The sequence below is a fragment of the Bidens hawaiensis genome, unplaced genomic scaffold (genome assembly GCF_021521415.1).
Source record: "Bidens hawaiensis isolate Kalapana, Puna unplaced genomic scaffold, B.hawaiensis_p1.1 tig00419544_1, whole genome shotgun sequence".
Classification (NCBI taxonomy): domain Eukaryota; kingdom Viridiplantae; phylum Streptophyta; class Magnoliopsida; order Asterales; family Asteraceae; genus Bidens; species Bidens hawaiensis.
In genome coordinates, this window is record NW_027504896.1 from 79,805 (window position 1) to 151,893 (window position 72,089).

At 34.7% G+C, this 72,089-nt stretch overlaps 6 protein-coding genes and 3 pseudogenes across 7 annotated transcripts in view; 7 read left to right on the top strand and 2 right to left on the bottom strand.

Moving 5' to 3' along the window:
• The first annotated feature begins 9,440 nt into the window (after window positions 1-9,440).
• LOC143609328 (cyclin-A2-1-like) lies at window positions 9,441-12,080 on the top strand (annotated as a pseudogene).
• A 1,206-nt stretch (window positions 12,081-13,286) lies between these two features.
• Window positions 13,287-15,764, top strand: LOC143609336 (pentatricopeptide repeat-containing protein At1g11290, chloroplastic pseudogene; annotated as a pseudogene).
• A 1,302-nt stretch (window positions 15,765-17,066) lies between these two features.
• Window positions 17,067-19,664, top strand: LOC143609319 (vacuolar protein sorting-associated protein 36-like). Its single transcript, XM_077084101.1, has 8 exons — window positions 17,067-17,386; window positions 18,086-18,424; window positions 18,508-18,711; window positions 18,790-18,941; window positions 19,020-19,089; window positions 19,169-19,304; window positions 19,376-19,460; window positions 19,542-19,664. Exons 1-8 carry the CDS (start codon window positions 17,075-17,077, stop codon window positions 19,633-19,635), a joined length of 1,392 nt encoding a protein of 463 aa, XP_076940216.1. The 5' UTR covers window positions 17,067-17,074; the 3' UTR covers window positions 19,636-19,664.
• Window positions 19,665-20,040: 376 nt separating this feature from the next.
• LOC143609320 (lipase-like) lies at window positions 20,041-25,779 on the bottom strand. Its single transcript, XM_077084102.1, has 9 exons — window positions 25,651-25,779; window positions 21,792-21,857; window positions 21,401-21,448; window positions 21,262-21,329; window positions 21,115-21,187; window positions 20,873-21,034; window positions 20,600-20,791; window positions 20,453-20,541; window positions 20,041-20,384 (listed from the first exon to the last, which is right to left on the bottom strand). Exons 1-9 carry the CDS (start codon window positions 25,738-25,740, stop codon window positions 20,210-20,212), a joined length of 963 nt encoding a protein of 320 aa, XP_076940217.1. The 5' UTR covers window positions 25,741-25,779; the 3' UTR covers window positions 20,041-20,209.
• Window positions 22,974-24,707, top strand: LOC143609342 (coatomer subunit gamma-2-like). Its single transcript, XM_077084118.1, has 5 exons — window positions 22,974-23,342; window positions 23,426-23,476; window positions 24,081-24,194; window positions 24,285-24,485; window positions 24,600-24,707. The coding sequence occupies exons 3-5, from the start codon at window positions 24,150-24,152 to the stop codon at window positions 24,705-24,707; spliced, it is 354 nt and encodes a 117-aa protein (XP_076940233.1). The 5' UTR covers window positions 22,974-23,342; window positions 23,426-23,476; window positions 24,081-24,149.
• Window positions 25,780-31,721: 5,942 nt separating the features above from the next.
• On the top strand, window positions 31,722-37,110 carry LOC143609340 (serine/threonine-protein kinase PBL27-like; annotated as a pseudogene). Its single transcript, XR_013149404.1, has 5 exons — window positions 31,722-31,922; window positions 32,135-32,340; window positions 32,424-32,613; window positions 34,400-34,791; window positions 36,384-37,110. The product of XR_013149404.1 is annotated as a serine/threonine-protein kinase PBL27-like (transcript).
• A 2,894-nt stretch (window positions 37,111-40,004) lies between these two features.
• LOC143609331 (sodium/hydrogen exchanger 2-like) lies at window positions 40,005-43,563 on the top strand. Its single transcript, XM_077084109.1, has 12 exons — window positions 40,005-40,117; window positions 40,929-41,026; window positions 41,385-41,444; window positions 41,529-41,770; window positions 41,859-41,905; window positions 41,977-42,043; window positions 42,135-42,235; window positions 42,358-42,459; window positions 42,544-42,682; window positions 42,792-42,854; window positions 42,938-43,021; window positions 43,123-43,563. The coding sequence occupies exons 2-12, from the start codon at window positions 40,966-40,968 to the stop codon at window positions 43,462-43,464; spliced, it is 1,308 nt and encodes a 435-aa protein (XP_076940224.1). The 5' UTR covers window positions 40,005-40,117; window positions 40,929-40,965; the 3' UTR covers window positions 43,465-43,563.
• A 5,390-nt stretch (window positions 43,564-48,953) lies between these two features.
• Window positions 48,954-53,026, bottom strand: LOC143609317 (sugar transporter ERD6-like 16). Its single transcript, XM_077084099.1, has 16 exons — window positions 52,818-53,026; window positions 52,359-52,421; window positions 52,132-52,221; window positions 51,061-51,120; window positions 50,890-50,955; window positions 50,743-50,808; window positions 50,553-50,628; window positions 50,415-50,479; window positions 50,232-50,324; window positions 50,063-50,143; window positions 49,917-50,001; window positions 49,787-49,833; window positions 49,653-49,715; window positions 49,394-49,567; window positions 49,180-49,294; window positions 48,954-49,090 (listed from the first exon to the last, which is right to left on the bottom strand). The coding sequence occupies exons 1-16, from the start codon at window positions 53,016-53,018 to the stop codon at window positions 48,975-48,977; spliced, it is 1,461 nt and encodes a 486-aa protein (XP_076940214.1). The 5' UTR covers window positions 53,019-53,026; the 3' UTR covers window positions 48,954-48,974.
• An 18,963-nt stretch (window positions 53,027-71,989) lies between these two features.
• The window catches only part of LOC143609321 (cytokinin riboside 5'-monophosphate phosphoribohydrolase LOG8-like), a 1,259-nt gene continuing 1,159 nt past the window's right edge, over window positions 71,990-72,089 (top strand). The window contains exon 1 of the mRNA XM_077084103.1: window positions 71,990-72,089. This exon is cut by the window's right edge and continues 11 nt beyond it. Coding sequence (XP_076940218.1) covers window positions 71,990-72,089 — 100 coding nt within the window.

The window sequence follows — 72,089 nt, forward strand, 5'->3', positions numbered from 1 at the left end:
CTTTTAAACATTTGGGTTTGAAAGGAAATGTCTTGGTTTCAAGTACCACAAACGACAATGATTAATTGAAACTCGTCTTTCCAAAATAAATAAAAAGGATAACAAATTCTAATATGCCGTTTCATAAAGAGGCACCAAAGCCTCATAGTACATTTACTATTGTAAGAACTAAGAACGTGGTGTGGGAATTCTCGAGGAATTTTTTGGTGGATTAGTTGATTTTTTTTCTTTTAAAAGTGGTTGACTAGAATTTAAATGGTTTTAGGTAATTTGATATCTCGTATAGCGGATTACAAGTACATGTCAGCTTACTTTCCACGTGTATGTCCACGACATCCAATTGTTCAACAAGTGTCGTCCACGTCAACGGGGTGTGACATGTGGAATCCTCTATCTCAAATAGTGGATTACGCAAAGTCCTACCCGGTATTTACCATCTGGAAACTCTTTTTTTACCACCCGGACACTTGTCACAACCCCAGGAATCCTCTATCTCAAATAGAAGACTGTCACCACAAAAATATTGCAACCTTCCTTGAGCTTTCTCATTAATGAATTGTATGTATTGAACTTTTATAATTTTACCACCTAACAATGTTCTTAATACATATGTCACAACTTTATGTCCTCAAATAGTGGATTACGCAAAATCCTTTTACCCTATATTATCATTTGGAAACTCTTTTTTACTCGGACACGTGCAACAATCCCAGGAATCCTCTATCTCAAATAGAGGATTGTCACCTCAAGAATATTACAAGCTTCCTTGAGCTTTCTCGTGAATAAGTTATATGTATTGAACTTCTACAATTTTTACCATCCGAATACATATTGCAACCCAAGGAATCATCCATCTCAAGTAAAGGATTATAAGTATTCTCCACCTAACCTAACAATGGGCCTTCTTATACTATGGATGCAATTCTGGAAAACATTGCATTTTTTATCAAATCTTAATCTTAAATATCTATAATATATATATAAATGAAAACCCTAAAATCTTATGTGTCGTGATGTGGTCGATCCCCTCTTTTATGGAAGCCATCAGATTGCTTGATTTTTAAATGGAGGCCTCTCATTGATTTAACCCAAATTCATGGGTATAGGTCTTACCAAAACCCGATAGCTCTTAAACGGGTTATAACATCTCATTACATTAAAAATTAATCTCATCAAATATTTGATATGATAATCCTATAAAATAGGGATATACTAAATATTAATATCCTATTTTATTTAAAAAAGATATTATTTATAATTAAGAAACAATTTTATAATAAAGAAAATAAACGGGTAATATGTATCACCAAACCCAGATAGCTTTTAAACCGGATTATAACATATCATTTATTTGTAAAACCATTTTATCATCAAACCTCAAGTATATTAATTATTAACTTTCTTACAATAAATTAAAATCCATATATATATATATATATATATATATTAGAAACGAATAATGCAAAACAACCCCCGTAATACGGAGGATAAAATCTAGTATATATATAAACAAAATCTTTAAAAGCTCTGTGGTCGCTCCCTATATTCTCTCAAGCCACCAATTTTTTTTATTAGCATACGGAGGCTTCTCATGTGTTTGACCCGCTTTGATAGGTATGCGTCTTCTAACGGGTTTGGATCTAGTCAAACGGATTATATCCTCTCAACCCCTAACCCCTAAGTATTTCCTTTGTCTCACTTTGTAAACCCTAATCACCCCATTTAGCATCTTATGTGCAACGGTGCAAGATATATCTTCCACCGCCTACAATTTAGCATCTTATGTACTTTGCATAGAGTGTTTAAATACTTGTAGAAACTTTTTTATTCACACATAAGTTTTTTGCATCAATAAAAAGGTAAACGAGCAATAAGTTGTGTTGTTGTGCCCTTTTGGAATTGTAACACTAAATTTGTTGAAAACTACGCCTATAGATCATGAGGTCATATCACTATGCATGACCGTTGAACTCTTCTAAATACCTTCATAACTTCATGTGTAATGAAACCAATGTATCAAATTCAAATTGAATAAATATGCGTTGGTTCTCAGGACATGATTTTTCGTGTTTGGTCATTTTGTGCGAAGCAACTTGTAAAGCAGTTTGACCCATGTGAAACTGCACATGAGACGTCGCCTTTTTATTAAACAGTGAACACATCCACCTAAATCTACATTTAACTAAAACTTATTATTGCCTATTTTATGAGACTTGAACTCACATCACCAACACCAGATAAAACTAGACAAAATGTCTGTCTATTTCATCTTATTATTAAATGTTTTGTACTTATTCAAATACATAATGATGTTCCTGATTAGGTATACATGTTCCTTGGTTCTTGTCATTATTATTTTAATGCATGATGTTTTGCTAAATGTTTAATATGTTCATTACTTTATATATATTATATTTGTTAACTTATGAATTGACCAGGGTCTACTGTTTGCTTTATAGCAACAATTTTCCAGAATTTCTTATGTTTAAATGAAAAGGATTAGTGGCAACAATATGATTGTTTATTGTACGTCTTTCTATTTCACAAATGTAGGGTCTAGTTAATTAGGTGGTAAAAATTATAAAGGTTCAATACATATAATTCATTCACGAGAAAGGGGTTCGTTTGCGAGAAAGCTGAAGGATGCTTGTAATATTCTTGTGGTGACAATCCTCTACTTTAGATAGAGGATTCCTGGGGTTGTGACACGTGTCCGGGTGGTAAAAAAGAGTTTTCAGATGCTAAATGCCGGGTTAAAGGAGTTTGTGTAATCGGCTAATTGAGATAAGGATTCCACATATCACACCTCGTTGACGTGGACGACACTTTGGATGGCGTGGACAGACACTTGGAAAGTAAGCTGACGCGTACTGGTAATTCACTGTCGGAGATAGCAAATTACTTAAAACCATTTAAATTCTAGTTAACCACCTAAAACCCCTTTTTTATATATAAAGAAAAACTATCTAATTCACCAAAAAATTCTCTTACCGATCTTATAAGCTTCATAAGATGTCGCGATCACATCAGACCGCCAAAGTTGGTACCCTTAGGTAGGTACGTATTTTATACATATGAGCATACAATACCAAGTACTTTCGTTTAATTATCATACATAAGCATATCTTGAACGCGGATCATGTGACGGGTACAATGGCAATAATACTGTTGTATGTAAAGTTGTAAACAAATATTTCAAGTTCGGATTGTGACATATAACACGTATAAACTTTAATATTTCAAAGACGTTGAAAATTTTTATAGCATGTCTTTATCAGTTTGAATAAAGAGATCCATATCTACCACACAATATCACTACCTTAAAAGCGTGTATTCAAACTTGGTAACATCAGTTTTGACTGCACCAAATGATAAGTTTCTTAACTATACGTACCTAATGATAAGTTTCTTACTTGATTGCTTCTATTGAAAATGTTTCACGTACTTATTATAATGTAGGGGTATGGTACTAAAACCCGGTTCTACGACCCTAAATCTATTATGTTTGGCTTATTTCATTACATGGACTAATACGATGTTATTGGGCCGAGGGGGTTTTGTGGAGGTAACCCTAACTGGGCTAGGCCCATTAGGGTACCATGATGGTGGCCATGAGACTCTATATAAGGAGGTCTCCACCTCCTTATCGTTGGTCATGCTCAGTAAGAGCCACCACCACTTTTTGTGTCTGTGAACAAGAAATCCTCAGGATATCTTAGCAGTCGCCTCCACACCCCCGAAACCATTGCAGGTCTCGACATTGCAGGTCGCCGGCGCAGCCGCAGAAGAAGAAGAAGATCAAGACGTGGTTCGTTCATCTCGAAAATCCGTGGAAACATCGTCATGGATCAGGTAAGATTCATTTCGTGCTTCGACATTGGCCCCATCCGTGGGACGGCAACGAACTGCCCTTCGATCTTCATCTCGGCTGTCAGATCTCTCCCAAGAAAAACGCAGATCTGGAAGTTTACAGAAAAAGGCTTCAAAGCTTGTTCTATTTAAAGCTCAAAAAGATCCATAGATCTAAAAAGAGGCTTCCAGATCTGGGCAAGAAGGAAAATCCGTGATTCGAATGATCAGATCTCCGAATCTGTGAATCTGTGATTCAGGATCTCCGAATCTGTGATGGTTTTAAATCTGCTCCGAATCTTCAGATCTGTCCAGATCTGATTTACAGATCTAGGTCTAGATTACAGACCTGGATTTTAGGTCTAAAGTTGCAGATCTGACTCTTAAATTGCAGATCCAGAAGTTAGTAGACTTCCGCCGCCATGTACGCACGCCCGGGGGTTCTCACTCCGCAGCCGTGCATGTGCCGCCGCGGAAACCACCATCTGGGTTTTGCGCAAGAGACCTCCGCCATGCACACGCACTTGCGAGTCACCACTCTATCGCCGTGCATGCGCGCATCAGGCTACGCGCCAAAACTTCAAGGTTGGGAATCCTCCTAATATCCCATATGGCTACGCGCCAAACTTCAAGGTTGGGAATCCTCCTAATATCCCATATGGCTACGCGCCAAGGTTGGGAATCCTCCTAATATCCCATATGGCTACGCGCCAAACTTCAAGGTTGGGAATCCTCCTAATATCCCATATGGCTACGCGCCAAACTTCAAGGTTGGGAATCCTCCTAATATCCCATATGGCTATGCGCCAAGGTTGGGAATCCTCCTAATATCCCATATGGCTACGCGCCAAACTTTAAGGTTGGGAATCCTCCTAATATCCCATATGGCTACGCGCCAAGGTTGGGAATCCTCCTAATATCCCATATGGCTACGCGCCAAACTTCAAGGTTGGGAATCCTCCTAATATCCCATATGGCTACGCGCCAAGGTTGGGAATCCTCCTAATATCCCATATGGCTACGCGCCAAACTTCAAGGTTGGGAATCCTCCTAATATCCCATATGGCTACGCGCCAAACTTCAAGGTTGGGAATCCTCCTAATATCCCATATGGCTACGCGCCAAGGTTGGGAATCCTCCTAATATCCCATATGGCTACGCGCCAAACTTCAAGGTTGGGAATCCTCCTAATATCCCATATGGCTACGCGCCAAACTTCAAGGTTGGGAATTCTCCTAATATCCCATATGGCTACGCGCCAAGGTTGGGAATCCTCCTAATATCCCATATGGCTACGCGCCAAACTTCAAGGTTGGGAATCCTCCTAATATCCCATATGGCTACGCGCCAAGGTTGAGAATCCTCCTAATATCCCATATGGCTACGCGCCAAACTTCAAGGTTGGGAATCCTCCTAATATCCCATATGGCTACGCGCCAAGGTTGGGAATCCTCCTAATATCCCATATGGCTACGCGCCAAACTTCAAGGTTGGGAATCCTCCTAATATCCCATATGGCTACGCGCCAAGGTTGGGAATCCTCCTAATATCCCATATGGCTACGCGCCAAACTTCAAGGTTGGGAATCCTCCTAATATCCCATATGGCTACGCGCCAAAACTGCAAGGTTGGGAATCCTCCTAAGATCCCATATGGCTACACGCCAAACTTAGGGGTTGGGAATCCTCATACCATATGTTCACGCATCACATATGCTCACGCATATTACACATGCTTACGCATCACATGCTTACGCATCACATGCTTACGCATCACATGCTCGCACATGTCACAGTCTACACGCACGCGCACGCAACATCTGCGCGTGGCGCATAACACAAAACCTAAGTCTACGCGCACGTGCATGCAACATCTGCACGTGGCGCGTGACATAAAGTAGCCCGTAAGTCGCCTCACGCGCAGGCTTTATTATTCACAGCTCATAAGACGCCTCGCGCGCAAGCTGTTATTCTTACAGCCCGTAAGTCGTCTCGCGCGCAGGCTTTTATTATTCTTAGCTCGTAAGACGCCTCATGCGCAGGCTTTATTATGCTACAGCTTGTAAGACGCCCCTCGCGCGCAGGCTTTTATTATTCTCAGCTCGTAAGACGCCTCTCGCGCGCAGGCTTTATTATTCTTAGCTCGTAAGTCGCCACTTGCGCAGGCTCTATTATTATAGCTCGTAAGTCGCCTGGCGCGCCAGCTTCATTATTCTACAAGCTCGTAAGCCGCCTCACGCGCCAGCTTCATTATTCTACAAGCTCGTAAGCCGCCTCACGCGCCAGCTTCATTATTCTACAAGCTCGTAAGCCGCCTTGCGCGCCAGCTTCATTATTCTACAAGTTCGTAAGTCGCCTCGCGCGCCAGCTTCTTTATTATTTTACAGCTTGTAAGCCGCCTCACGCGCCAGCTTCATTATTCTACAAGCTCGTAAGTCGCCTCGCGCGCCAGCTTCTTTATTATTACAGCTCGTAAGTCGCCATGCGCGCAGGCTCTCATTATTCTACAGGCTCGTAAGTCGCCGCACGCGCCAGTTTTATTACTTTCACAGCTCGTAAGTCGCCTCACGCGCCAGCTCAATTATTATTCTTATAGCTCATAAGACGCCTCTCGCGCGCAAGCTTTATTACTTTCACAGCTCGTAAGTCGCCTCACGCGCCAGCTCAATTATTATTCTCAAAGCTCATAAGACGCCTCTCGCGCGCAGGCTTTTATTATTCTAAGCTCGTAAGACGCCTCTCGCGCGCAGGCATTATTATTATTTTAGCTCGTAAGTCGCTTCTCGCGCCAGCTCCACTATTATTATAACTCGTAAGTCGCTTCTCGCGCCAGCTCCATTATTATTATAGCTCGTAAGTCGCCTCACGCGCGAGCTTCATTATTATTATAGCTTGTAAGTCGCCTCGCGCGCAGGCTTTTATTACAACATGTCACCATCATGAAGAAAGCCTCTCAAAACTCAGACAATAAAGACAAGGCCAAAGAAAAGGGAAAAAACCGCCTCACACCTTATAAAGTCCAGCGCTCCACCTAGACGCTTGCGCGCCCAGGAGCAACACTGGACTTGGGGGGGCTTGTAGGGGTATGGTACTAAAACCCGGTTCTACGACCCTAAATCTATTATGTTTGGCTTATTTCATTACATGGACTAATACGATGTTATTGGGCCGAGGGGGTTTTGTGGAGGTAACCCTAACTGGGCTAGGCCCATTAGGGTACCATGATGGTGGCCATGAGACTCTATATAAGGAGGTCTCCACCTCCTTATCGTGGGTCATGCTCAGTAAGAGCCACCACCACTTTTTGTGTCTGTGAACAAGAAATCCTCAGGATATCTTAGCAGTCGCCTCCACACCCCCGAAACCATTGCAGGTCTCGACATTGCAGGTCGCCGGCGCAGCCGCAGAAGAAGAAGAAGATCAAGACGTGGTTCGTTCATCTCGAAAATCCGTGGAAACATCGTCATGGATCAGGTAAGATTCATTTCGTGCTTCGACAGATCTATATTAGGTTGTTTGTCGTGGGGTGGTGCCCCTGACACATCACCATTTCACTAGCTAAACCATTATAAAGATTTTGTTGAGGGGGGTTTAAGGGGCTTGATCCCCTTGGGCACTAATGAATGAACGATAGTGAGGGCTCAAAGAGTAGGGATTCTATCAATTATTCAATAATCACATTCATACATATTAGCCTAATATATTTAAGATTTATTTTATTTAGTTACCCAATTTAATCATTACACAAAATTTGCGAAAAAAAATAAGAGTCTTTTGCGTATGTTGCAGTTAAGTGCCAGCTACTTATCTACATTTAGTTAAACCATTACTTTTAGTTTAAAATATTGGGATATCAGGTTCAAATCAAACAAGAGTTATTTTATTAAAAGGGGTAGAACACCACTGTTATATGATCGAATTTGGGTATGAAAAGATTGGTAAGCGACTAACTATTATAACCTTTTAAAAGAGCTACCGTTATCAAGAAGTTAACGTCGTTTATAAAAAAAGGTTTAAAGTATACAAATAGTTATAAATTAATTCACAAAATGTATAACACGTAAATAATCAAGTGTAAAAATCATGATAATAGAAACTATGAAATAAGCATTTGTTAACAAGGATCAATTCATTAATTTATAGATAACAACGTGACTATCTATTAATTAGTATTTACTTTTTACATAAAAGACATTAAATAAATAATAATCTTGAACAAGGATCAAAATTCTCCCTCCAAAGAAGACTTTGAAAGATCGGGTTACTAAGATCCAAGTTTGATTCTCACTTACAATACTTTGTGATCATCGGTTCGATCCCGTGAGCATAAGTGAACTTCGGGTGCGTGAGTTTTCAGGAAAAAAAAAACCAAAGATTTTGGAAGTTTGAACTTTGAACTGTACCTGCATCCCGCTCTCACCATCTCTCTCTATATATACATACATATACAGCCACTATATATATATACAACCACACACACACACACTAGCACACATTGCTAGCTACCAATCTATATGGCAATATGCAATTCAACGGAGCCCTAGCTCGAGTGTTAATCTTTCTTTCTAGACTACTCCATTGTTGACCAGAGTGAGCTCATACACTGATTCTATTTTATCTTCTGGATTTGACTATTGCTGATTTACCTAACATCGAATAGTGTTAACTTCAATTTGTTAAGATGAATAATAAACAAAGCCTAAGTCTGTTTTCGGTTGACACGGATGGATGATGCCAATGCAGTAGTATTATTCTGACGCTCCTAGCTTGGCTACACACTAGAATTTATTTATTTATTTTATATATATGTGGCCCTATGGTTTGTTTGTTGTATTCAGATTCCGGTTTTACCAAGTTTCTATTATCAATCAATGGATTTAATATGTTGTTCTTTTATCTGTTTGATAATTTGACCTTATTTTAATTTAGGTTTCTGAGATCTACCTTCTGTGGATCCGAAACGGTTTTAAGTTTATAATTATAATTCACCTAATTGACACTTAGGAATCATAAAATTCAAAAGTTTGTTTTAATTTTGCCTTCGATTATAAGCAAAATGTGTTTGTGGAAGTGCAAATACATTTATACACCAAAAGAAGAGTTCTGTGTTGATATATAAAATGGTTCGTGAGTTTATTTGATCGATTATTTATATAGCCTGTTAGTTTTGGTTTTCAAGAGTTCAATGCAACAATAGAAAATTAAAGCAATTGGACAACAACAATTGGTAAAGAAAGCTGAGATAGGAACGGTAATGATGGATTTTCATATTTGATTATTGGTTGATGATTTTTGCTGCATTACAATAATAATGTTTTACCTGTAAATGACTTGATAGTTTATATGATTTGTACCAACTTTAAGAAATTATCAACCAGTAACCGTGTTATGTATTACCTTACACATTATGGATTTCAATACTTAAATCAAAACAAGATGGAAAATTACAGTCACTGCGCATTTTGACATTAGTTTGCTCAAACATTTACCATTTTACAATTCCAATCACATAACAAGTGGACCGTAGTTGTATTTCACAATAAATATGATAACAGTTACTTACTAACATCAATGTGAATGCTTTAGGTGCAGATTTCATGGAAAACAAGTCAATCTGAAATCAGGTACCACCGATCTTCTTCAAGGCAAAGGGACATGGATAATGAAAATGCACTTGCGTCTAATAACCAAGTGGCCACTGGACGAGTTACTAGAGCTTGTGCAAAAGCACTAAGGGCATCAGGGGGTCGGCCACCACTACCTCATGTGGTGAAACAGGATTATAAGCAGACCCTTCAACTAAAAACCAAAAGAACATCATCAGATAACAAGTCTTCTACTGATGTTGCCCCCATCGTCCGAACCAAGAGAAGGGCCATTCTTAAGGATATCACTAATAATACATCTGATAATTTTAGCATAAAGGATGCCAATGGAAAGAAAGTACAGGTACATGTTTGTATCAGTTGTCAGTTTTTTACAAATATTACATGTTATTTGTTTATACAATATAAAACAATGAAGATTGGTATGATTGGAAACAACATAGTGTAAGTTTTTTTTTTTAAACTTTCTGTTTGTTGCAGACTAGCAAGCAGGTCAAAAGATGTACTGCCAAGAAGAATGACAGTGTGGCATTATCTATTTGGGTGGACCCTCAGATTCATAAGCAAAAGGAAAAGGCTGCAGAAAATGATATAGCAATTCAACCACATATGCACAATTTAGTGTTTCATAATGCTGGAGAAAGCAAGATTGCCAGTAAAGTGGAAGCTTCAAATGATCAGTCCATTATTGCCATAGATCTGAAGCACAAGGGTCCTCAGATATGTAACTTATATGTTGCAGAAATATATGACAATTTACGCACTGCAGAGGTCTGAATTGCTGTTGACCTCCCTTCATCGGTTAATACCTTCTTTGTCTCTGAGTTTTTATATATTTCTAACAACTACCAAACTTCACTAGTTGCAAGGTTTTACTTTTAAATAACATATTTTTTTTGGGTGAAAATATCAGTTCCTGTTACACTCTCTTTGCTGAAATGTGGCATTATGCTTATTTTAATCTATAGTTATATGCCTATGAGAATACCTTTCTCTCTCTCTGTCTATATGTGTGTGTGTGTGTGTGTGTGTGTGTGTGTTTAGAAGACCTAGACACAAAGAGAAACTCCATGAATCTCATTAGCCAGTCCAACTACTTGGAATGATACATTATATGTGACATTATGTTTGTTATATTTTTCTTGTTTTCTGTAAAGGAAATCTTATCTTCTCTCAACTTATTTTATGGTACTTGGTTTTTTCACAGCTTAAGTGGAGGCATTCAGTTGATTATATGAAAACAGTGCAGCTGGAAATCACACAAGAAATGCGGGGCATTCTTATTAATGGAGGTTAGCTCTGATTTTATTTGATTGGTTCCTGGAGGTTGCACATGAATGTATGATAAAAAAAATATTTTTCCTTCTTTTTTTTATATTGAATTCAGGTCTGTGAGGAGTATGGGCTAGCTTCAGAAACATTCTACCTAACAGTTGCTCTTATTGATCTTTCTCTCTCTAAGAAATGTATCGCAAAACGAAGACTCCAATTGCTTGGTATAACATGCATGCTTCTCGCCTCGTGAGTTCTCTTCTTTTCCCTTTATCAAGATGCCTAAGCCTTCTAGAAGTCACTTAAACTGTCCATATTTTTTAGTTTGTGAGAAAATTGTCCACTGATATCTATACCATGTCTAATCAAATACATTTTCTCATCATTGGTTTTAGGAAGTACGAAGAAATTTGTGCTCCTCATGTTGAAGAATTCTGTCTCATCACCGACAGCACCTACACAAGAGCAGATGTATGCTAAGTTCATCATAAATCCACATAATAATCTGAATTTTATTAACTAAGATTTTACCTAACAGGTATTGGAGATGGAGCACCAAATACTGGATGCATTGAGCTTTCAGCTTTCTGTTCCAACTGCCAAAAAGTTCTTGAGGTTGTAGTCGGTATCGATAACATATTAACACCTTTTTTTCAATGCTAAATGTTTCCATTTCATTTTTCAGGAGATTCTTTTTGGCAGCACAAAGTTCTTATAAGGTAAATTAACATAATGTTAAAAACTTTCATCAAACAGACTTATGAAACTGTAACAGTTGGATGAAGCCATAAACTGTCTTTATATGCAGGCTCCAGTTATAGAACTTGAATTCCTGGCAAACTATTTAACCGAGTTAACTCAAACTGAGTACCGTTTCTTTAAGTTCTTACCGTCTCTCATAGCTGCTTCAGCTGTATACCTAGCCAAGTGGACACTTGATCAGGAAGAAGATCCATGGGTCAGTGTTTATTTTCAAAAACTATATATTTATACAACTTATTATAATTATATAATGAAAAGAAGCCATGTTAATAATACAGTAGTCAAAAAGTCAACTTGATCCCACATATTTAATCTTTTTGCAGAATGCTACATTGGAACATTATACTAGTTACAAGGCATCAGAACTGAAAGTTACAGTTCTGGCCCTCCAAGATCTGCAACTTAACAATGTGAGCCCACTTCATGCTATACGCCAAAAGTACAAGCAACAAAAGGTAAATATATGCGTTGTCACATAATTTGTTTCACATAATTGGACTGGATTGGATATTGTTTTGATGTATCTTATTTGTGACAGTACAAAAGTGTTGCAACATTAACCTCCCAGAAGCCTGTGAGACCGCTGTCCTAGTGCCCGTGTTGCTGATGTTTTGAGATACAACGAGATAATTATCCGCTGGGGTCATTCGTTTTTTTGGAGCTTCTGTATTTTCAGTTTTTGTTGATTTATTTTTTCTTACATTAATGTCGAAGCACGAAATGAATCTTACCTGATCCATGACGATGTTTCCACGGATTTTCGAGATGAACGAACCACGTCTTGATCTTCTTCTGCTACTGCGGCTGCGCCGGCGACCTGCAATGTCGAGACCTGCAATGGTTTCGGGGGTGTGGAGGCGACTGCTAAGATATCCTGAGGATTTCTTGTTCACAGACACAAAAAGTGGTGGTGGCTCTTACTGAGCATGACCCACGATAAGGAGGTGGAGACCTCCTTATATAGAGTCTCATGGCCACCATCATGGTACCCTAATGGGCCTAGCCCAGTTAGGGTTACCTCCACAAAACCCCCTCGGCCCAATAACATCGTATTAGTCCATGTAATGAAATAAGCCAAACATAATAGATTTAGGGTCGTAGAACCGGGTTTTAGTACCATACCCCTACAAGATCGTTCAGTTATCGAGCTCAATGCTAAGTCTTGTATATTTTTAAGTTTTATCTATTTTGAATTTCTATGTATTAATATCACATTGCAATGTTGCATAGCTGAGCTTTGGCTCATTTAATAAATTAATGTAAGGATTTTTTTCAAAATATATACATAAAATTAATTAAAGACGTAAATAAATTAATTGATATTAGCAAACGAGTCAAATCCGAACTAAAAAAACAACTCACAAGCCAATAACCTTGACGACACTAGTTGTGTTTATTTAGGCTTAGAACATCTCCACCCATTGGTTTTTGGTGACATGGCATGTGGTTTGGATTGGTTTATGGGTAGAAACAAACGTTTGTGTTATGTTTGGTTTGCATTCTCAAACGTTTAAGAGGTGGGTTTGTAGTGGCCCCACCACAACCACTACACACAAATCATATATATATATATATACACATATACACATATTATTATATTTTAATTGGGTTTAGATTGGTTTATAGGTGGAGAAAAAGTGGGGTTTTTTGATAAAAATTTTAGAATATAATATGACGATAATGTGAAGGTTTGAATTGGTTTATGGGTGTGAATGCCCTTTAAAAGTCATCCATCTTGAAAACATGATCCTTTTGAGGTTGGCCATATCATATTATCATCCACAACAACAATAAAAAAATGACTACTTCCGTCTCTGCTTCCGTTCAAATCAGGCAAGAAACCAATAACAAGCCAATACCATCATCATCATCATCATCATCATCATCATCATCATCATCTTCTCGCATCCAACACACACTATCTCAAAGAACCCACATCCCAGCTCACATTTACAAACACCCAGCAGCAATCCTCTTAGAACTCTGCACTTCAATCCAAGAGCTTCACCAAATCATCCCACAAATCATCAAAAACGGTCTCTACCAAGAACACCTCTTTCAAACCAAGCTCGTGAGCTTGTTCTGCAAGTACGGCAGCTTAACCGAAGCCGCCCGTGTCTTCGAACCAGTTGAACATAAAAATGAAGCTCTTTATCACACAATGCTTAAAGGGTATGCTCTGAATTCTTCAGTTTTTGATGGGTTTTCGTTCTTTTGTCGAATGATGGACGACGGTGTGCAGCCGGTGGTGTATAACTTTACTTATCTTTTGAAGGGTTGTGGTGAGAATTCGCTTGTTGGCAGAGGGAAAGAGGTGCACGCGCTGATGATTGTTAATGGGCATCAAGGGGATGTGTATGCTATGACATGTGTGGTTAATATGTATGTGAAATGCGGGTTGGTTGAGGATGCATACAAGGTGTTTGTTAAATTGCCTGAGAGAGATGTGGTGTCCTGGAACACGATTATTGCGGGCTATGCTCAGAATGGTTTCGCGGGGAGATCGATGGAGTTAGTTTCACAGATGCTAAGTGAAGGACTGAGACCGGATCCGGTCACAGTTATCTCCATTTTGCCTGCTATTGGTAATCTTGGTTATTTGAGAGTTGGGAAGTCGGTTCATGGATATGTTTTGAAGTCAGGGTATGACCGTCATGCAAATGTTGCCACTGCATTAATTGACATGTACTTGAAATGTGGGTGTTTAAGCATTGGGCGTGCGATATTTGACAAAATGAGTAGTAAAAATGTGGTCTCGTGGAATATAATGATCGATGGCTATGCAGAAAATGGTGATCATGCGGAAGCTATATCTCTTTTTGAAAAAATGTTGGATAATGGAGTTAAGCCAACCGGTGTGACCATTATGGCAGCTCTACACACATGTGCTGATTCAGGTGATCTCACTCGCGGGCAGTTCATTCATTCATTGGTCAGTGAATTAGGACTAAACCGTGATGTTTCAGTCATGAATAGTCTAATCTCCATGTACTGCAAGTGTAAACGTGTCGATATTGCTGCTGAAATATTTAAAAACATGAAAGAGAAAACACTCGTCTCATGGAACGCGATGATACTTGGATACGCGCAGAATGGTCAAATAGTCAACGCTTTGAATCATTTCCGTCTCATGAAAATCAAAAACATCGAGTCTGATTCGTTCACCATGGTAAGCATCATTGCAGCCGTCACTGAATTTTCAGTATTACGCCAAGCAAAGTGGGTCCACGGGGTCGTAATAAGAATTTGTTTGGATAAAAACGTGTTTGTGAAAACCGCTCTTGTAGACATGTACGCTAAATGTGGAGCGATTACCACCGCTCGAAAGCTATTTGATCTAATGGATGACCGACACGTGACAACTTGGAATGCTATGATTGACGGGTATGGGACCCACGGGTATGGAACAGAAGCTATAAAACTGTTTAAAGAAATGGAAGCTGGAGACATAAAACCAAACAAGATAACATTTTTATGCATCATCTCAGCCTGTAGCCACTCGGGTTTTGTGGAAGAGGGGTTTGAGTATTTTTCCAAAATGAAAATTGAATATGAAATCGAGCCGACAATGGATCACTATGGGGCCATGGTTGACTTGTTAGGTAGGTCAGGTGAGCTAACCAGGGCTTGGGATTTCATTCAGAACATGCCCGTTGAACCCGAGGTCAATGTTTATGGTGCAATGTTGGGTGCTTGCAAGATTCATAAAAATGCTGAACTTGCAGAAATGGCAGCAGGTAGATTGTTTGAGTTAAACCCGAATGATGGCGGGTATTTTGTACTTTTAGCAAATATATACGCGTCGGCTTCGATGTGGGATAAAGTGAGTGAAATCAGGGGTAAAATGGAAGAAAGAGGGATAAAGAAAACACCTGGTTATAGTTCAGTTGAGTTAGAAAATAAAGTTCATACCTTTTATTCTGGAAGCTCATGGCATTATGATTCTAGCAGGATTTATGATTTTCTTGAAAAAATGGTTGATAAGATTAAAGGTGTCGGTTATGTGCCTGCTAGTGATTTGATGCATGATGCTGAAGATGATCTGCAAGAACAAATGGTGAGTACTCATAGTGAGAAACTTGCTATTGCTTATGGGCTTTTGAACACGCGTCCAGGAACAACTATACACATTAGAAAGAACCTTCGTGTGTGTGGCGATTGTCATACCGCGACTAAGTTTATATCGCTTGTTGAGAACAGGGAGATCAATGTACGAGACTTGCATCGGTTCCATCATTTCAAGAACGGGGTTTGTTCTTGTGGAGATTATTGGTAACATCTCTTTGAGGCGTAATGTCATTCAACAGCTCCATAGTGGATTTATGCTTCAACGATGAAATTCCCAAAAATTAAGTATATAGCCATGGTATACGCGAATCCAAAGTTGCGTATCTACTTTTGCCCGTGTAACAACAATTAATGCATACGTAAATATGTGTAATATGTGACAGTTGACCTCCGCTAGTGTATCACCCTTTCACTCGCGTATCATCAGAAACCATGTCCTTTTGTTGAGGAATCATTGGTAATACACAACACAAACCCATGTAATACTATAGTTAAAATATATTTAGGATTTTATATACTTCTTCATCTTTTTGTCCCACCTATTTTCTCGTAGTTTTTCATATAATTTCTATTTCATAACCTATTATTGTTCAACTCAACTCAACTCAACTATTAAAGCACATTTTGCTAAACATCATAATTTCCAAGACAAATAAAAGCAATACTTGATGAATATATAATGACTTGTACACATTTTCATAACAGAATCAGTCATAATAAATTTAAAAACCAACTATATAAACATATAACGAATTCAAAATAAAATGTAACAATACTGTTTTTTTTTTTTAATTTACGTTATATATAAAGTATAAAACCTTAAATAGTTATATAAAAGGGTTTAAGTATCAAATAGATTACTAAATAATCTTTTAAAAAAAGATGGTTTGAATTTCAATTCAATCGCATGATCCAGTTTCCAGTCATACCGATAGCCGACATTTTCAAATAAAAGCGGTTCAAATACACAAAAACTGAACTACTTTTAAATACTTTTCATAAACAATACAAAAGATATTCTAAAACATTTTTTCACAAAAAACTAAACCATTTATAGATGCATCTTGAAACACCAAATCCCATTAAAACATTCCATTAAGAGTATAAAAACCTATTAAGAAAAAGAAAAGAGTTTATCTAAAACATGTCACTTCATAATTCATAGTAACAACCTATTTTGTACATTCATCCAAACTTATGAGTTAATGATTCACCCATTCACCCAACATAAATAATATATTCATTTTAGGACTGTTTAAAAAGCTCGAACTCGTGACTCGTTTGATAAAAAGCTTGAATAAAACCAGCTATAAAAAGTTTGAGTTGATTTGGATATTTTTGTAATTAAGTCAAAATCGACCCAGACTCGGCTCGTTGACTCGATCTTAAGGTCATTTAACTTCAACATCGAGTAGCTAAGTTGCTCTCGTTTAATTTCATGCTCCAGCCTCGAAATCATCCTGACTCCACCCTTAAATCTCCCATCAGATTCAAACAAACAAATCAGTGATCCCAGCAATGGCCGGAAACTGGCTGCTACCGGCGGAAACCACCAGCAGCGGCCGCCCAGTCCTCCGCCCCGGCGAAGTCGAATCCTCCTTACAACCCTCCGTTGACCTGGTCAACGACGATAACCCAAATCTCCCAATTCTCAAATCCGGCCTCCTCGTTCTCACCACCCACCGTCTCATCTGGCTCCCTAACCCCGAATCAACCACCCCATATGCCACGTCATCTCCGGCGGCTGTCCCACTCGCCGCCGTGACTCATATCTTTCACTCCAAGAAGTCAATTAAGGGCATGTTTGCCAGCCCTAGGGTTAGGTTTCAGGTATCAAGATTATTTCTTTCTTTTTCTTTTCTAAAAGCTTAAATTTTTATTATTGTAATAAACCCGGCTAGTAAGAAACTAGGAGTCTAGGGCTGTAAACGAACCGAGCCGAAGCCTTCTTTTATGTTTGTTCGTTTAGCATTAAACTTATTCATGAATGCTAACTGAACCGAAAATCGTGATTGTCTTTGTTCGTTAAGGAATTGAACTTGTTCACGAACGCAAACGAACATGTAAGTTAGATTTAAATTGAGTTGAGATAATAATGATCAGTAACATAATCATTCCCCAATCGGTGGTTTTATTCAAACGAAGCACAAGTTAGGTTTGTTGTTAGTTAAAGCAAGTCTTTATAAAACAAAACCATTCACGAAACGAAGTGAACATTAAGTAATAAAATTATAAAATTTAAATGTTAGGTTGGTTGTTACAAATAAAAGATTATAAAAACATAAAACAAACGTTTAACTGACGATACATAAACAAACGAACGTAAATGAACACATTATAGAATGTTCACGAGCACAAATGAATGAACGTGGCCTCTGTTCGTGTTCGTTCATTTAACTAAACGAACAAAATTTATTGTTCGTGTTCATTCATTTATTAAACTTCTCGAACTGTTGGCTGGGCGTGTGGTTTGTTTACTGCCCTATACATGACGAGACAAAATTTCAAACCAACGCTAACTGATTCCAGGTATCAATTACGCCTGATGGAAAAGTGCAGGAGAGGGGCTCTAAGTCCACTGTAATTACATTGGTTTTTCGTGGGAAATCAGATCCGGATTCGTTTGTGGGGAAGTTTCGGGAGGCATGGAGGGAGAGAGCGTGGGAGGGTTCGGTTTCGGGTTCCGGAGAAGGTGGGTTAGGTCGGGTTGAGTTGGGTGATGGTGGGGGGTCGAGTAATGCTGATACCGGGTTGGCAATAAAGATGCCGGTTGTTGGGGTTTCGGGAATTTTGAGAAAGGAGCAGGAGATGTGGGAGAGTACTGATAAGAGCTTGCAGGATGCATTTCAAGATTTAAATGCTTTAATGGTATGCCTGTAATTACATGTTCAATGAATATTTTAGGGTTTGTTGTAGATTTAAATTCTTGAATAATAGTGTTTGTTATTTAGAATAAAGCTAAAGATATGGTGGCATTAGCCGAGAAAATGAGGCAAAAACTGCTTTCTGGATCATCTTCTCAAGCTAATGCAGCAAATGATGAAGAAATGGGGTCTAAAGAAGAAATGCAAGATTGGTTGTTAAGTGTCGGTATTGTCTCCCCTGTTACTAAAGAATCAGCCGGCGCGTTATACCACCAAGAGTTGTCCCGTCAGGTTTTACTCCCAACTGCCAGTTTTATATAAGTGAATTCAAATTTGAGAAAGTTTTAATCTTTTTTGTTATAAATTTAGTTGGCTGATTTTGTGAAAATTCCGTTAGAGAGAGCTGGTGGGATAATGAATCTGATAGATGTATACTGCCTGTTTAATCGGGCTCGAGGGACAGAATTAATTTCACCTGATGATTTGTTGCGTGCATGTTCACTATGGGAGAAGTTTAACGTGTATGCATACGGTCTTGCGTTTCTTCATTTTCTTGAATTAGATTACTAATTTCTGTTCGTTTGTCGGCTTAACTGCAGTCCTGTAATGCTTAAGAAGTTTGAAAGTGGTGTTATGGTCATACAAAATAAGTCTCACAGTGACGAAGAGGTACTGAAATTTTAAAACTTTTTTATATGTGATGTGACATAAACTTAGGATTTACTGGAACCATATGGTGCAAATATAGGTGTTATCTAGGATTAGATCATTAGTACAAAAGCCTGACGCGTTAAAAGCCGGGGTTAGTGCGACTGATGCTGCAAGAACACTTGGAATTGCTCCGGCTATGGCCAAAGAGCATCTGCTTGCTGCTGAGAGTAAAGGTATTTATTTTAATTAAATTTTAGTGACATAAAATACAATTTCTAACAGTAAGTTTTTTTTTCCCCTTAAGGTTTTCTATGTAGAGATGTGAGCCCAGATGGTTTTCGTTTCTATGTCAACATATTTCAAGACATTGATCCTAATGATCCATACTCGTAAGTCATAATAATGTTTATGTTCATGATCGTGATCGGTTTTTTTTAATGCTTAACTGAAATGTTGTTGCTTCTCTACAGAGTGAGAGAATATGGAGTTTATGATTCATGGATTCGTGCTGCAATTGCTTCCAGGTGTCGGTTGTTTTCCACTAGACGTAGGTCATGCGGATAATCCATGGTTTTTTAACTGATTGTTTTCTTTGTGTAGATAAGGAGAGTAAATTCAAAGAAGATATGGAAGAGCAGCTTTCATATGGTCCAGGAAGGAGAATATGTATTTTAGGAATTTCTCCTGATTTTATTTTGATTTAAATATTCATGTTACGCATAGGAACATGAATATTTAACGAGCCGGTTGAATACAAAAGGTAATAATTTGTACACAACTTGAGTTTTTTTGGAGTTACAGAGACAATTGTGACAGCGTTCAAACAGACTATTTTGTAAACTATTGATTTATTCCTAGTGTTGCTGTTGAAGTAAATTTGACATAAACATAATGATGTAAACAAAGAACACACACCCTGAGATAACAAGTCCCAGGCTTGCAACCATTGATTAAAAGACTGTTAATAAAGAAATTTGGAGCCCAATCATGCATTCTGAATGCCTTCAAGACTATGACACAACAAAAGAATTTCGAACATGTGGAAATATTAAGCGTAACAAGAACTATACATTATACATTATACAAATTTACACTAAACCCTAAACCTTAAAACACATACATGAAGAAACGAGTTGAGTCACTGAGCGCTCACTTTTGGTTCCTTCTTCAAGGCAAAATTACCATTATTATCCACTTCTCCATAAGAAGCAAGATCAGGGGTCATAATAATCCTGCATTTGCTTGGTACATCACACCCCATTTCAACACCAAAATAAGTCAAATGATCTGAAATACTATCTCCCGACACCGATCTGAAAATATTCAACAAGCAGTTAAAATTTCATCAAAATAATTAATACAATTAAATAGTTTGATCTACCTGCTACATTCAGGATCTTCACCAGAACCATCACAGATAATCTCAACTGGATACGTAAGAAACCCTAATCCAATGTTATAAACCCATACCTGCAAATGGAAAGAAAATATATTTGAAATGTATCCATATAAATTGCTAAAAGTCAACAAACACGATTACCTGATGATATGTCTTCTGTGGGAAATACTGATAATGAGGCAGATGTGGGACCAGATCGTGTGCATGCGTCACTCTAAACGTATTTGGTACAACTTTACTATAATATGATGCAAAAGCAGCATTCCCAATTCTGGGTTGTCCAAAGGTCGTAACTTGAACGTTGTTTGATCCATACATAAGCTGTAGAAACGTAAACAATCCGTTAATATAGATTCAAAAGACAGATAATAAATTAAGAGATGGAATAATAATGATAGTTACCGCAAGATCCAATCCACAAAAAGCCGCCATTGCCCCACCCATCGAATGTCCAGTTACCATAATTTTAAGGTTTCCATATGCATCTTTTGCTCTTTTAACACCATCAAGAATTCCCGAACGCATAACCGTATTACTATAAGCACTAAAAAACCCATGATGCACCTGAAACAATGGAACCAAAGATGAAATAATAACAATATCACATGTGCAAACACAATAAGCAAAATCGTTGCAACAACCACCTTGCCGTCTGTGCAACCGGGATAGTCAAAGTCAAGCTGCTTCCAGAACAGATCCGCAATCCAGTTCATTATACTATGATCATAAATAAGTTACTCAAATATGAACCAAAATATAAATGAGCAACAATCAATATTCAAAATCAATACCTAGTTTCTTGAGTGCCTCTGAATGCAATAACAATAGCATCAAGATCATCTGCAACCCCAACAAATGCCTGCAATATAATATACAATCAACATCAAGTTATCAAGTTAATGCCACTAAAACAGTACAAACCAGATGTACCTGCAAGCAGTTCTGAACATCAACAATGAGCTCTATAACTTCAAATCCCTGATTCAAGATAATAACACCAAACATGAGCATTATTTCTAAAACCGTTTTGTACTTGTAATTTCATTTATTTTCTTAAAAAACGAACACATTGTGCAACTATCACAATAAGTTCAACGTGCTTTTACAATTAATTTCAAACGGTTACAATAAAGTGACATGTAAACGGGCAACCCCTTTTTGCATAGCAAAACCGATCCTACTAAAAACGATTTTTTTTTTTTTTGCAATAATTAATATTTCTTTTGAATCACCGTATATGTTTAGATTACATCGAAACAGAAGGCAAGCAGACAACAAGCTGCGCCGAAAGATTGCTATGCACAAATGCACCAACAAATACCTTGGTTAGACCATCACATCTTGAACAGGTCCATGTAAAAAGATCCGTTAAATCCGAAATGTAAACCTGCAATATCCCACAGTAATTTCTTATCAACTTATTATGTACCCTAGTTCCTTTTATAGTATATAATTAACTATGCAGTTAATGCGGAAAAATATCGGATATTCAGTAATTTTAATATCATACAGAATTTATATACATAGCAATTTAACACTAAGGGGGTGTTTGGTAGAGGGAATTGAGGGGTGAGAAATGGAATTGGAAAGAATTCTCTTGTTTGTTTATGAAAGAAAGAGGTGAGAAATGGAAATAAACCATTTCCATTTCTCTGATTTTGTTTCTCTATTTCTAGGGTTTCATTTCTCCCATTTTCCTCCTTTTCATTTCTCCTATTTTCCTCCTTCAGCAAGGATAGCACCGCAACCCAATTGCCTCCTGTTAATCGTTATCTCGACAGTCACTCACCAATCGGTTGCAACATTCACCTATTCCTTCAATAACCTTATCTAAGCTACGAATTAAAGGTTAGTAGTTCCGACCTTATCTAAAGCTTAACCATGGAGATGATTGGAACGAAGGAGCCAAGGTATAGGGGATTTTTTTACCATTTTTGGTCCGTGTAGCTTTAGATCTAGGGTTTCATCTGCTAAGATCCATAATGATGGATTCGTAAGTCGCTTGAAACTTTAACTTATTTTTTTCTTAGATCCACCTTCGATTGCCTCCTGGGAGTTTTCTTTGCGCATGCTTGAGGGCTTAGGTAACAAACAAATTCATCTATTTTTAATATAAATTGTTGAGTAATTACATTCATTTTTTTCTTGGAATGTTTAATGATATATAATATTATTCTGTCATGCTATTTGTTTAAATTTCCATTGATTGATTTTTATTTTTATGCTATAGTCATACAGATTGTAGAGTTTATTTCTTTATTTTCTGCTTTTTATTTTTCGTTTAAATTATTTGGTGGGATTGTTTTAGCATAATGCATAATTATATATATATATATATATATATATATATATATATATATATATATATATATATTAAAAACTAACATTTAGTTGGAAACTATAATCCAGGTTTGGATGTAACAGTATTGGCATTTGATGATTTAGGTTTAGGTCTTCTTGTACGACTGATTCAGATAGCATTGATGAAACTATAATCCAGGTTTTAGATCATTGTGATTTAAGCCTGGAAGAGAAGATATTAGAGAAATGATATATGTGCACTTCCAGGCAAACACAGTTTACAAACGTATCCTGTAGGCATAATTACACAGTTTAAAAAAATGGAAGATGACATAGTCATGTATAATTTACACACTTTAAATAAGTGGAAGATGATATAGATCTTTCAATCTCAGTTACCTAATAGTTATTGAATTATGGGATCTTAAACTATGTTTTTTGTATTTGACATGTGATTTATTTGTTATGTGCTGCAGAGTACTCTCCCTTTCTTGGAATTGAGAAGGGAGCAGTTCTTCAAGAAGCCCGGGTCTTCAATGATTCTCAGCTAGATTCAAGGAGGTGTTCACAGGTGATTGTTTTGTTCATCTCATATGATTCTTGCTATTAGGATTTTTTGATTCATACAAATGTGATTTATCCTTCTGTTGTCAGGTTATTACAAAGCTGCTTTATCTTCTAAATCAAGGGGAAACCTTCACAAAGGTCATGTCTCATTCTCAAGCCTGTTTAAACTTGAAAGTCTAAACAGACCACATCAAATTGTATATAGATTTATGGATAGGTTCATGTTGAGATAGTTATATCATGTCACATAAGGAACAAATATGGGATGGGTTTTCATCTCTAGTTTGTGTCTTAAATCGTATTTGGAACCTTCCACTTTTAGTATAGACAAGCTTAAATCGTATTTCATCTCTTCACGTTGCGACACAAATGTTTCTATCTTTGGATTTCTCTCTCTCTCTCTCTCTCTCTCTCTCTCTCTCTTTTGGTTCTTGTAATATGGGCACCAAAACATGTTTCTAAACCCTGCAATAATTTACTTTTGGTTGTGTTTTTTTTTTTGCATCTAAACTAAATGAAACAGAACACTTCCAATATACAAATTTTACAATTTAACTAAACAAGTAGTGTTATTACTAGATATCTTAGACTCTTAGTTCCTACGTATTTATGTGGAATTGTGGATAATCATGTGTTTAAAGTTTATGGAAGTGTTACATGCCACATGGCTAATTACAGATGAGTTTGTTATACTTAGCATAGATGTCATATTTTGACTTTCTGTTAATATTTTTCAATGTAGGTTGAAGCCACAGAAGTCTTCTTTTCCGTGACAAAACTTTTCCAGTCTAAAGACGTCTGTTTAAGAAGAATGGTTTATTTGATTATAAAGGAGCTCTCACCCTCTTCTGATGAGGTTATTATAGGATTATTGTAATCCTTTCTTTGCCCACTTAATCTTGATATATTAATGTTTGAATGACATGTTATTCTTGTTCACAAAAAGGTTATAATGGTCACAAGCTCACTCATGAAGGATATGAATAGCAAAACTGATGTGTATCGAGCAAATGCAATCTGTGTTTTATGCCGTATTACAGATGCAACACTTCTTACTCAAATTGAGAGGTACTTAAAGCAAGCTGTTGTTGACAAGAATCCTGTGGTTGCCAGTGCAGCTTTAGTCAGTGGTATCCATATACTCCAGGTACAACTAAGCATTTGGGAGATTGTGTTATGTGCAGTGTTCTATATTTATCTTCAAAGATATTTTTTTAACAGTCCTTACTTATTTTGCCTTTTCTTTTATTTGAAATTTTAGACAAACCCTGAGATTGTAAAAAGATGGAGTAATGAAGTACAAGAAGCAGTTCAATCAAGGGCTGCACTTGTACAGTTTCATGCACTTGCTCTACTCCACCAGGTATGAAAACATTTGCCTTATGTTGATTGGATACCTGTCATTCCCTTTCTCGCTATACCATGTTTTTAAACTTATATAATTAGCAATTCCTTGTTAAAAAATAAAAACTAAACCTGCTTTAACTTTCAACACCTGTTCTGTTTGTATAAGAAACTTTATATATTTGCAGATAAGACAACATGATAGCTTTACCAGGTATCACTACGAAAAAACGGTTCAAAGCAGCTCATTTGATTGGTAAAGATGTGGATCTAGGACGTTCTTTTCTTGCGTTGACAATAGAAGAGAAAATTGAGATGGTCGAGTTGTATACCGATGGTTCAATGGGATAGTTGTGTATGGTTGAAGTATGTTTTGTATGTGAATTGGTTTTAACTATGGTTGATGTTTTTTGCTTAAAAACTATGTTTTGTATGTGAATTGGTTTGATCAATGCATATTTTGGTTGGAATTTATGCATCTTTTTATATGTTTTTTATTTTTTAATAAATATTTGTTATGAAAAAAATACTTGTGCTAATGATAAAGTTGATATAATTCTCTGTTTATTTTCTATGTATCAAACAAGAGAAATGATTCTCAGCTATATTTCTCAACTGAAATCTCTGTACTACCAAACAGAACAGTCAATTCTCATTCTCCAGACCAATTCCCTTTCTCTGCATTTCCATTTCTCTATTCCATTTCTCTACAATTCCATTCTCTGTACCAAACACCCCCTAACAATTCAGCATACTCTCCCATGATTAAAAAATTAACATTTTGCAACTTAAAAAACGCCAACAATTGTAGCAAGCAGGAGCTTATTAAGACTTAAAACAATAACACTAAACACTAAGACTTGATATCGGAAAAATTGGTGATATATCAGTCAAAGATCGGTCCAACATAGGTCAATATACATTTTACCAAGGACAGATAACCGATATATTTAATGAACTGAGCTTACTGCAGAAGCATATTCCACCAGAATTGTGGTGAGTGTGTGATTGTACACAGGTGAGTCAACCTTATGCTTGATTATCATCCCTGTGTCCATAAAAAGCTTGAACTTTACATAAAGTTATAATTTTTTTAGGGCAAAATGAGTTCAAGAGTTAGGACTGTTACCACCTCTAGCGGTTGAAGCAACAACAAATAGAGAGATTGTAATTAGCAATAATATTATCCACCATCTTTGCTCCATCTAATCGGATAATAATAATAATAATTTGATTGCGGTTTTGTATACGCAGAAGGTATTCGAGAAATTAGTCGGTTATGAAGTTATTGAGTGAAGATGGGAATTAATGGCGTGTGCTTGCAGTATTTGCACCACCATTATTATTATTATTATTATTATTATTATTGTTATTATTTTAAAATACCCTTCACTCATTCATGTAGGTGACAACTTAATTTTCTACTGTTTGATCATCTTCATCTTTCACCTATCAAGGTTAAAGGTGATCGGGTTGCTTTAAGGCTCGGTATAAGCCATGACGGGGTGGGAACGATTGGCATCGGCCTCATCTAGGGCCATCCGTCCACCCTCGCTTGTTTGAAAAAGATTTAAAATTCCCTCACATGATGTTGGCTCGTTGTGAACGGGCTTGTTTGGTTCGTAAGCTTACCTAGCTCAAGTTTGGTGTTGCCTTGACTCATAAACCGTAATCGGTTCTACTTATGTATTATTACTATTCCTCTAAAGAAGAAAAAAATTAAATGATAGCTGTAACTATAACTCAATAATGAATGTATATTTTAACTATATGAAATTATGTATTCTTTTATTCCATATCTCGTTTTTCATTTAATATATATAAATCAAAATGATACAAAAAAATCAAATATTTACGTATACTAACTTGTGTTTTACCGGCACGTTGTGCCGTGTAAACTCAGACGGTGGTAAAACTCAAGTGTTGTCAATCTCGGGCGTTGAATTTGTAAGTCGACGCGAATTCAAGTGATTTCGATTACGTGCGTTATGGGCGTAGCGTCGGTCGGTAAAACTCGGTCTTTGTAAAACCCGGGCGCGAGACGACGAGTCTAAACAAATTTGGTCGGTTTCCGTCATGTTCGTTACGTTAGCATAAGTAAAACTAAAAAATAAAAAAAGATATACACAACACACCAAATTGAATTAGCAAAAAAAAAACATATGCCATTGCAAAGATTTGAACTTGGATGGCAAACCACATTAGGCATAAGAACATTCCCACACAACCAACATGCTAGAAGTCAAGTTGTATTTTGAGTGAAAACTATCTATTATATACCAAAATAAAAGTTTATCAAAATAGAAATTTTGTGGCATCAAACTTATCTTTTATACTATATATATAATTAGGGTTAGGTTCAAATAAGAAGTTTGATTTTTCTAAGAAGGCTAGGAAGGATAGTATTTTAGTCTTAATACTTTAAAATCAAAATACACTTACTTTAATCTCAAAACCCACTTAAATTAATTTCAAAACCCACTTACATCTTCACTCATCTTCTACAACCACCACCACTCCACCGCCCATCACCACCACAACCGTCACCCACCGCCACCACCTCGCCGGAAAAGTCTAAAAAAACACAATGAAAAACATAATGTAAAAAACACAATGGAAAAAAACACTATGAAAAAAAAGACAATGATAAAAACACAATAAAAAACACAATTGTATGGCACAATGGAAAAAAACATAATGAGAAAAAAAACACAATAATAAATACAATTGTATAACACAATTTTGGTAAAACAGAATACGTAAAAAACCCACTAATTTTTTTTTAATTTTTATATAATAATATGGTACTCATATAAAATATAAAAAGACACTCGTTATTATGGTGAATTTGTTTTTCAATAAAAACGTCGTAAAAAAAGTTATAGAACGTTTTAAAATGATGGGAGAATTTAGCACGTGCCTAGCATGTGGAGAGAGAAAGTCAACAAATGTGTTATTATATTTATGCCATTCCCCTTGTTTTCACACATCATTTCCACCTAAACTAATCTCAACCCTCCATCTTAAAAATCAATGGACAAGATTACTTCCTATCCTTCCTATAAAAACTATACTTCCTATTATTACCTAACCCTATATAATTAACCCGTTTATTAAACTAAATGACAACTTTTTGTTTATTAAATCTGTAGTTAAGTTTTATACCAGTAGTTATCAAGTATATGATTGTTTCAAATTTCATAAGTAATCTTAATTACTTGTAACATGTATCCACTAGAAAATCATAAATAGGAGTTTCGCCATGGTTCCAAAGTATAATAGATATAAACTAATTGTATCGTAGTTGGTCTTTTAACACAATGACATATGTATGATGATTAAGACTTTAGATATTAACTTCTCAGGTTCGAAGTATGAATTAAGGGGGTTTTTCTACAATAGTGGGTTTCTTTCTTGATGGTGTTTCTGGGTGAGTCAGACCTGAAACGTCACTCAAAATCAGTATGGATTGAGAGCCTGTCCCAGGAAGACTAACTCAGTTTTGGGGTAGTTCCAAACGTCGTTAAAAAAAATAAAATAATTATACTAATTAAATAACATAATAATATTCTTATATCATGAAAGTTCTAGGGAGCATATTCTTGTCGCATATGCCTGCCTTCTAGATGATGTATAACTTTTAGATGATGACAGCCTTGGTAGCAAAAGTTCAAATCACAAATCGCACCGAGTAATATATAATATGCATTGTTTTTAGACCGGTCGTTGAACTAACTATCATATGAATATCGCTTCATTGATCGACCGGTTGAAAAATATGTGGTACAAGAAATAAAATATAAGGACTTGAGTGATAAATAAATCAATAAATAAAATAAAATAATCTTAATTGAAATAGTAAAAACTTTTTGCTAATTTTCACTTAATTCCAATTTAATCAAAGCATTGTTCATTTGTGCGGATTTGCAAAACAAATCATTAAGTTAACACTTGATACTCGTCTAACACTAAATATATTTTTGTTACATTTTAAATATATTTTTGTTACATTTTGTAAGTTTTTGAGTTTGGGAGATTTATAAGAGCTACCAAACTCGATAATGTGAGATGATGAGAGATGTTAAGAGGTTGAACAAAGGTTACATAAACGGGGTGGGTTGTTAAAGATAGCATGAAGGTTAAATATAGAATTGATGAATGAGGTCGCTATAATGACAAACTTTACAAGATGACATCTAAAATGCAACATATCTAGATGACGGTGGCTGCGAAAGGGATGGTGATAGGAAATGGACCACAATGTAAATAGGACTTTTATGGTTAAGTGGTAGGTTATATAGCTATGTCATAAAAGTATATTTTTAAATATCCGGTCCGTCTCAATTTTTAATCGTCTATCTTGTATTAGACCCTAAATCACTAGTCATATGAATGGTTCGTGTATTTGCCACATACGTTGTCACATGTTGTTGAGGTAGTTTTGAGGGCGGTGAATGTAGATATGAAAATCTTAATGAATGTAGGGAATTGTTTTATAAAATTTTAATCAAAGCGTTCTTGAAGTGAATAATACAAATGAATCAGTCATGTATACATTTGTGATTTGTTAAAAATGAAGTTGGAATGAAATATATATATTAAACCGTTGCTGAAGTGAATAATAACAATTAAACCAGACAAAATGCTAAATACTATTCCTTAGAACATCATTATGATCCCTATGGTCCCTTTATATGTTTCTCTATTCTTCTCATTGAAACCTCTGGTCTAATTTTATATATGCACATGTTTAAAAAGTACACTTAGAAACAAAGGAAACATTATGATTTGCACAAGTTTCATAATTATTTTACCCTTAATTGTTCATACACACAAATAAGGTGGTAAGATACTAATGTTTATGGTGTTACAACATATATTGTGAATGCAAACTAAATTCTAAATGGAGAAATATTATATTAAAATTTTCAGTGATGCATAAATAAAATAAAAATAAAAAATTCCATTGTAATTACGTTAACATACCTCTAGTCAACATTTTCTCGTGGTTTTGTTATGTGTTTCAACTTCGATGACTGTGCGTAGTGGTTACGTAAGAGGGTGCCACTCATAACCAAATGATTTCGTTTGATTGGTCTATACCTCTATTTCATTTTAATGCCAACAATATGCTAGCGCCTTCACCCTTAGCACCCCCGTGCAGCCACATAATGGTGTTTAACGCCCTTTAATGCCCCGGAAAATGATGCATGGTCATGGATGATGCCCTCTTGGGCTTCCATTACACATAGTATTAAGATATTTTTTCTATTTGTTCAAAGTGTATTTTATATGGTTTGTGCGCAAGAACGTGTGGTTTGGGATATGCATAGCAAACCAACGCATATAAAACTGTGAATTAATGCGTGTACACACATACACGTGTTAGTGTTTGACGAGGACTTAAAAGGGCACAATGTGTACTAAGTTTTTTGTTACCATATGTTAATCAAACTAGCGTATGTGTATATCAAGCTATAGTGAAACGTTGTAAGTGGTAATAATGTTTTAGTGATTTTTTAAATGGCAACAACAGCATTAATATAACAATAACCATAAATAAAACAATCTCTAATATATGTATCATTTGTTTCACCATTAGTTTACTTTAAAAATATCAATTGCTAGTATGAATGATCATATGTTATTCTAATAAGAAGTAAAAACCATATAATATAATTACGCTGTTATCCAAACATATAATACCCTTAGAGATGTGCAATGGTCACGCCACACTCCCGCAACACCCACTCTACGGTGGCGGTATTCCCGCACATGCCGTGCTAGCCACTAGCCACATTAGATTCTCCCAATAACTCCACCGTATCTTTTATCTTGTGTTTCATCCTTGTGTAGTGCTCCACCCATGCACTCCACCATCTTGCTCTCCACATTTTTCCACCTTGGCGGTGCCACACCGCTCCCCCCACCCCCTACGGCTTGTGCGGTAGTACCATTATATATGGTCTTACAGTTTAAAACATGTTTTTAGTAGTTTTATCTAGTATACATATCATCAAGATAGTAATTCAAATACATGTATGTGCATACCAATATGTTCCAAACTAAGAGCATGTTTGGGATTGAGTTTGAAAAATGCTTATTGGCTTATTGGCTTTTTTAACAAGTCATTTTAAAAAGCCAGGATTTGAGGTTTTTAGAAAATTGCTTTTTAACAATTTCAAAAGGCTAAAATAAAAAAGATTTTTGTGATTGCCAAATACATTTTAACTTATTGGCTTTTTAAAACACAAATAAGACAATAAGTATTTTTCAAACTCAATCCAAACATGCTCCAAGTAAATTAAGAAAAGAAAACAAAGTATGTAAGATAAATTTAAAGAAAACAATTTATTTAAAACAAAGTATATAATAATAATATAAGATAATTAAAGCATCTAACACGAGTCAAAAGCCTTATAACTTGCATTCAACATATATTTCCAATCTCTTATCTCCTTTTACTTAAAAAACTATACACTCATCAAGCTTTGACACATGAAATAAACTTATTCTAAACCTCATGATCACAAACAACTAAAAGAAGTATGAAAGCACATACACATATCTTGCAGACCCCACCACCCACCCAACACAAAACCCACCGGAGCCGTTAATGATGGCCCGAACCCGTAATTTGCTCCTATTCCAATTCCAAATCCAAATCCAAATCCAAATCCAAATCCAAATCCAAATCCAAATCCAAATCCAAATCCAAACCCATGACCGTAGATTTCGACCACTATAATATCTACTATCTACTTCACGTAATTCTTCTACATTTCATTTCATTACATTAACCGCCCCAAAAATCCAATCTTTTTCTTTTTCACCACAAGATATTATTATTATTATTATTATTATTATTATTATTATTATTATTATTACAACAACAACAACATTTCTTCAATTTGTTGATCTACTTTTGTTACTTACTGTTGATGATCGGTCAGCTCAAATTATTCATGGGTTTTTGATTTGGGTCTGTTTAGACCAAGAAAGCCAATCTTTTTTTGAATAATTTTGTGGGTGTTCAAGATAATTGCAAAAGGGGGTGTTTTTACACATACCCATCTGAAATAATTTGTGGGTTTGCATCTTTTTGGCATGGGTGGGTGTTTTCCATGCTTTGGGTCATCAAACAAAGAAGCAAATGGTGTGAAAGAAGTGGTGAAGAAGGATATTGGGAAAGAAGGTTCAGCTGCTCACCAGTTGAATCATGTCAGTAGGGTTAGTTCAGGTAATTAAGTAATTAGCCACTTTTTCATCTAAAGTTTTGGTTTTTTTAGTGTAATTTTTGTGGGTTTGTTTTGTGGGGTGGAATTGTAGTCTGATCTGTTGAGTTGAGTGGATTCTTGGTTGTCTTGATTTTGGATTGGTTTGGAGTAATGTGATGGTTCAAGAATGTAATTTGAAGATCTGCTTTGTGTTTTTGTTTTATAATTGTGATAGGAAAATCGAAATCTCAATCTAAGGTTAATTTGGATCCTAAGAAAGAACAAATGGTTACGAAAGACGCGCCGCCCGCAAACATTGCAGCGCAAACGTTTACTTTTCGTGAGCTTGCTGCAGCAACCAAGAATTTTAGGCCCGTGTCGTTGTTAGGAGAAGGCGGTTTTGGACGGGTTTATAAAGGTCGTTTGGATAGCACGGGACAGGTGAATTGCATTTTGAGATTTGCGTATTATAATATTAGTATTCATCGTTGTCATCGTGAATGATGAAAGTAAGTTTGTTACAGGTAGTTGCAGTGAAACAGCTTGATAGAAATGGTCTTCAGGGGAATAGAGAGTTTTTGGTGGAGGTTTTGATGCTTAGCTTGTTACATCATCCGAATCTTGTGAATTTGATTGGTTATTGTGCGGATGGAGACCAACGCCTTCTTGTTTATGAGTTTATGCCTTTGGGATCGCTTGAGGATCATTTACATGGTCATATTCTTTTCTTTGTTCATTTAATTTTTTATGCATCGTTATTCGTTAGAAATGTTTTCAATGGCATTAAGTTACTAAAAAGTTTTAGATGTGACATACATAGTAGATGGAACCATGATATGACATTGTTTTTCTAAGCTGAACATTAGTAAGCATACAAATGCACCCATAAGTCTATCAAAATCCAAATTTACCACGTATGAGACCTGGTTTGAACTTGTTTGTTAGAGAGCTTAAAACAACGAGTCAATGTGTAGGGTTGAGGTAGAGTTGGTATATTCTTGTACTTGACAAGATTCTTTTTTCTTATTAATGACCAACATACTTACGAAAATGCTAAAAAAACACCACTGACAAAAAGAAATAGAAAATGGATAGACTTTTAATATCATTAAATTCATAAACAACTTTTGTAGGCATGCTATCCTGCTTTAGCATTCATGCCTAACTTTAATGTCGTTTAATTGCTGATATGAACAACTAGAGAACTTTTTCTATAAGTATTTTCATTATTATTTATCATCCATGGTGTTTATTTATTTATTTATTTTCATTATGTTGCTATATATAACCAACCATTAGTGAAGCTAGAGAAGAAACTAGGTTTTGAAAGATTTTCCACTTAATTCTTTTAGTTTGAAATATGCGTCTATTGGAACTCTGCAACATTGATTGTTGTATTGTTTAGTTGGCCCTGAGTGTAATTTCAATTCGGGTTATGCATTATTTCTAACGGGTCAAAGGGGTAAAAGAAGTATCTTTGTTAAAAAGGTTATTACTGAAATAATATCATTTTTCTAATCATATTTGACACAGCATGCACTTATACTATCTTTTTAGACAATATGTGTTCCGGTTAAATCTATCTGACCTGTATAAAATTTACCAATTTGACCCGTTACCCAACTTGCTGTTTTGCCACGTAAGCACCTCTAGGCCTTCCTGAGTGTTATTATCTTTTAGTTAAAGAGTTAAGACTTCTCTTTGGTGTTTGCTTTGGTTTGTGGCTATAACTATATTTGCCATCCTATAGTCGTAATTAATAGGAGACATAAGAGATTAAGAGGAACCCAATTTGAGTAACTTTTATTCTACATGGGAGCAGCTTGCCTCTCATTGTTTGTTTATCCATATCTGTTACATCTTGCATTATTAACATACAAATAAGAATAAGAAAATATACTCATGGCATCCGTTTTACATACTATTTAGTAGGGATGTAATCATGGAGAGCCAAGCCAGAGCTCACCTACAAGCTCGAGCCCGGCTCGTTTAATTTACAAGAGCTCGTTTCGAGCTCTATTTCTAAAGCTCGGCTCATGAGTACTTTTTCAAGTTTGGGCTCGGCTCGTTGATTATTTATTAGTCAGTGTATAAACGTTTATAGTCAAATTTTTATTATCGTAGTTATATATACGATATTAATTATTATATAGATATATATTTATATATTAAATAAAAGTTACATAAATAATAGGCTTGTTTAGACCATTGGGCCTGATTAAGCTCAATAAGTGAAGCTTTGGCTCGGGCTTGTTTATTAAAAAAACTCAATTATTGGCGCTTGAGTTCCTCTATGCTCAGCTTGGTTCGAGCTTCTAGCAAGCCAATCTTGAGCAACTCACGAGCTACTTGGCTCGTGAGTTCCCGTATTATTTAAACTCCAAAATTTTTACAGTGTTACAGAATTATTTTTTACCCATTATCATATATGTATCATATGAACTTGAAACAAACTTGCTTAGAACTTACAGTTGTCATATGGTTTTTTTTTTTTTTACAGATCTTCCACCAGATAAAGAACCATTAGACTGGAACACAAGGATGAAAATAGCTGCTGGTGCAGCCAAGGATTTGGAATATTTACATGACAAAGCAAACCCGCCTGTCATATACAGAGACTTAAAATCATCCAACATTCTTCTTAACGAAGGATTCCACCCTAAACTCTCTGATTTTGGACTTGCAAAACTGGGGCCCGTAGGTGATAAAACACACGTTTCCACCAGAGTTATGGGCACATATGGCTACTGTGCTCCCGAATATGCCATGACCGGTCAACTCACTTTGAAATCCGATGTCTACAGTTTTGGTGTCGTCTTTCTTGAACTTATTACTGGACGAAAAGCCATTGACAATACCCGTGCTCCAGGAGAACATAATCTTGTTGCTTGGGTAAGTTTTATATTTATTGCAATTAACTTTCAAGTTTCAACTGCCAAATCTACATGTAGAGGTGGTAAAATGGGAGGGGCGGGAAACGGGTAATTTTTATGAGTCAAAATACTATTGTTATAACTAAAAAAATAATTACTTGTGATGAAAATAAAATTATTTCAGCAAATGCTTTTTTTAATAAAGCTAGGAGGTTTTATGCATTGAAAGTACACTTTGGGTGATGTTCGACGACCCATTTGACCCTTTACCTTTGTGTGCGCGCGTGTGTTTAGGAAGTTGTGTAAGTAGTGTAAAAATTGTAGAAGTCTTAAGAGCATGTTTGGGATTGAGTTTGAAACATGGTTATTGGCTTATTGGCTTTTTCAAAAAGTCATTTTCAAAAGTCAGGATTTAAGGCTTTTGGAAAACTGCTTTTTAACATTTTTAAAAAGCTAAAATAAGAAAGTTTTTTATGATTGCCAAACACATTTTATCTTAGTGGCTTTTGAAACCCCTAATAAGCCAATAAGCATTTTTCAAACCCAATCCCCAACATGCTCTTAGTTAAAGATGGAAAATTGATCAACCTTCATTTTTTGATATTTTTAAGAGTCAAGTTGCATCTTATCTCCTATGGGTCAAACACATAGTCAGATTAGTGTTTAAATGTAGTTTCTATAATAATATTTAATATATTAATTATCTATAAGACTTTGAGATAATGCATGTGGAGGCCAGTTATTCAACTTATTTTATTATACAGTGAAAGCATTTTATAGACCACTCGCCCACTCTAGTATGTATTTGGTTTCATATTTGACAATTTCAGCTGTAAATGTCACATGACAAAAATGCCTTTTAAAATTTCAAAAAGACGTGTATACCTTTGATGAGATGTCAACATGTTATAGATTAAATTTGTTGTCTTTTACAAGGTAATTCAGTGCGATTACATTATCCTTCACCGGAACTGGTATAAATGAAACCAAATACATAATCAGACGTCTATAAAGTATTTACAATATATGGCCGCTCACTGAGTGGAAAAGTTGAATACTTCGCCACCCAAATAGATTTTTTTTTTTTTTTTGAAAAAAGGTGGAATAGAAGGGCGTAAACAGAGCCTAGCCGCTCATGAGGTACTCGAGTCTCGTTTGCTTAAAGATCAAATCCGACTGGGCTTAAACGAACTCGAGCCTTAAAAGTAGCCAATTTAATAAACGAGCATGAGGTCGAGCTTCACTTATTAGACTTGAGCTGGCTCGCAAGCCTAAATGAACCTATTATTTATATATTTTTTATTCAGTATATTATATTCTTATTTGTATAGTAGTTATTATTATACATTTATACATAAAATTATGCTGAAAATAACTAACATATATAATGTTATATGTAGAAGTTATAATTGAAATATAGATAAAAAAAAATAAAAATGCATATAGATTAATTAGTAAGTAATAAACGAGCCGAGGCCCGAGCCGAGGTCGGGTTCGGTTCGGCTCGGGTCGGCTCGGCTCATTTACACCCCTAAAATAAGAAGGATAATAATCAGGTATTTGGAATTCAATGGAAGTTGTATTTCACTTTTTTCTTGTAATAATTTGTAGGCCCGGCCACTTTTCAAAGACCGGAGGAAATTCCCAAAAATGGCCGACCCGTTATTACAAGGACGCTACCCGGTGAGAGGACTTTACCAAACACTTGCAGTGGCAGCAATGTGTTTACAAGAACAAGCCGCTACACGGCCCCTAATCGGTGACGTAACCGCTTTAACCTACTTACTACTTAGCCTCTCAACCCTACGACCCCGAAGCGGTCCGCACCGAGCGAGCCCGAGGCAGTGGGTCAGGCACTCCCAGGACCCGGACTAGGAACCCTAGTGACGCTGGTTTGGACACCGGGTCCCCTTCTACCGGCAAAAACTCACCTGATTACAGAAAAATTAGTACTGGGCCCGATATCGCAAATGGTGAAAGCAGTAATGGGTCGGGTCGGGTCGGAAATGGGGTTTGGTGGATGACCCGGATTGTCAAAAAGATAGTCCTGTGAATACGGGTCGGGCCAGGAACCGGGATCTTGATAGAGAACGGGCCGTGGCGGAGGCTAAAGTTTGGGGAGAGAATTGGAGGGACAGAAAGTGGACAAACACAATGGGTGGTGGTAGTTTTGATGCTACAAATGAGTGATGTGATGGAATTTAAGGTTGGTTAATATCATGTGTTTGTGTTTTTTCATGAGCAAGTAAGTTACTTGCTGCTTGTTATGGTAAGTTGGTTGGGGTAAAAAGGGAAAGTGCTGTTGAGAAGAGGGTTGACTTTTGTAAAAAAAGTTGATATTTGGTGCAAACTTCGTAATTATATCCTCATGGATTTGAGTTAACTGATGTGTCTTGTCTGTATCCATTTGTATTTGTTGTTGTAGGTATTTGAATAGATGTTTGTTTTTTATGTACTGTACTACAATGTGCATACTTGCATCTGTATGATATGCAATGATCTCTCGTATGGATGTATACATTTCAAACTGAAACATGCGTTACAATCGGATCAATCGTGTTGGTTGGTTAGCCTCGGTTTCTTGTTTTGTACTTTTGGAACCCTATGGTTGAAGGAGAAAGCGCACAGTTCTCTCTTGTACCGATCCTTTCTCTCCGGTACTGTAACCAACGACACGTAGTTTGGATTTTGCGGCTGTTTGTACAATGTCTCACAGTTTCTGTTCTCATTTGAACACTTTGCTATATTTGGTTTTTATTTTTTATGGCATGGGGGTTAAAGACTAACAGGGTTAAATGGGTAAACGTGTGAACCCGTCGGGTTGAAATGAATACAACCACTTTAGCTAAACGAGTTTTATAGGTGATGTTTGAGCCTATTTGGTTTCTACTTTTTATGGCTTGAATGGGTTAAAGACCTGAACGGGTTAAGGTGCCAACCCGTCAATTACCTTGAAGGAAGTTTTATTTAATATTTGTTTTGAGATGATTTATGCTTTATATATGTCAATTTCGGTTGCCGATCTCTAACTTTGAAATTTATGATTTAGGGATAAGATTTTTCTCCCGAATACTCGTATCCGCGTATTCGGGACCAATATCGGTATTAAGATTTTAGAAATTTGGTATTCGCTACTAACTGGTAGGGATACGGTTATTTCGGTACTCGATATCCATTTGGAATATGCAGAGTTTTATTGGGAAGCCCCACCTGTGCGTATCTTCAAGCGGGTATTCTGGTACACGGTATCTGTTTGATGTTTGGGTTTATTTTGGTATTATGTTTTATTGGCTTTGGTATTACGATTTTGGCATTATAGTTTATTGAATGCTGGTACTGTACTTATACGCGTACTAATTTAGTTAATTTGGTACCAACCGCATACTAATACCCGAACCACTTCAACTTATTTGAAACTCATGCCGTTCTCCTGCGATGCCGGTCATGCCTTTCTTATGAATAAAACACATAGCTTTATTCTAAAAAGGGTACGATATGATTGAAAAATAAGTATAGTTTATTGGTAAAAAATAAATATTATTAATAGTTTTTAAATACCCTTATTTAACTAAAACTACACCAACCAATTCAATAAATATTTATAAAACTACCACACCTATTTAATAATTATTTTTTTGAATCACATGAAAGACAGACACTTCATTGTGGAAGGGTAATAATGTTGTGACTTAGTAAAAGTGGTGAGGGGAAAGCCAAAGATGGTGCCTAAATACCTCAAAAAGTGAGCGAGTGAGAGCAAAAGTATCAACCATCCAATGAGTGGTCACCATGCAAATAAGGATTCTAACACGTGTATCCTCCTATACACAATTTATTACTTACTAAAAGGTCCTCCAACTTTTATTTTCTTCCTCTTTATTTTAACAACTTTTACATTCTTCCCATTCACACTCCAACTATTTATCACCTTTCCAAATTCCAACCACTATTTTCAAAATATTATACTCTATATTTACCTAAACAAAAATAAATAAATAAATAAATAAACTTGTGATAAGTTATATGAAAAATAAAGAGTAAAAATAGACAAGTTCCCTCAATCTTATATTTTTTTAAATAGCTTAAACTAACTCTATAAAACTTTTAAAAAAAGTTGACAAACCCTTAACAATAGAGCTAAAAGTCTCATGCAACCATCAAAAATAAGCAAAATAAAACAAAATAAAACTAACATTACACTGATCAAAACGAAGAAAAACCCACCCATTTACGAAATAAAGCTAACATTACCGCAACACAAGTTCATATTTTAAAAACAATTACAAAATGTTAAATAAGTTAAGCTTAATTAAGGTTAATATTTTAGATGCATATAGAAATTATATTAAGTGCTACAAAAGATGCCATAAATCTATACAAGGAAAGGAATAATGCAAGAAAAATTTAGTTATGGAAATAAACTAAAATAATTAAACCAAAAAATCTTGAAATTAATAGACGATATCTCAAAACACAATTATTTATTATTTACAATCTACCACTCATACTCCCATATATTTTTAAAATCCAATTTACCAACTATTGTATCATCTACCTATAGACTTTTAATACGATAACCTATCACCAACTATTTACAATAAACTTTAAAAATATGATTGACAAATTAAAACATTTAAGACCAAATTCAAAAAAGTTAAATAGTTGAAGGTCCTAAATTATCGAACATTATTTAAACTTGTCTCTCCTTCCTCCATATATATACAAACACCTTCCCTCTTGCTCTTCTCGTGACATCATCATTTGAAAACCTAATAATTATTATTATTAATGTTCCTTCACATTTCACATACAACCTTCACATTTTGAGTCACAGATCAAATCCATCTATTGTCACTCACATTTCGGTAATTTCAAACCATTGATTCATTGCATGTATTTGTTTGTTTAGGTTATGTGTGAATAAATGGATTCATATTTTGTGTGTGTGTGTTGAGATTGTTAGATTGGACACAATGTTTCCGGATTTAGGGTTATTGATGGCCAAGATGAACACTACCTCACTGGCTGCATCTGAGTATGCTGCTGTGGTGAATATGAATCTTTTTGTTGCTCTTCTTTGCGCGTGTATCGTGATCGGGCATTTGCTGGAGGAGAGCCGGTGGATGAATGAATCGATCACCGCGCTTTTGATTGTAAGTGTGTTTATGCTCATAGATTAAATTATAATGAAATAATTTGAATTTGATAATTGTTTTGTATTGGTAGGGTCTATGCACAGGAGCTTTTATTTTACTAAGTACCGGAGGAAAGCATTCACATCTCTTTGTGTTTAGTGAAGATCTCTTCTTCATTTATCTTCTTCCGCCAATTATCTTTAATGCCGGGTGAGTTTAATTTAGTCTCCAAAGTTTATAAATTGATTATGATTTCTTTGCTTTTAATGCTTATTAATTTGTAGATTTATAGTTAGTATATTCGGTGGTGTTCGGTAGTTTTGTTATGATTTAGGCATAACAAGAATCCAATATTTGTAACCAGGAGACTGTTTATTAATTGAGTAATGTCTGCTTTGAATTGAAATGGATTTTAACTAGAAATTGTATTAATTATTAGTTAGCAATAATTGATCTTTTAAGTTATAGTTATGATCTTTGTTGCGGGTCAACTAGCGATATATATATTCTTTGGATTCACTTTGCATGGTCTATTGAAGTTGGTTGGTCCAGTGTTGAACAAAGAAGGGTGGTATGGAAGATCTGAAGGGGCGTTTTAGAGATCTAAAGTCTAGGGACTAATAGTTAGCGTAGCGTAGTTTGAATCTAAATTTGAGTTTGATTGTGTTTCCTAAGGCTTGTTAGGGTTAATTGTTCTTGTATCATATTTTGTTTTCAATATGTAAAAAGTGTCGAACATTGTGTTCAAATCTTGGTGTGTTCGTCAAGTTAGGTTGGTCGAGGGTTTCGATATTCACTTGTAATTTTACAGGGCCTATTATGATGGTGTCATATGGATGAAATATGCATTTGCCAATTGACCCTAGACTACATGTGTGTTAAAGTTTGATCTTGTGTTTTAATTGATTTGCCTGTGACCATTATGTGCACAATCTTTTAGTTGCTGTTTTTTTTTTGTAAATTCTTTATTTTTCATGGTTATTACCTTGTTCTTGTTATCTTTGCAATGATATATTAACAGGTTCCAAGTAAAGAAGAAACAGTTTTTTCGCAATTTCATGACCATTGTGCTATTTGGTGCTATTGGTACCGTGATATCCTTCACCATCATATCGTTTGGTACACACTCAACTTCTTAACTTAAATGCATCTTCATTTTATATATTTTATCATAAGGCATGTAGGTTTGTTGAATTGCTACATTTGGTTAATCTTTGACATTTTCAAATTGTTAGTCATACTAGATTTCTTAAATTTTGAATGTTCGAGTTATAACTATATCTGTAACAAACACGTGTGTCCTATTTAGTTCATAACCTTTATAAAAGGAGGGAATATCAATTACAAAATCCATAATCCGAAACGGAAATCGTTGACTTTAGTTATGTTTATGTGAATATTTTTCTTCGTTTAATGTCGTATTTAGGTATACTGCATGGTTTACCATTCTGAACTAGTTTTAATAACTTCTTTACAGGGGCTACACAAATTTTCAAAAGAATGAATGTCGGTTCTCTTGATCTAGGAGACTTTCTAGGTTTCACTTAACCTCTTTTATTTCATCACATTTTATAATATTATTCATTTGCTAATTAACATTCTCAACCTGCTTCTGTTCCAGCATTAGGAGCAATCTTTTCTGCAACAGATTCTGTTTGCACTTTGCAGGTGCTCAATCAAGACGAAACCCCTTTATTATACAGTTTGGTGTTCGGTGAAGGCGTTGTGAACGATGCTACGTCAGTTGTGATTTTCAATGCGGTCCAACACTTTGATTTCTCTCGGATCACGCCGAGTGATGCGTTTCATTTACTTGGAAATTTTCTTTATTTATTTGTCACAAGCACAGTTCTAGGAGTTGGCGTACGTCTACATGCTTACATCTTTCCATTTGATTTAAGCTATATATTGCAAGGCATAATCATGTGACATTTTACTTCTACTCCTGCAGGCTGGACTACTAAGTGCATATGTCATAAAAACACTATACTTTGGAAGGTATATTGATTAAAAACGATGATATTTTATTTGAAGAATTTTCATACCTTATTTGGTTTGCTAAATTATAGGCATTCAACGGATCGAGAAGTTGCCATCATGATATTAATGGCTTACCTTTCATATATGTTAGCTGAAGTAAGACTTTTCTTTATGTCCAACTTTGTAAAGTCTATTGTTATCGTCTGTACGGTTAAATAACCCCTAAAAATTTTCACATTTTTTGCAGTTATTTCATTTGAGTGGCATCCTTACGGTTTTCTTTTGTGGAATTGTGATGTCTCATTACACTTGGCATAATGTGACAGAGAAATCAAGAGTCACAACCAAGTATGTTACAAATCAACAAGCAAAACATGATTATTTATCTTATTCCATAACTGCTTTATCTATTTTACATCATGTTACAGAAGTTGATAAGCTCAACTGTATGTACTCACTCATTCTTTCAGGCATGCTTTTGCAACATTATCATTCATTTCAGAGCTATTTATCTTTCTTTATGTTGGTATGGATGCATTGGACATTGAAAAGTGGCACTTTGTACAAGACACGTATGTTTTATTAAAGAAATTAATTTACTTTATATATGTTGTTTGTTACCTGTCATCATAATCACCGGTTTTTTTAACTGCCAGCCCTGGAACATCAGTGGCAGTGAGTTCCATTTTATTGGGATTGGTTTTGGTTGGAAGAGGATGCTTTGTTTTCCCATTATCATATTTAGCCAACTTGGCAAAGAATAACGAAAGAGAAAAAATCACTTGTAAGCAGCAGGTATGAACTCGTTACACGTTTCCCTCATGTTATTTTGGTATATATAACACAAATGTGAAACAATCAAACAAGTCCTCATCTTTTTAATGTTACTTTTGTTTTCGTTAAGGTTTTGATTTGGTGGGCTGGTCTTATGAGAGGTGCTGTTTCTATGGCCCTTGCCTATAACCAGGTCAGTTTTGTGGTTTTAAGATTTAATAATATCTTTTAATAACAAAATCACATTTAAACAATTTTATTTTCTTAACGTCGCAGTTCACAAGGTCAGGCCATACACATTTGCGTGGGAACGCGATCATGATAACAAGTACCATCACCATTGTTCTCTTTAGTACAATGGTTAGTTATTTTTTTTTAATTTGACATCATATATCACTGTCATTAACATATACAGAAGCAATTCATGTTTTTATAATTTAACTTTGTGTAAATTGTTGCAGGTATTTGGATTGATAACTAAGCCTCTAGTGAGACTGTTGCTGCCTCCATCATCGAGAAACATATCCCGAATGCAGTCCTCTGAGCCAACAAGCCCAAAAGCTTTCATTAATGTTCCTCTTCTAGGAAATATGCGCGACCCGGAAGCTGATCAAGCCGGGTACCAGTCAGCTTTACAGGTGTTCCTATCAAAGCCATCTCACACAGTTCACTATTACTGGAGAAAGTTTGATGATGCTTTCATGCGTCCGGTTTTTGGTGGTCGTGGTTTTGTACCGTATGTTCCTGGATCGCCTACAGAACAAAGTCTTCCAAATTTGATCCCTGAGGAAGGTGGTAGCTAAAAAAAAGAGGTTTTTTAATATCTTGGTGCTGAAATTTAATGTTGTTTTTGTAAAGGTTGAAGATTTGGATATTTTAATCCAGTTTTGGTTTTTGTAATTATGAGGTTGAAAGTTTGGATATTGTTTGTTTCATTTAAATTATATATCTAACAAACATGAGTCTTTGTTATTTTTATACCTGATTAGATATGTCTATGAATATTGCTGTTATACCAGGAGGAAGGAATCTGGATTTGATGTTTGGACTCAACCTAAAGTGTTTATCGGTTAAACATGCAATATTCATCTTATAAAGTCATTGAATACAATTCTCACTTTCCTCGAAATAGGTAAAAAGACAGAAATGCTCTTATCTAACATTAGAAAATACATGGAGTTAATGATTTGGTCCAAAATGGCAAGACCTTGAAACCTTAAAGGTTCAAATGTAAAAAAAAGTTTCGGCCTAAAGTTGTGTAAGACCTTAGGGCCGACGAAAATAATACTTTATTTCGATTTTGTTGTATTGTAGTTAAAATTTGTTGGTAAAATTAAATCTCTATGATTAAGATCTTTTACATGTAAAATATGATATTTAAGGCTCTATAATAGACCAACGTTCGCCTCCATCTCAGCATAACAACGTCTAACACATCATTATGGACGAGCGCTTTCGGGTACAGCCCGTGCAAACGTGGGGCAAAAAATGTGTAAATTAACATGGTTCGGGCATTTTCAAGCAAAGCCAATGCGATAGAGCGTTTTCCACTTTCAAAAAATATTAAAAATTTATAGGATGTCACAAAAACTTTTTAAATATACAGAAAAATCATTGCATTTTCTCTCTCCTCTATTCACAACATCCTAAACAACTCTCTAAATTAAAAAACCCCACTCACATGATTTAGTATGTAGGATGTGAACGCTCAACTAATTATAAGTTTGCTATTTGGTCTTTACTTTTACTTTTATTTATTTTTTATTTTTTATTTTTTTCTTTCTAATAAAGGACAACCACAATCATTCGAGTGCTAGTTCATTGGATCAATGCATTTTTCACATTAATTTCAATTTTTTTCCTGACCTAACACGAAAGTGTAGGGAATTTAAACTCGAATTCCTCTAGATCATGACAACCAAATGTAGCCTAGTGTTATTAAGGTGTGTGATATGGTATTCCGCTCTAAAGTGGTTGAGGATTCTACTCTCATTTTGAACAATGTATAGATAGTAGACATATTAGGGTGGCATTTGGTATGTAAGAATAAGAGGGGGAATGAAATGAATCAATGTGATGGAATGAAAAAATACGTGTTTGGTTGGTCAATGGAATTGAATTAACCGTTACACAAGTAACCTCATTCCATAAAAATATTTCTTTCCATTATTTTTTTTTTCATTTCATTCCTCCTACGCCCTACTCTCTAGACAACACCACCTCACAACAACAACAAATACTACTACCACCACCACTACCATAACCTAACCACCACCACTTGACTGCCACCACCACAACCACCTTCATTGCCTGCCTGACAGCCACCATCACAAAAACAATCATTGAATTTTTTGCAGATTGTATATTTGTATGTCCTTAGATCTGCATGAAATTGAAGTTTGGACAAACTTGAGTTTTGGAATCGCATCGCATGATTCATCTGAATCGCAATTGCATGACCTTCTGAATCGCAGTCGCATTCCATATTTGTGTGTTCGGTTGGTCAATGGAATTGAGTTTTGGACAAACTTGAGTTTAGCTTAATCTTTAAGGCTGAACTTGAATACCACTAATTTGATATCATCAGTTGAGAACCTTGACTGGATATAGTAGCACATATCGAGTTGAAATCACTCAAATGCAAATATGGTTCCTTTGTGGCTTTCCCGAGAAAAGTAGGTATCTCCGTCAAACTACTCTTCCCGATTGAAAATATTCTCCACTCTGTAACTGGAACGATAATCGGTAGTGGGTTCATTGCAACCTGTGGGATGAAATGGCTTTGAACCCCCCGAACCAGTGGTGGGATAAAAGCTCTCGGGACCCCATCATCAAACTCATAAAATGGGACCTGTGGTTCCCTATTAACTTGACGTCTCAGTGCTTGTCGATTTCTCGATTGCTGATTTTGTTCAAGTACTAGATTATTTTGGGGGTACTGTTGTAGATTTATCTGATAGTATCGCCCCCATGAACATCCTCAAATTCTTATTCATCTTCATAATTAGCATCCCAGTCCTCAAATTCACCCAAATTCCCGACTCTTTAATTACCAGGATGAATCGCATTCTCTTCCCCTGCAAACTGAAACGGCCTTTGACGGTTTGGTGGTTTAGACCTTACTGATCGGTTATCATCAAAACTCAATTACTATGCTCATTTATTTCGGTTTCCACTAATTCACTGGATTTCTATTATGGTTAATGTTCGCATTTTGGTTTTGGTTAAGTGATGGGTTATTTTGGGGGATTGGTTGCTCTTGATTTAGTTGTTGATCTTGGTTTTTGGGTTGGTAGACAAGTGGGTCTTGATTATTCTGGTCATTCATATCTTCTTCATTTGGTTTCGAGGTTGTGGTTATTGGTTGTCGGTTCAAACTCATCTTCTAAGCTGCTCGGTTTCGTTTTGTTGTTTTTTCAATTTATGGATTAACCTGTAGCGGCTCTTTCTCTCGAGAATACCTCGTATGCATGAACCTATAGATTATGTGCACACACGAAAACACCAAAACTCTGCGTAAAATCAAAGAAGAAATAATAAAAGCAAAAACTAAACTAAACTCAACTAGACTAAACTAACACTTTGCGCGTTGATTCCCCGGAAACAACGCCATTTTGATGTAGATGTCGTGATCTAATAAAAACAAGTATTTTAAAAGCTTAAATACCTATAACTAGTATGGGTAAGTAAGGTCGTATCCTCATAGAATCAAAGGAAAGTGCAAGTAAAACTCATGACTTAAATTAATTATTAGGCAGACAAACGATGTCAAGCAGTTTAGAAAGATTTATTGAAAACGCACGCTTACTTTTAAAGTTTGTAAACAATTATAAGAAAAGAGTGATTCACTTCAGGTTCAGGTTATGTGATAATAAACTAATCACGGATTCAGTTAAGTTAATTGCGCAGTAATTACTAGAACTAGTAGTTTGGTTGTGCTAATAACGAAACCCAATCCGAATTGTTGACACAACTGAACGTGATCTACCCAATTACCGGTTTTATATTATGAAGATCAATTGATAATCAATGACTAGCGGTTCCTAAATGTTGATGAACACAACCGAGTAGTTGATGCACGATTTGATAACCAAAAACATAAACTGTTTAAACAATCAATTGATAAGGTAAAACAAGATCAAATAACAAACTCAATCAAGTTCTTAATCATTAAAACAAAATATTTCGATGATGGTCAGTTTACATAAAACCCTAGCCTGAAGTGAACACAATGGTTTTAGCCTGACATCGGCATCACGAAGAATTCGCTTATCTGATGAAAGGATAGAAGCATGCGATGATTGGACAAATCGAGGGCTCCGGGATGATGCAAAATCATCCTCGGGTTCTCCAACGGTTGGTAGACTGAAGGATAACTCAAATAGGGGCTGAAAACTGATTTTATGTTTTTAACTTCTTCGCATAGCCCGAAGTTCTTCAACACTGATCCTTCGCGTAGCGCGAATGACAAATTAGTCGAGCTTCAATCTGGCTTCTTCGCGCAGCGCGAAGAAGCATTACTCCAACCTTCGCTTCGCGGCTTCATGGCAGGGATTTTTGGCTCTTTTTTGGTTTTTTGCATTTGGATTCGTGCCTACCAATTCCGCTCTTCTAAATTATCATTCAAAGCTCGTAAATTACTCCAATAAGAAACCTTAGCGTCCAACGACCTGAAGCACATAAACACGCTTGAAGTACCAATGTTCACACGACAATTAAACTAAAACGAAACAATTAATACACTAATATACAAGAATATACCCGACCATAACCGACAGTGATAGTTGGGCTATTCGGCGCGAAAATAGAGACCTCACCTACATGCATTACACCGAAATGCATACGCTGCCCCATCTCGACATGAACTATTTTGTAAGGACAACAGGTGATGGTGTTGGTGAAAAGGGGTTTGAGGGTTGGTTCAAGAGATTCGTACATAAAGAAGCGAAGGATGATTTCCCTAATTTCAGGCTCAATATGGGAAGGACCTACAAACATCCTACAGAGATTGATCCAACAATGGGGAAGAAAAGGAAGGCTTGGAGGTATGCAATACCAAAGGACGGCCGAGAAGTCTATCATGGAGAACCTTTTATACCTAACACGCTTTTAGACTTTATTTGTTGGGATTTTGATGGTGAGACAGGTGAAGCAGTTATCCACTGCAAGTAGATGCATCCAATCCATCTCTTTGACGAGCATGAGTTGATGGGGTTCGACAAATCATACATCATGAAGTTGTACAAGTCTCCCTCTGCACACGCTTGAAGATCCAGATCGGCCAAACACCAATCGAATAGTTGAGAAGTTCAACAAGTCCGTTCGTAGCGTTGTTGATAATCAACTAATCGATCATCCCAACAACTTTGAGTACAAGACTGATTAGAGATGGAAACTGCAAAAAAGACTAAAGGGAGATTGTAGGGCCTGATTATGTTATTTAGTCTTTTGTATTCTTTCGTTTTGTTATTAGTTGTAATTATGCTTTCGTTTCTTAGTTTATGTATGTTTGGGCCCAAGAACGTAAACAAGCCCTTTGGGCCTTATGAAAATAAAGTACAATGCATGAGACTTGCATTATAAATAGTGTAGGCTTCTCATTCCCACATAACCTTTTGACAAATACCAACTCTCTCTCTCTCTCTCTCTCAACCCTGTCTTCTTTCACTTTCTTAAGTAGAAAATAATCAAACACAACATAAGATCGGAGATCTTGGTTAGTTGCTGGTGATTTCCACTAACCGACAACCGAGATTGATTCAAGAACAAGTTGTAAGATCCGGTTTAAGAGACCTACAACCCTAATCGAATTTCAGCAAGTGCACCCTCGACGTCTGCAAACTCATCCACTTTGCCTGCCTCTGTTAAGTTTGGACATTAAGTTTAAAGATATTTCGGTTCCTCTAGATTATAACACATTCAACCAACCAAACACCTGATCTAAAGCTTTTGTCAAGATATATTATTATTTCCATAAAGACTTCTTCCTTTACAATGAATGCTTATGTGATTGTACTCTTACATGTTGAACTTTTTTCATAACTCCAAGCCAAAATTGTTTACAAAACCTTGATTCACAATCATAGACTTTGGCCAAACATCCCTTCAATTCAATTTCCAAAGAGAAACTTGATAAAAAGGTATTTATGCAATAATACACATAAATTTTATATAAAAATAAAAAATGAAATAGATTACTACATTAACTAGACAATTAAAACTAGTGCATAACTACAAATCGCCACGCTACATTATTAAAAAATCTACCTACGATGACTACAACCTTTTTTTCTCAACACAACAAATGCAACCCTTACTTGTTTATAGACGCTTGAATTTCTTCTAAGCTTTTTCCTTTTGTCTCCGGCACTAGTTTTGCTACAAAGATAATTGTAAGAACAGAAAATCCCGAAAACAACCAAAATGTACCTACATTAAAACAAAACAAATCAGTCTCATTTAGATCAAGAATATAAAACAAGATTAACTAGTAAACCAAAGGATTGATAAGTAAGTACCAGCAGGACTCCAGTTAATAAGAAAATTAAAACTATATGAAACCACCCACGCGCCAAACCAGTTCACTAGCACGGCTACACTTCCTGCAGCACCTTTTATGTGCAATGGGAATATCTGTCAACCACAAGGAACATGCTAACCAGACTGTTGTGATGTTAAAGCTTATAAAAGGGCATGGTGTGGCTAACTAGTTAACCACCAAACCATGGTTACCTCAGACATGATTAACCAAGGCACAGCTCCCATCCCAATTGAAAACGATGCTATGAATATTAGAACACCCGAAACCGCAAGAAGTGGGACCCATTCAAGGAAAACAGCTTGACTCTTGAAGAAAAATGAAGTTCCAGCAAGAAAACAGCCAAGAAATGTCCCTGATGAAGATACCTTAATAAAAGGTGAGCAAAAATAGTTAGTTTATATGCACGAAAAATGCGTTATGTGTTGACTTTTCGAAAGTCAAGGGACGTACCAGAAGGAGAGCCCTTCTTCCTGACTTGTCCATTAATACCACACTGAGCATCGTTACAGGAATCTGTATTTAAAAATGACAGTGTTAACGAGACATAAATGGATTGAATGTAAATTGGTTTGAATCTGACAAACCTGAATTAAGGCATAAGCAACAGTTCCGGCTTTACCTGATGCAAGTCCTGAGTGTGACAGTTTTGAGTTAATTAACTAACAATCTATGCATAAAAGTTATAAAACCTGAATTTGTAAAAAGAAGGCGTACCGGCAGTCTGAAAGGTTTCACTTGCATAGAATCCAATTCCATTGATTCCTCCAGATTGTTGGCATACCATTAATCCAACAGCAATCTAAAACACTTTCACGTCAGTTTTAAAATTTTAAAATAAGAGAAGAATAATGTTTGCTTACAATAACGGCTTTGATATATTTGGCGTCTATTAGATCCGACATTCTAACTTTAGGAAGACTTTGAAGAGTAAATATAGTCTCCTATACAACATAAAACAATTAGCCACTTCAAAAGCAGAAAAAACATTGTAAAAGCATAACAAGTTAACAACAGAAGTAAGTAGCATACATGTATCTCATCAGCTTCAGCAAATATGTTTGCTTTCGCACCACGAAGCTTGCGCAAAGAATCTTGGAATTCTTCCTCACGTCCAACCTTAGCCTGAAACAAAAGCATGAATATATTGTTATTATGTTTTACGCGATAATTCATTAAAACATCCGTAAGTCTTTTGAAGTTTCTAGAATGTACCAGCCATCGAGGGGACTCGGGAATGAACAGCAGGCCAATAAGCAGAAGAATGCAGGGGACGAGTCCTGCGGATTAATAAACATTAAGTTTTTTCACTTATCATAGAAACATTGTTTGATTTTTTCATATTGCACATACCGGTTAATGCTAATGTTCTCCATGACACAACAGTTCCCAACAAGAATGATATAGACGAACCGGTAACAATCATGAGCTGCATGAATTAACATAGACATGATATCTTTTTTATGTTGGAACCTATATGTATTTGTCAAATATAAGCATACTTGCAATTTATATAATTTAAGCATCCAGTCATGAATCTAAACTGATTGAGAGCGGTGAGCCCTCCGCGTAGATTTTTTGGTGCTATTTCAGAAATATATATTGGAACCTATTTATAAATTCCAATATAAACATTCTTGCAAATTGTAGACAGATAATCATCAAGTGTGATACAGTATTGGCCATTTACCACAAAAGAGAAAATCCCTATGCCAAATCCAGTGGAGAACCGACCCGTATCAAGTAAAATAGATCCCTAAATAAAACATTATATCACCGAAAGTTAAGTTTTAAACATGGCAAAACAAAAAATATGTGGAACTGTTGTTATGCCATAAAATAGCAATAGTTTGTAATTTACCATTGAGGAAAAGATTGCAAACCATCCTGCCATACAGAAAACAGCTGATAATGCCATGGCCTGTTTTCCAATAATAAAATATAAGCAGAATCTTGCAGGTATTTTTTGTACATAGAAGCACATGCTTATGAAGTACAGTCAGAAATTAAAAAGGCTGTTTCTGTCTTTAATTCTTTATTATACATGCATGCTTATGAATGATGGCTATACACTCATGACTCATCCACATGCTTAATAATTTAAGGCCATTGTCAATTGTTGAAAAGCCTTAATATAATAAAATTAGTATTTCTTTAACTTTGCTGCCATTTAACAACAAATAAAATATAACCTCCCTAAACACATGTGTCAAAGAATTAGGCTATTCTAGTTTAGGAATAATATATTTGCCGGTCACACAAGTTTTAATATTACATTAAAAAGATCTTGTACGTTAAATTATGAAAATGCTAAAAAAATTTGGAAAGACAAATCTAACAATAAATAAAATATAAACTCCGTAAACACATGTGCCAAAGAATTAGGCTATACTAGTATTTTTAAATAAAGTTTAGCTAGGAATAATATATTTGCCGGTCACACAAGTTTTAATATTACATTAAAGGTCTTGTTAAATTATGAAAATGCTAAAAGAAGATTTTGGAAAGACAAAAACATCCTTTATATGATTTTTTAACATGTTATAGGAAGCAACAACTCTAAATATCATATTTGAGCATGTTTATTTTGTTTGTTGGAATTGATATTAATAAAATAAATTAACATATTCATACTTATATGACCTAAAAAGCACATGTGTATATATTTACAGTCCAAAACTAGAAAATTGATTAAAATTTATATTTTTTTGTCCAGCATGATATGTATTATAGACTTGTATCGTACAATATAACTACTGTACGATTCGTGTTATATAGTACCATACAATTATTTACCGCAAAACAAGACAAAAAAACGAGACAACATATCCGGCTCATATTTTAGATCCTTGTCCCACCATACTACCCTTTTCTATATTTTTTTCTTATTGAAAAAAGGTTACAAACTACAAAAAATTAACATATCTCATACCCCTTTACGACCAATTGTGTCTGCAATTCTACCGCTCATTATTGCACCCATCATGGCACCAATAGTTACTATTGAGCCAAATAGAGAATACTGCAAAAACCAATATTACATTCATCACAACCTAACCAATCACAAAACACTAAAAACAACAAAGAACACACACACACATACATACATATATATATATATACACATATATATATATATATATATATGATAAAACCAACCTCAGCAACAGATAAGTTCAAATCAATGCTGATATCAGTTTGAACAGGAGCTGAATATCCCACCTGCAAAACACTTACCAAATTCAACCACAACCCCCGAACTCCCGAAGTACCACCGTAACGCGAGCAACCAGTTAGGGACAGCCACCTCACTTTTAACCAAATCCATAAAATAAAAAAAAATAAAAAAAAAAAAAACACTACCCAAATTAGTAGTGGCACATATGAATAAGTATTCTACTTCCTTTCTTTCATTTTTTAAATTAAAACTAAAATTATATATTTAAAACACAAACATAATCCAATTTGCAAAAAGTAATATATATTTATTTTTGGAAATAGTACAAAAATAAACACGTTCAACGTTCGAAAATCACCATAGACCATCAGCTTGTACAACAAACCAAATGGTGTACCCGAGTACCCGAATTAACAAAATAAATAAACAGTTTAACTTACACAAGATCCGAACTCCAACGAGCCACAAACCGCAACAGCAGTGCTTACAAGAACCATGGAAATCGAATAATTCTGTTCGACTTCTTCTTTACACTCATCATCATCAACTTTTTTCAAGTCATCATCAAGGAGCGGGTCGATCAAATCTTCGAGGCCCTTGTTATCGCCTTTCTCGATATCCCTGTGCTCCGTAATGGCCATAGCTTAAAGAAAACAACACAGACGAACGAATGAGACGTTGGTTTGAGTCGAGTTCGCCCCAATAGGGGAACGTGTTATTATTTGTGGGATATTAAGATGCAATAATGATTAGATAATTAGAGATAGATGATATTATAAGATATAATGAATGTATTTATAGAGGGTGCATGAAGAAGATGAAGACTCCATGTGGGATGAAGCTGTATCTGACGTGGATTTACGTGTACGCCCGCATCTGGCCAGTTACGATGATGTTGACCTTTGTCACTTGAATGTTTGGATTTTCTTGGCGTCAGCTTTTCTCGACCTCTCCATTACTTTTTAAATAAATAAATATATTATATTTAGAAAGTTAAAATATCTTTTTACATGGAGACAACAATTCTTTCGACGTGAGTAGCTTGAGCTTAGATTGATAAAAAGTTTGAGCAAAGTCTAAGGCTTAAATAAAACTGTGTTATGCTATTAATCATAGCTCGAGCGTTGTATGGGAAGTTGTTTAGACTCGTCCAGCCTTAACAATCATTTTGTATTTTCTTATTAGAGAATATTATAGAATATGGTTAAGTTATTCTATAAATTGGGACAAACATAAGAAAGGTGAGAAGGATTTGTAAACACATAAAAAATTAATAAAAAAATCATAACTCAAAGTTTAATATATAAACAAAAAAATGTAAAAAGGTAAAAATGTTTCCACTGTCTTCCTCGTTCAAAAAAACAAAAAGACATAATGTGAGTGAAAAGATTATTGTTTTTTTTTCTTATTGTGTTTTGTGTTTATTTTCGTCATTGATTGTGTCTTTTTTCTTAATTTTGTGTCTTTTTTTCTTGATATTGTTATATTACTCAACATTATGTCGTATTTTATTCGGCATTGTGTTATATTTTGGAATCTATTGTGTCTTTTTTTTGTTTATCATTGTGTTGTTTGTTCATTTTCGGCACTGTGTCTTTTTTCTTGGCATTGCGTATTTCGTCGTTTTTTTTGGAACAAGAATGACGGGAGAAACATTTTGGTTTTTTAATTTTTTTCGTTTTTTATTTATATATTGGGTTATGATTTTTTTAATTATTATTTTTTTTGAATTCTTTTAAGGTTTTTGTATGGTTACAAATCTTTCTCACACTTCTCATTTTTGTCTCCCTTTTTATTTTAACTGTACCCTTATAGAATATATTATTAGATTTTGATCATTATACGGTTAGCATAATTTGAAGATTGTATGAAATTGTATTTGATTATTTTTCCTTGTATTTTTAAATGTATTTGTACTTATATATATAGTTGATTAATAATATATAATACCTTATTTGGGTCTTCATTATTTTAAATTTTTAAGTTTACTTATTTTGGACTTTTATGTATTAAATTAACACATCACAGTGGAGCTCAGGCCAAACTTTTGCTTATTTAAAGTGCTAAACGAGTTCAAGCCGAGTATAGCCTCATTTAAGGTTTTTCTCAAAATATAAAATAATAAAAAAAACTATATAAATTAGTTAATAAAAAGTAAATGATCCGAGCCCGAGCTTGAAAAAAATCGCAAGTAGAGCTCGAAACAAGTTGAGTTCGTGTCGAGCTTAGGCTCGTTTAAGGTTTTTCTTAAAATAATATATATATATATAAATATATATATATATATTTTAAGAAAAAACCTTAAACGAGCCTAAGCTCGACACGAACTCAACTTGTTTCGAGCTCTACTTGCGTATATATATATATAAACTAATTAATAAGTAATAAACGAGCCGAGTTTAAGCTTTGAAATAAAAGTTTGAAAAAAGCCGAACACGAGCCTTCGTAAGTCAAAACCCATCGACCTTGGGCTCAACTAAGCTTTTTGACATCCATATTCAAAACCATAATGATAATTTACTTGTGCTTAATCTTTTGAATGTAATACATAAAATAATTATGCAGCCGACCTTCTCTCTACTTAAAGTACTAGCTTGTTATCCACTATATATAAACTAGAGTGGCGTTCGCATGATTCGGCTAAGAACATACATCCCAATAATCATGTAACATGCTAGGTTTATTTTTAAAATTGAAAAAAACTATAACAATATTATAATCAAATTAAATAGAATAAAATGTTTCCTTTTGTGCTGTAACATAATCAAATTAAATAGAATAAAATGTTTCCTTTTGTGGTGTAACATATTTTTTTAATTATTATCGTATGAAAGCGCTATGGTTGCTTTAAAATCGGGAAAATGGGGAAGGAATTGGTTTAAGGTGAGTGTTAAGATAAATATATCTATACTATATATAATATAACACTAATGGGCAAATTAAGACACTCATTTTAAGTAATTTACAACATTTAATGCATTAGGTACAACATATAATAGAGACAAAATTGTAATTGTCACATTGAATCTCACATGCAATTGAAATTTTTTTAAAATATTTATAATTTTAATCCCTTAAAGTTACAACAGTGGTCCTTAATCTTTTACTTATATATTCTTTTATTTTTATTTTTAACCTAATTACCCCCACGATTTTTAAACGGTCATAACTTTTTCATACGTTAATATTTTTTAAAATAAATGGAATCATAAATACGAGCATTTATTATCTTTAATTTGAGTATGATATTGCTATAGTTTTCGAAGTAAAAAAAAATTATGCAGAGGTGTTTGCGATTCTGTTTTGATGGCTTTATATTAAACCATGAGCCAACTTTACACGTTTTTTTTCGTCGTCGAAAACCAAAACTAAACTGTTTAAAATTAAAACCCAACTAAGCCGAGCCATTATCAACGATTAGGTTCTGATATAGTTTGTACTTCGATAATAAATTGAGTTTAAAATAAGAATTATTAGTCTGTCTATACCTTCACTTCAAACTAAGCACCAACTAATATGTTATTTAAGAGAATCATAATATGAACAAAGATAAGTTTGGTCACATAAATGATAAACCTTATTACAACAAATAGAAGGTGAAATCATAATAAGAACAAATATTCCAAAAAAATCATACTAGAAATTGGGCTAAATTAAAGTTGTAATAGACGAGTTTACCCACATCAAATAAAACTTTGTTTAACTATATCTAATATATATTATAAAACATATATAATACTAAATAAGTAAATAATTAACATTTCAATATGTACGATTAGCTCCGGTTTCAACCGTGAAACCAAACTGAAGAACGGTCTCATAATTTACGGAATAATGAACACCCATAAATTTGTTACATGATTACCATAGTATGTGTTTCCCGCTGCATAGCGCGAGCACTCTTGTAGTAAGTAAAGATAAGTGGAGAAGTTGTAAATGTTTTTTAAATTTTCAAAAACTTTTGGGGCCAAATGCATAAATTGTATAACGAAAGACAAGATTGCCCTTGTCACCCTTTCATTAGGTCTTATACCATAAGCTTTATTATATACCGTAATTACTTAGCATGTAAGTATATTATTCATTATCATTGGCTATTACGCAGATTGCGGGTTAAAAAAATATATGGGTTTGAAAATTGATAATAACTAGAAGGTTTACTTGTAGAAAATTCGGGACACTTTTCATATTAAAATTAATACAAATAATAACGATACTCTCTTTATTAACATGAGAAAATAAGTAGTACAAATACCGTAATATAAAATAAAACAAATAATGAAATAACATAACAAATATGTTAAATGATTCAACTCAAGATCTTCAAATGATTAAGTTTTCAACTTGTTATTCAACAACATTTTTCTTGTAATCTTCTTTACACGAACTTAAAAAATAAAATTTCCAACTTTTACCACATCAACGACTTCTAGGAGTCTATTTGGCTGCAAGAATAAGCGAAACAAAAGTTGACAGTTGAGGTAGAGGAACGTGTTCAACATGCTTCCCTTAAAACAGATTTTGCGCCTCTACATAAGACAACGCGTCTGTGTCCCAGGGAAAAACAGCTGAAGCAATTAGTACTGCCGGAGATGTCCACGCACTAGAGGTTACATCGTTGTAATTAAAGTGTAGTGTTAGAACTTATGAAAAAATAATAGAATAAAGAAGTAAATGTATCAAGTAGAGAACTCATCTCTATATGTTTGGAAATTCATCTCTATAGGTTTCCAACATATGATTCTTTAAAGCTTTCTTCTTCACTAATAACTCTTATTGCATGCATGCTTGAATTTTCTAGCTATTTTCAAATAAGGCACATAGCCTATCTACCTATACTAATAAAAGAAAATAATTCTGTACACATGGCATTCTGATGATAATTCTCACTATCAAATTTCCACTCAAATCACTTCTCTTCTATTGATGGAAAAGAAGAAAAAACATCTCGGTTCTAAATATAGTATTGATTATAAATTTAACATACCGTATTAATTAGTCAATCTCCATTAATTGGATTATTAATACTATAAATTATATTGCAAGCATACTTAATATAAAAAATATATTAATATATATAATAATTGCGTGTCATAAAGATATTTCTTTAAAATTAAAATATATATAAAAGAGTTTATGTTTAAAGAGTACACTAACATTTAATTTTTGAGACATCTTCATATTGAATAAAACTATAATAATTTTGTTTACTTTTTACAAATATCTAATGTTTAATAAGTCTTAAAAATCATAGACAAATTTTTCATTTTTTATATTTAGTATAAGAGACATCATGCAAGCTGTTCAAAAAGGAAAATCCGGTGTCTTTTTTGATTTATGTTTTAGGGTTTTGTGTTTAGGGTTTAAGGTATGGAGTAACATTTTTGTGAAAGACTTTAACTACATCTTTCAGATCTAAAGGCCTCATTGTTTTAAATGTTGCTTTCAGTGGCATTGTTTCATTATTGTATACTGATGGTAGAACAACCCATTCTCGATTTAAAATGCAAATGCATTTGATGATATAAAGTGACTATATTTGTAATATATTTTTTACATAATGTAAAGAGACTTAATTATTTTTTATTTTAGGATATTGGTTTTAAATAATCCTAACTATGGCCTGTTAGTAAATATTAATCCCAACTTTACACTTGCCTGCTGACCGTCCCAACTATTGATGTATTTGTTTTTAACGGGCCGCGACTAACGGATGTTAACTGCGTTAGTGATTTGCTTTCTTCTCCGGCTGCATCACGCCGGAAACTTGCCGGAAACCTGCAACTCGCCTCCATTCTCCCTAATATCATCACACCGTCTCCCTCCCTCTTCAAAAGATATCGAAAATTAGAAAATGAAGTAGATTTCATCTACTTTCATGGTCAATCCCTATATACTAAACCCGATTTTATTTTCAAAAATTTGAAATCAATGTTACACGATTTACAAAATAAGCATAGGGATTTTGTTAAGAGGATAAAAACAAGTCGAATGATGTGTCAATTACCTCGAATGGTGCACGATTGACGAGGGTGGACTTCGCCGGAGACAACAACGGCGGCACGTCGGTTAGGTTTCGAATAAGGGGAAAGATAAAGAGAGATGGTGTAACAATATTAGGGAGAATGGAGGCGAGTTGCAGGTTTCCGGCAAGTTTCCGGCGTGATGCGACCGGAGAAGAAAGCAAATCACTAATGGAGTTAACATCCGTTAGTCGCGGCCCGTTAAAAACAAATACATCAATAGTTGGGACGGTCAGCAGACAAGTGTAAAGTTGGGACTAATATTTACCAATAGGTCATAGTTGGGAATATTTAAAACAAATATTCCTTTCTTTTATTTGTATTAAATTATTCATTGTAATTTATACATTAGCTTATACCGTGTAATACACGGGTTTTTAAAGCTAGTTATATATATAAGAGTTAAGGGTGAGTAAAGTCTCACTTAATTAAAAATTTAAGAATCTAATAAAAACTAATCAAATGTCATCAAAAGGCTCTACTCAAGAGTTTCATGACTATATGAAGAGTTTAATATTAATTATTTCAATTAATCTTCATTCACTATATTTAATTTTCCAACATTACTCGCGCAATGTAGCGGAAAACCTATATATTATCTTAATGCTCACAAAAGATGGCCTAAAATTATCACAAAATGTTAGAGTGTTGCGGAAGATTAACTATGGAAATAAGGATGAAATTCGTACCGTGAACACCAAAAAATGAAAATGATTAAAAAAAACATACTGAATATCTTTCTGATTTTAGTGATATGGTGCCGGTTCTGAATTGGAAGTGTAAGATACTATAAAATATCAAAACCAACACATACCGAAACCTTATATATATATAATTATATATATGAATACCAATATATGCATCGATATTGTTTGGTTGGTATTGGTTCGGTACGCTACCAGTTCAAAACTGGTAAAGAAAATGCCAAATCGGTACCGAAAACATTGTATCCAAATATTGCACAAATTATGACCGTATGGTACTGATTCGAAACCGGTATGTGAAAAAATGCCGAGAAACATCAAATCACAAGTTCATATCAAAACCAAAAACCTTAAAAATAAATACCGCTATCGGTTAGGTATAGTACTGGTACTTTGTAAAAAATGATCATCTTCACAAGGAATTCATCACTCACCAGCCTCCACTGTCATCGGAGAGTCGAAGTGGTTAGTCATATTTTGTCAAAATTACCGATCCAATTATGTGCGAAACCCTTTTACAAAACAAAAAATATGTACTTTAATTTTAATGCAATCCGACTACAATAAAATTATTTTGAAATGTGGAAAAGGTAAAAGTAAAAATAAATATAAGTGTGTATTTAGAACTTTTCAAAATTAATAACGATAATTATTAGTTAGAAAAAAATCGAATTAAGTTACTAAACTATAAATAAAGTATTGTTATGGAATAAGAAAGGAAATATATTTTATTGCAGCCGACGTTGCAATTTGAAGTGTTAATAATGTAGTTTTCGTGTATTCAAACTAGTGGGATTAGAAACTTTGACGTCCTAGTTTTATCAATTTGAAATCGATCAATCAAACTAATAAAAAAAATTCAAATAGTTATGTTAACCTATGACATGACTTTTGTCTACAAATGTAGTTTGCCTTTCAGATACAATCCATTCTAGAAAGATTCATACGTTTTTGCTATGTGTGATGGGATTATGCCCTAGAGCATATGGAGAAGTCGAGGGTTTTGTCACACCCCGACCATGACGGAAACGTCGGGGCGCAACCGATTGTTCATCGCACACGACACTATTAAGTGACAATATTTAATCAACTCATTTAAATTCATAAAAACACAAAGAGTCACATAACTTGTTCATACAATAACCGAATTCAAATCATAGTAAATAATATATTGTTCGTTTTGCTAATATCCTAATAGTCTCGATAACGTTTTTTCTTCAAGTCCTCGAGTCAACCTAAAGTCAAACCTGTAACATTGCATAAATAGATTTTGTCAACACAAAGGTTGGTGAGCAATTTCATAGTTTTTGAACAATAGACATATAATATGAAATTCCACAACTTGTATACAAAACAATAAATAATAGCAACAATTTAGATAAATGAAATCGTTAATAAGAATACATTAACGACACCTTTCTATAAGGGGATGCCAAATATACTCGGATTTTGTATGAAATCGTTAATAAGAATACATTAACGACACCTTTCTATAAGGGGATGCCAGATATACTCGGATTTATGAATCAACCATCCAAAAGCGGTAAACATATTAGCACTTAAGCATATAAGCATATAACACCAAATCAAGCATTTATTTAAGTAAAGTATAAATTAAAGTTTGTGGTTTAAGACTCAAGTATAAATCATTTGGATTTGAATAAGTTTGCAATGTCACCCCCAAAATATAAAAGAGTGAAAACGGGGGATGAAAGTACTCACGTTCAAGTAATAAACTTGAAAGATTTGATGATTTGGAGATTAACCGGAACGATGAGTTTAACGAACGAAGCCTAAAGGAGAAGAAGTCTTGTATTAGAAAAGTTGTCTTGGAAGTCTTTAAATGATAAGAAATGTAAACAATTTAAAGTTTAAGGTTTAAAATGTAAATATTTAAGAAATTATAATAATAGTCCTTAAAAATGTAAGTTTGCTCGAAACCGGGTTAAAGTATCTAGCCCTTAATTTTACTCAACCTATGTTAAGTAATAAGGTGGGTAAAAATGCAAGAAAGCAAGTCCCTTTATAATATAGATACTAAAACAGGTTTTAACGAGTGTTCGGGTGGTCGGTTCGGGTCTTGGTGACTTGACCAAACCCAAAGTCAACTTTCCAAAATAATAAATGTATAAGATAACTCAATAAATCTTAAAGAGACTTAACCAAGTATGTAGTTCTATTGTTTTAGAACTAACAACGTCCGTTAAGCGAGTGTTCGGTTTAATCGGTCCAAACTTTGTTATAAGATCAAGTTGGATTCAACATTCCAAGTACTTTGTGAAAATAATTAAAATCCGTTTATAAAGTATTTTTAAAGAAGTATTAAGCTTTAATGGTTAAAAACACACTTGTGTGTCTTAAGCGAGTAAACTTGGTTTGGTACGGTTTTTATCTTGGAATAAGGCCAAGAATGGTTACCACATGTCCAAACATCATAGAACTTTTAAAATAATTTATAAATAATAATACCAAAGTCTTTAATACAAAAAGTCAACAACAAAGTCTTTAAACGAAAGCTCGGTTTCCGGTTCGGATCTTGTTTCGGGATAAGACCGAGGTTAGATTCTACAAACCCATAACCATGGAACTAATTAAAATGGTTTTTAGAAACTCAAATCTTACATAAAACATATTTATACAACTATTTAAACAAACTAGTAAACAAGAGTTCTGCTTCCGGTTTGGAGCTATTTACGGAATAACCGAGGCTAGTCTCTACAAACCCATAACCATGGAACTCAAAATGTAAAATAGAACTAAGATGAGTAGAAGTTAAACAAGTATAACAAGTTTGATGGTTAGATGCGGAAAATATATATAATCAAGGACTACTACGAGTCCTCCATGTAGCTTTGTCTTATGGGTCGGACACTTAACCGACCGAGACCGGAGAAATGCCCACCGAATGTACAAAGGGTGCTATTATATATATGTTGTATAACAATCTTCAAGTATAAATAAGTGTTAACAAGTTGATTATAATGTAATACTATGGTCAGTTTAACTTTGGAAAGTCAAACTGCCAAAAAATATGAAGAACACTTTTGAATGCTTGAGAATTGGAAGAGAAAGAGATGAATGAGCAGGGATTAATGAAGAGGATAGGGGTGTATATATTGGGTGGGTTGAAAGGGTCAAGCATGGGGTGTGATATCAAGGTTTGCATGCAAGAGGGGTCAAGACAAGTCACAAAACAACAAAAAAAAAAAGATGGGGCTGCTGGTCTGCTGCTGGTCTGCACATCGGTTCGCGTCCGGAAGTTCGTTTTTGATGTATCTTGAGCGTTTTAAGTCCGTTTTCGAATCCGTAAAAGGGGTTTTTCAAATTAGACAAGCGGGAATGTTTTAGTAACATAAAATCCAATATTTTATATATTTGAAATGTTCGGAATATAAATCGGGTCGGTTTACAACATAAAAACAAATACAAAATAAATACAATTTGACCCAAAATCGAGGGATATCACAGGTTTTACAGGAACTTCTAACAAGAAGCAACGAATCTAATAACAAGGAAAGGAAAAAACAATAAGATAGCTAACATAAGTCACCACAAACTACGATTACAACAAAATTTCAAAAAACTAAATTTACACCAATTCTCCTAACGTTTCCTAGGAAACAGCGCTAGGTAGCCCACACGCATGTGATCGCAAACTTCGTTGGGCAGCCCAATATCTCCTGTTCCTGAGAAAACCTGTTATACGAAGATCTACTTTGATAAAACTTGGTTAAAATTGGATTTGAACTTGAGACCTTATGGCCTTCAACCCAAATCTTTACTTTCACTCAAATACCACTTGAGCCAAAGCTAACTGGCTTGTCAAAATGAAATTAATTTGTGCATGTAATATTATAATGATGACAGATGTGTGAAAGATCTATATTAAATGATAGCCTAATTTCTTAGAAAGAGTCTGATTATCATCATGGCGTGTGTTAGATGATCATTATAAATTTGTGTTTGTATATTACATGCATGATATTGATACGTAACTGAACGCAATCAACCTAATTACCAGTTTTATAATATGAAGGTCAGTTATTATGCAATGACTAACGGCTATCGGATCAATGGCTATAAGAACATAATCCTAAATGCCGATAAACACAATCAAATAGTTGATGCAAAATATGATAACCGGATTATAAACTGTTTAAACAATCAAAAGAAAAGCAAAGCAAGAAAGAATAAGACAATCATTCAAGCTTCAAAACCATTAAGTACATAGAGTTCGATCATAGCAAGTTTACACAAAACCCTAGCCTAAAGTGATCACAAAGGTTTTTAGCCTACTATCTGCATGATGATTAGCTCGCTTATTTGATGAAATGATGAAAGCATGAACTGATTTGACGAACCGAAAGCTCCGAGATGATGCAAAATCGCAATATAACTCGCCTATGATTTATGGAAGAGAAGATATGTCGAATAGGGGCTGAAAACTTATTATAATATCAACTAGGGTTTTTTTTCCCATTTTTTTTAGATTCTTCGCATAGCGCGAATGATTTATCACCTTGTTTTCGCATAGTGAGAGCAAAGATAACATCAGATTTAGATTTGCCTCGTTGAGAAACCCAAAATTCATATATTATGGGTCCCCTAACTCATTTTCTAGTCCAAAATATGCCCGTTTTACTTTTAAACACCCGCGAATCACTTCTGAACTCCCCAAACTTCAAAGTACGCATGAAAAAGACTCCAATTAGTATCTTTAATGCTCACACACCTGAAATATAAAAGCAAGCTTGATTGTTTGAAGTACCACAGTTCACACTAAAACTCGATAAAACGAAACAATTAACACATTAATATGCAGGAAATATACTCAACCATCAATAATCATATTAAGCAATATTGATGTGCTAAAAGTAGTTATATAAAAACTCGCTAATCTAGACACTAAGTAATAAATTTTAGACTCTTAAACTTAACTAAACTACTAACCGGCAAGTGAACCGGTCGACTCTAGTACAGCTAAGTAAGTCCGGATATCGAACCCACGAGACTCTTTAAATTACGTTTACTAGCTAATTAGACTTGACTACAAAACACGACTTATTATTTATATTTGTTTAAGGGGGTTTTTATTTAAAATACTGAATAATACTATAATTAAAACTAATTAAGAAAACAAGTAAATTAAACGAAAACAAAGTTTGTTATGAAAATAAGATGATGATGAGAAAACTACCTAGGCTAGACTCCCCTAAATTTCGGTAATGAATTGACTCGGAAAAATATTTAGTTATGGACTGGGATCGTAAAATAGACACTTAATAGAAAAACCAAATAGGACCCCTGACCCTTCTCAAGAGAAAACCTATGGATTTCTAACAAGTTTTAACGCACACCAGTATTAAAAATCAAGTTCGCTTACGGTCACCCAATTGGTTATAATTTAGTTCCTTTATACGAAATCCTACCTTACAGCGCGGAAATCAAAGGCAGTTTAATATATCAAATTGATTCAATAGACAATAATTAAATAGTCAAACCTAGACGGACTCCTTACGAAGAACTAAATCTAGCAAGATCAAATAATAAAGATCTATCGATAACCTAGCACCTTACAGCTATTTAGGTTAGCAGCACACTTATGTTTGTTTAATTAATAATTATTATTCCTATTATCTTATTCGAAATCAATCATAAAATAATCAAGAACACAAAGTAATTGACCTAACAGCAACCTATCATAATAACAAACAATAATCAAGGCAACTATGGAATAATAACAATCAATCAAACAATTCTAAATATCCATACGCATCAATTTAATATAAGTAAACCTTTTACTAAATCATAAAAACCATAACGTAAATAAATCCCAAATCAAAACACAATGTCAACAAAGGTTCATCATAAGCCTAGACAGTCTATAACGTTTAGCCTAGCATCTCAAAATCAAACCAAACAATAATAAACGAAATCATGGCGAAAATAAATAAGAACGGAAGAATAAAGGTGATAAAACCCGGAGTCTTCGTCCTTGATCAATAAGCACTTCGCGGGCTGATTCCTCGACTCCAAAGCTGCCGGAAACTCGCCTCGGACGCCTCGGAATTCACCAAATTCGTTTGGACTTCAAGGTATGATTAATGGTGAGTTTAGGGGTATTTTTATAGGCAACAGGGGTCCAAAAATAGGTTAAGTCGGTTAACAAACGGAACATTCTGAAGATGGGCTGACCAGGAGACCGCCGCGCCGCGCGAAGGGCCTGGCCACCCTGGCCGCGCGGCGCTCCGGCATGTGGGGGGGGGGGGGTGGCCGGCCTAGCCGGTCCGGTTCTCTCCTGGTTTGGTCCGGTTCGTTTCCTGATGCGTCGATTCTCCGGTTCGGCTTGTTTTTGCTTGTTTTTCGCCATCTTTTCACCGGAATTAAAACCTGAAACCTACATTATTCAAATAAGTTAGTAGTATACAAATCCTAATAAAAACCGAACATAAACGATTAAAATATTAATTAAAATATACAAGGGATTAATATATATTTAGCCTTATATCAAATATAATACCCGTATACATAGCATTTCTCGTTTTTTTCAACGTTGATAAACGACATAAATTTTTTACAAAATGCCAACGTTGTTGAAGAACCCCAAAACACCTCTTGATTTTCTTTCGCGAAAACTCTTATACTTTCTTAAAATAGTCCATTTTTTCATCTATTGGGTCTTTAAACGATTTCACGATAATCGAATAATCTTCATATATAATATATTCCAACACTCAAATAGTAACCGTGTGGGTACTAGTTATCATTGGCCCAAAACGAAGCGAGTGATGCTGTACCAGAGACGTAATCCTCTACCATGGGTGACGCGGCCGAAACCTTTATGTTGTTGTTGTACCCAGGGGTGCCAAATTAGGCTGATCAAATCCGAAGGCCATATGAACAATCACTTGAAGACTGATCGTTGGTTATCTTTGGTCACCACGTGTGAATTAACCTCACCATGCGGTTGGACAATTAGTCAAATCCTAGTGCGTACAGTCTACACTCCCAACCATGCCGGTAAATCATGTACTTGGGCATGCGTCTCATAAATCTATTGTAGGTCGTTCAAATATGGCTTTCTCAATAATGTTGATTGTAGAGCTTTATTATTCCTATATTAATTTCTTAGTTAAAACCAATTTTAAAAAATAACAAGTGATATAATTTTTTTAAAAATTCAAATAAACCATAGAAGAAGTACTCCAACATGTATCGTATTGTTTTTTGGCCATATTTAAGTACTCATCGTTGATGTCGGTTGTGTTCCATAGGCGAGCAAGTATTTGGCTGAAGTACACCTTTGAATAACTGTGAATCCTAACATCCCATGCATGTTAGTGTTTTGTTGAAAGTATTCAAAATCGAGCTCCAAATCTTTGGTAATGCGCAAAAATAAACGTTTAGACATACGAAAGCGATGCCTGAAAATCTTTGGGTTCTTGTATTTTGGCGGGTCATTGAAGTAATATATTTGCCATCAAACGAGCGTTTGCGCCCAAACGATCTCGTTCAATATATTCTCTTTTCGAGCCCATGGATGGAGGAGAACGGAAAAGATCACACACACTCTTCTGCGAGCGTAATCGCCTCTTCCTTCGCGTCGTCATCCGCATTCCCAAAAAACTGGTTGTAAAAATCTGAAGAAGACGGAGAATCCATATAGAGTTTGTAGATTTTTTTTAGAATTTAAGAATAGAGTTATACAAAAGTGCGAGTTTTGATTGGTGATTAACTGGATTACAATTTCGGACCGTTGGAAAAAGTCAAGTTTGACTGGTCAACCACCATCACAACGTTGTGTAAACAGTGTGGGGAGGGCGGTGTTCACTAAGACTTAAAAGGGGATTGACCCCAACTCTCTAGTATTAGCATTTGATAAGTGCATCACCCCGGAAAGATATGTATGAGTAGCTAGAAACTCATGCTTAACACGAGTTAAGCATATACGGTTTACAAACATTCGATCTATCAAAGTTTAACTACGGTCAAATATAATATTATAGCTGTTTTTTAATAATAAATAATTATAAAAAGGAAGTTACATCGACTTGATGCATCACTAGTTTGAACTTATAAATCTAGAGATTGAGGTTAAGATATACTATATTTTTCATAAAATATTTTGCAACGAAACCCCATCAAAGTTTAGATCACTTTTCATAAATTCTTTTGCAACAAAACCGCGTCAATTAGATCACATTAATAGTAATGTACATTGTTTTTTTCATTTTAAAATAAGTCTTTTATACTTTATATTTTTTATTAGATCGTATACAGTTTTTATGGATCGTTTTTGCATGGTGTTGGGTTAAACCCAGCATGAACTAAAATACATAAATTTGAATTTAAAAATTTACAATAAGTATAAAAAAGCATATAAAACATTGTTTAAATTGATGCTCATCTCTCTTTTGATTTTATGCTTTCCGTAAAAAATACACAATAATATAGATATTTACATAAAATTTATCTTTTTAAATTATAAAAAGTAATCCGGTCAACTAACGAACCACCAGGACTACTCTTAACATGAACGTGTAGTTAAATGTGTTCGGTGTTCATGGATTTGAGCCTAACTCATTTATACTAAAACTTATTATAAAATTCATACTAAATTTGTTTTCAATTCATATAAAGTGTGATCATCCTCTTAGTCAGAGTAAAGTGTCATTTTTGTTCTTTTGGTTTGACAAATAATACGAACTTAGTCTAAAAAGTTTATATTTTACATATGGACCCTTCACGTTTCCCAATTCTTGCCAATTACATCCAAATCACTAACCTCGTTAAATTTAATCGTTAAGTTAGGGGTAGACTGTCTTTTCACTATTTCTTTATTATACGAGTAAAGTGCCAAAATCGTTCCTGAGGTTTGGTCATATTTGCGAATTTCGTCCAAAAATATTTTTTTTCGCAAGTAGACCCTCGATTTTTCCCAACCGTTGCCAATTTTGTCCAAATTGTTAACTCGGTATAAATTCAACGTTAACTCAGGGGTGTTACTGTCCTTTTACATATTTGTTTACATTGTTATTATTATGTGTTTCTTTAATGACGTATATTAGGGATGAGCTTAGTAACGTACAGGTACAGACCGGTACCGGTATCGAAAATCCCGATCCCGAAAATCGCAAATGTCTAGTACCGGTACCGAAATGTTCGGTTCGGTACCGATACGGTACCGATATTTGAGGTAAAATTCGGGAAATACCGGTACCATACCGTACTTATCCCGAAAACTCGAAACCTTGGTATTGATTCGGTACCGACGGTACCAAATCGGTACCGATTTTGCTCATCCCTAACATATATAACATTTCGCGATTCCTATGTTTGAATCCAATATATTATCCGTTTGTTTATTCTTCTTTATTTTTAGTCATATAAGGGGTTTAGCTCAGCGCAATAATAATAACAATGTAAACAAATATGTAAAATGACAGTAACACCCCTGAGTTAACATTGAATTTAGACCGAGTGAACAATTTGGATGAAATTGGCAACGGTTGAGAAAAATCGAGAGTCTACTTGCGAAAAAAAATATTTTTGGACGAAATTCGCAAATATGACCAAACCCTAGGGACGATTTTGACACTTTACTCATATAATAAAGAAATAGTGAAAAGACATGTCTACCCCTGATTTAACGATTAAATTTAACGAGGTTAGTGATTTGGATGTAATTGGCAATAATTGGAAAACGTGGAGGGGCCATATGCAAAAAATAAACCGTTTTGACTAAATTCGTATTAGTTGTCAAACCACAAGGACGAAAATAACACTTTACTCTCTTAGTTTATTATAGATGAAAAAGATTCGTATTCAGAAAACGAACCAAACAATATCTATTTCACCAAAATAAGAAATAGACGTCTACCCAACCAAATTAAAAGATCATATAACATGGAAAAACAATTTAAATGATTTTCTTCTCTTTTTTCTTTTCTTAAAACTTTTTTTTTTGGGGGGGGGGGGGTAGCAAGAGATGAAAAAGAAGGAAAAGTTAATCATTGTATTAGTTTAATTATTCCTAAATGACAAATTAAACTTAATATCAAAGCATAATTAGTAGAGCAGATAAAGCTGATAGGATTTGTCAAAAGAAATGATATGATATTTCAATATTTCAATTTTTATAATATTTTAAGAACATTTGTAATATCTAATGTGATGAATTAATTCTGAACTGTTTTCCTGATGTTTTTAACGAGTTGTAAATTTTAGGCATGTGATTAAATAGTAGGCTGCATGCTTAAAAATGAAGAGTTAATTTATTATTATTACTAGCTTTTGAACCGTATATTACATGAGATTTGTTAAATAATAAAAACAAATAAGGTACGTTTTTTTGAAAGAAATGAACTAAATTAAAGCTAAGAAGAAAATAAAATATATACTACAAATATAAAAAGTATGTAATCTCAAATTTAGAAATTAGAATGAGATGAATCATTACAAGTTTACAACAACATACAACATTTGTTAAAATTGTTTTGACTAATAACCCATGGATAACTATAATGAATAAGATGAAAGATTAGAAAATTAGAAGAGAAATTATAACCCATTTGTCAAAATAGTTTTGACCCATGGATATGTAGGATAAATAAGATGAGGATTAGAAAATTATAACCCTTTTGCCAAAATTATTTTGACCCATGACCCATGGATAGATATGAATGAGATGAAAGATTAGAAAGGAAATTATAACCCATTTAACAAAATAGTTTTGCCCATAACCCATAGATAGATAGAATGAATGAGTAGAGAGATTATAACAAAAATAAATATGAGATTGCTACATCATCCACATTATTTTCTTTTAATAGTAAAATTAGATTGTATTAGATTAGATTTTGTTTGTAATCGTAGCTTGTTTGTTTTAATCATTTTAGTCCAATTTATAAACCTTTAATCAATTGGTTCACCGAAGTTTCAATTTTTAACAAATTGTCAATTTGATTAACGACATACAAAAATTATGTTAAGTTTTGTTAAATACGTATGAAATGACTATTTTGCCCCTCTAATTAGTTATTCATAAGAAAGAAATCACATCGGCCCTCTTTTATTTATTAACTAGTATTAAGCCTCGCGTTGCGGCGGAGACGTAAAACCATGACAGGTAGCACCCACACCACATTACCGTTAATGACCACCAACACTGGAAAAAACTCTTATAAAAAAGAAATAAAAGGAAGGAAAATAAAACCAAACGAAAAGTTGGCGTAAAACATAAATAATTCAAAAGAATAATATTATATAAGTAACAAAACCCAAATTTTCTTCTCGGTTCATTTTCTTCCTCATATTATGGAGGTTGATTGCCCTGTTTCTTGTATTGTATCAAAAAGTTTTACATAGCATGTTACGTAACTTAGTGTTATAGTCCAAATGTCTTAGTCTGGTTATGGTGGGAAGTGCCCCAAGAGCCACCTTGCCATCTTTTGCTAGCCAAACCTCTTCCTAGGGCCCCAAGGGCAAGCAACTCCTTTGAACGCTACCCCTGTTTGGGTGGTGGGGGGTGGTAGCTGGTATCATGGGTTCAACGGAAATGTCACCGCAACCCCACAATTCTCCTTTCTCGGCTATGAAACGCAGATGATACAACCCGAAAACCAACTTTTGCAATTTCCAAACATTCCTTTACAACTTGTCCAATTAGAAAATTTAAAAACTCTACTTTTTATTTGATTAACAAAAAAAATTTTAAAATTTACTTTTTATTTGATTAACAGAATACATAAATAAGGGTGATTGAAAAGAGTGGCGCCACCCCTTAAGGTAATACACAGTAGCAACTTAGGCGACAATACATGACTGGTGAGAGCCCTATGCATACATGACGGTGTCGGTTTTTCAATTTTTTAGTTAAATCACCATACTCTTACAACTTAACTATAATATTAAACCTAATATTTTTTTTCCAAAATTAACGCACGAGTTAAATAATTAGCTTTTAAAAGTATACTAAACAAATATCACAAAAAGTTATAGACAATTTCATTACGGCTTTTGAGATGTGATTGTAGAGTAAGATTTACGGGCCAATCCCATGCATCACCTACAATGATGGGTAACAAGTAACATCAAAAGATCACCAAATCACCATTTTGCTGTTTTTTATTTTATTTTTTAACAAATATTCGTTAAAAGGTACCAAACAGGTGTTGAAATATTGAATCTAGCAAGCATGCGGGCTTTCTTTTAAGGTTTCACCACGTCATATATTCCCTAAAAAAATTACATTTCAAAACTCCAATTTTGTATCTTTAAATAATATCCTTTTCTCTTATTTATTTACTAGGTTTTATCCCCCGTATTACGAGGGTTGTTTTATATTTTTTATTTTTTAATATTTATTTTTAGATTTTAATTGATTTTATGGTAAAAAAGTTAATGATATAGTTAAGATGAAAGAGTTTCACAAATAAATGATATGTTATAATCCATTTAAAAGCTATTTGGATTTGGTGACCTATGACCCATTCGTTTTTTTTACTATAAAATTGTTTCTTAATTATAAATAATTATTTTTAAAAAAAAATCGGATATTAGTTTTTATTATATCCCTATTTTATAGGATTTTCATATCAAATATTTGGTAATATTAATTTTTAATTTAATAAGATCTTATAACCCGTTTAAGAACTATGTGTGTTTGGTGAGACCCATCCTCATGAATTTGAGTCAAATGCATAAGAGGCCTTCATTTACAAATAAAACAACATGATAGGTCGAAAGAATTTAAGAAAAAACAGAAAACTTTTAAAGTTTCTTTTATATATATATTATAGATTTCAAAAGATATTCTTATTGTATTGTCCACTGAACTTTAATTATCATTTTTGTCATAAAGACTCGGAGAGTTTGCTAAGAGAAATGGAAGAGGGTTCAATCAGCAAGTTCAAGAGGATCTGTGTCTTCTGTGGAAGTCATCCGGGTCACCGTGAAGTCTACAGTGTTGCTGCTACTCAACTGG

Coding starts and splice junctions, on each gene's coding strand:
- LOC143609317 (XM_077084099.1), bottom strand. CDS start 53,018: ATGGCCATTACGGAGCACAGGGATATCGAGAAAGGCGATAACAAGGGC. Junction 52,222..52,358: donor TGAACTTATCTGTTGCTGAG/GTTGGTTTTATC, acceptor TGGTTTTTGCAG/TATTCTCTATTTGGCTCAAT. Junction 50,002..50,062: donor AATATATCAAAGCCGTTATT/GTAAGCAAACAT, acceptor AAAGTGTTTTAG/ATTGCTGTTGGATTAATGGT.
- LOC143609319 (XM_077084101.1), top strand. CDS start 17,075: ATGGCCGGAAACTGGCTGCTACCGGCGGAAACCACCAGCAGCGGCCGC. Junction 18,712..18,789: donor ACCAAGAGTTGTCCCGTCAG/GTTTTACTCCCA, acceptor TTATAAATTTAG/TTGGCTGATTTTGTGAAAAT. Junction 19,090..19,168: donor AGTCTCACAGTGACGAAGAG/GTACTGAAATTT, acceptor GTGCAAATATAG/GTGTTATCTAGGATTAGATC.
- LOC143609331 (XM_077084109.1), top strand. CDS start 40,966: ATGACCATTGTGCTATTTGGTGCTATTGGTACCGTGATATCCTTCACC. Junction 42,460..42,543: donor TGGCACTTTGTACAAGACAC/GTATGTTTTATT, acceptor TTTAACTGCCAG/CCCTGGAACATCAGTGGCAG. Junction 42,855..42,937: donor TGGCCCTTGCCTATAACCAG/GTCAGTTTTGTG, acceptor TTAACGTCGCAG/TTCACAAGGTCAGGCCATAC.
- LOC143609320 (XM_077084102.1), bottom strand. CDS start 25,740: ATGGACACAGGGATGATAATCAAGCATAAGGTTGACTCACCTGTGTAC. Junction 21,858..25,650: donor TGGTGGAATATGCTTCTGCA/GTAAGCTCAGTT, acceptor GGGATATTGCAG/GTTTACATTTCGGATTTAAC. Junction 21,330..21,400: donor ATGTTCAGAACTGCTTGCAG/GTACATCTGGTT, acceptor ATTATATTGCAG/GCATTTGTTGGGGTTGCAGA.
- LOC143609342 (XM_077084118.1), top strand. CDS start 24,150: ATGGTTTATTTGATTATAAAGGAGCTCTCACCCTCTTCTGATGAG. Junction 24,195..24,284: donor TCTCACCCTCTTCTGATGAG/GTTATTATAGGA, acceptor GTTCACAAAAAG/GTTATAATGGTCACAAGCTC. Junction 24,486..24,599: donor GTGGTATCCATATACTCCAG/GTACAACTAAGC, acceptor TTGAAATTTTAG/ACAAACCCTGAGATTGTAAA.